Genomic DNA, 72,089 nt, shown 5'->3' with positions numbered 1-72,089 from the left:
GTGGTTGGCTCAGCTCCCTCGGGGATGTTACATTGTTGGCAATGAAAACATAAGCATACCCTGGAAATAAAAATGAACGTCACCCCTAGCTTTTGAGCAATATGGCAAGACTCTACCGTCTGGCTTGGGTTCAGCTCAAGCTCCTATAGGGACCCCGAACCCAAAGTGAGCTGATCCTTCATATGGCTCTGGTCTCAGGCACCAAGAATTACAAGACAAGTCGTTAACCTTTGATGGATAACAGAAGACAGGTACCCAACTAGTGACTGTATTGCACAGTGTAAAACCTCAAAACCTGAGCTCAATCCCAGCGTCCCCACTTGGTCAACCCGCCTGATCCCAAGCAAATGTTAGTTCACAGCGCCTTCTCTTTCTTCTAATTCACATATGACAGCAACTTCAAATGTGTGAGTTCAGGATGTGTGCTGTACAAAACGTCTTGTGTTTGAATTCCCATCCCCCGCCCTCTGTGCTCAGGAAAGATAATGCGCCCCCCTCTGTGTCCAGGACACACCCCTTCCTCATTAGACTCTCTGTTCCCCGTACTGGTCACTATCCTCTCCGCAAGCAAATTAAAACCCCACCGGAGATGTCAAAAGTGATCAGATACAACATTCATAAACCGTGCTCTGAGACCGCAGTTGTACTTCTCTGTGCGATCTGGGGCCATCACCTCCACGTCAGTAAAACTGGAAGCATTGACACTGAAGAAGCTTTTGGTGTTACTGGCCTAATTAAGAATTGTGTACTGAAAGTTATAATCCTGTGCAAAGTAAACCTGCACACTGAACATCCGTTCCCCTGTGCCACACCTACACCACATGGAGGGGCGCTGTGTGGAATGGAAAATTCATTGATTTCTTGCTCATGAAAAATGAATTATGTTACAAGTCAGATGATAGGCTAAGAGATCTTCCAAGAAGCTGAATATCTTCAGAACTACAGCCCCCTTCTTCGAGACCCAAAGATATCTGGGGCCCACTATATACCTTTTTAGGTCTCGGCTGTTGAAAGCAGCGCATGCGCTGCTCTCTGCATTCGAGAGCTTCTTGGAATCAATACAGATTCCGAAGCTCTCGGAGGTGGAGTTGAAACCCCGCCCATCTTTTTAATTGGACAGCGTCATCTTCAATGCAAAACGCTGGCTTGTGATTGTAAAGGAGGCTTCTTAGTCCCTCCTTGTTGCCACCTTGTCTCCTTTTGGCCACGCCCACCGGGATTTGATCTTTTACCGGCAGCGTGATACTCTCTCCCTCATTAAGTGGTACGCACTTTTATATTCACATTCGGCTTTGGCAAAACTCAGCCACGTGTTTATTTTCGCATCGCGCTTTCACTTAAAGTGAAAGAGCGATGCAAAAATAAACACGCGGCTGACTTTGCGGTACCGCGCTTGTAAAACTTGTGCAGACTGGGGCGCTTCAAGTAACGGCCGTATGTTGTTTGTTTGTGTTCTCCCCGTCTCCCGCAGCTGAGATCCAGGGATCCCGCCATCAGAGGAGACAGGTACATGCTGGTCACATTCGAGGAGCCACTGCTAGGGATTAAGGAAAACCCGCCACCGCCTGGCCCACTGGCTGTGTCAGTGGCCGCCCGTCGCTCCTCTGTCCCCTCCACCGGGGAAGCCAGGGATAGAGAGCAGCTAGTCCCGCACGCAAACAGGGTGAGAAGGCAAGAGCCGGGAATATAGCGCCTTGGTGAGACCTGCAGCAGCCCCAGCATGTGGCACACATGCTGGGGCTGCCTTTTTAAACCAAGCCCTGCTCCCTGTGAGTGGCCGACGGCGAACCCTGCGCACACCGCGTGCACTCCTGTAATCTACCGCATTATAGCCCTTAGCACGTCACACACAGGCCTGTAATAAACACCAACAGCTCAGCCTCGTACACAGACCTAGCTATGGCACACACACCCAGACGCCGAGAATAAAAGGCATGTCGGCAATCCATACGCGGTGGCACAACCTTCATTCACACACATGCCTGTATTTGTAATGCACAAATTACCCCATCTGTCAGGTCTGAAATACTCAACAAGAAAGAGGATGTGGCGTAACGTGCTGAGCTGCCGACCTTGGCGCTGGGAACCAGGTTCGAGTCTCGGCATCCACTCAACATCCTCTGATTCTGGGCAAATCCCTTAATTTCCCCGTGCCTAACAAAAATGGATGCGTCCTTGTGTCATGTACCTGGTGCTCACTAAAAGCGCTCCAATACCTTCGGGTCGAGTTTGCGCTATTTAAAACTGCAGAAAATAAATTATTTCTCAGCTGCACTTCCTCCACACAGAGGCGTCAACAAACGTTAGATAACATAACAGGTCTGCAATAGCTGGCAATAGTCTTCAAAACAGAGGTTGAAGTGAGCGGGGGCTACTGGGAGCGACGTTCACACTCTTTTAGTTTTACATTAACAGTTTAAGCAAGACCGTTCCAGAACTGATAATGCTGTTAATCCTCCAGCATTGCACCCGGAGCCCAGTCCCCCTTGGGTGCTTCGCTCGGCTCTACTTTGGCTTGCACGTCCTCTTGGGACAAGAGCCGAGCCAGAGCCAGACATTTGGCTCGAGTATGCGAGTCTTGCTTAGCCTGGCCACCTCTATTCCAGGGCCAGCGTAGGAGAGCGGATATTGAGGGGACAGAGAAGAGGAATATGGAGGCGGAGCACGGAAATGAGGAGGAAGAGACCGGAAATGCAGAGGAAGCGGAAACACCAGGAAAAGCAAACATGAGGCAGGAGGCAATGGATTAGAAATGCTTAAAGGTAGCAAGCAGAGAATACAACAAATGACGCATGAAAATTGAGCCAGATATCACACTGAAAATGATTTTGTACACAAATAGGGAAGGCTGTTCCTGTACAGAGAAATGATGCACCATCGCTTGCATCTGGATGGATAGTGCTGCGAGGTCTCAGCAGCGGCATCGGAACACTGTGCGGGCTGACCGACAAAGTCCCCACAGGGGACCCTCATAAGAGGGCAGCCCCTTTAGTGCCACAAGATGGCACACTGGGCAGCCTAGTGTCTTGTTCAGAGACCCCTTTTGAGGTCCCGCGCGTCACTTCCGGCTAGACTCAAGGACCAGTCAGATCCAACTAGATCTTTTGTGATCAGTGCGGCATTAAAAGGGTGGGCCAGGAGTGAACCTAAGGCACCGGACAACAGGTCCCCTATAGACTTTGAGACACTCCAGGGGATGCTAGATTAGATGCACAAGGCCACTCACTCTGAGTTTGAGGCAGCATTGTTTGCTGCCACGTTCAGCCTGGCTTTCTTTGGGGCACTTCGAATTAGTGAGTTGGTGGCCAGAGCGAAGAATGATAAGTCTGGGGTGGTTCTGAAATGGCAGGATGTGGTCCTCTCTGGGGATTCCCTCAAAGTAACACTACGAAGGTCTAAGACTGATCAGAGCGGTAAGGGAAGGGTGTTCTGGCTGCGCAGTCTGGGGGAGGGCAGGTATTGCCCAGTCAGGCTGTTCACCGCCTATCTGGCCCTGCGCCCGGCAGCAGACACTTACCTTTTCATATACACAGACAGCACGCCCCTTACTAAGTACCAGGTGGAACACATCATGCATGCGTGCCTGGCGCTATCTGGCAACAAGGACCCTAGCAAGCGTTTCTGCAGCCACTCTTTCTGCATAGGGGCAGCAACTACAGCATTTAAGGAAGGCTTGCCAGCAGAGGGTAGCAAACAGGTGAGGCGTTGGGAATCCCACTGTTTCAAAAGATACATACGTCCATGAACCAACAAACTTTATGGGCCTTTCTACAGCCAGGTCATGGCGAGTGACGGTGGCATGGTGTGGTGTTTAAGTTTCTGTGTGCAACTGTGTTTAGCCATGAGCCACGTTATTTGGTTTGCTCGCAGGAACCGGTTTTCCGGGTACTGGCGGCAGTATGGTGTCAGTGTAATTTTAATGTTTCATTATGGCGTGCTGTGTTGGTAATAAACGTTTTGCAACATCACATTTCTTTATTTACCAGGAACAAAGGTCTGGGTGATTGGCCATTCTGGCGTCAGCAGATTGGCACAGTGGGCTGCGAGCAGGAAGTGGAGGCATGGCTTTTCAAACACAGAGAGAACTTGGCTGGGGTACCCGGGCATGCGATGGAATGGGTTATTGGACAAACTTCAGCAGAGACTGGGGGGAGTGACCAGTTCCCCAAACGTGCTGTTTATTCACCTGGGGGGCAACGACTTGATGGCACTGGGCAAAAGGACATTGCTTCAAAACATGAAAGCCACTCTTTTCAAATTAAGCAATCAGTTAGGGACATGTGAACTGTGGTGGTCGGAGATCACCCCTCGGCTCCTGTGGCAGGGAGCCCGATCTGGGGAGGCAATGGAGGCTGCGCGCAGGAGAGTCAATTGCGCGATGCGTAAATTCACCGAACAAATGGGGTTTGGATTCATAAGACATGGTTTGCTTCATGCTAAATCCACAGGGTGTTTCGAGGACGATGGAATACACCTCTCCAGGATTGGCATGGACTTGTTCCTTCTGGACCTAGGGGAGGCCCTGGAAATAGCTGGATGTAAGTAGGAGCTCCGGCCTTGGTGGGGGGCCCTGGCTGCGACGGTCGCCAAACCCAGGGCTGTGGCGGAGTTACATGGCGATCCAGAGGCGGAAAGGTACTCAGGGGTACCCTCTTCAGGAGCACAAAGGGTGCTGAGGCCGAATATCCCCAGGAAGTCTGTGCAGTGGACCCTGGGGTGCGACGGCGCCCCATCTGTCCTACGGGCGGTTGGAAACCTGTACAAACGGGGGTCGCTTGAACGCTCTGCCCCTCGTAGGGGGGGGGCGTGAGTTATATGGTGGACCAATGTTTCACCGGAAGTGGGAGGGGCTACCCCCTCACCACAACCGCTAAGCACCGATTGGCTAAGACCACGATGCAAGTTGGCCCATCAGGTGGTAGGCCGCGAGGGGTGGCTTGCCTTTGGATCGCCTGTAAGATAACCCACCATGTTGGCATATTTGGTATTCTAATAAACCTGCAGCAATTTTCTCCAGCAAAAAGTTGTTTTGTCTGCTTATTTATGCTACCTGTATGTTGCTGCGGGAGGGCTGGTGAGTGTGGCCGATATTGGCACTATGCGGGCTGACCGACAAAGACCCCGCAGGGCACCCTCATAAGAGGGCGGCCCCTTTAGTGCCACAAGATGGCACACTGGGCAGCCTAGTGTCTTGTCCAGAGACCCCTTTTGGGGTCCCGCGCGTCACTTCCGGCCGGGGTGGGGTTCAGGGAGAGGTATATATTATATATTCCTCCCCCGCCCCCCTGGCGGCCTCTTTGTCCCCTCGCCTGACGCCGACTTCCTCCCTACCGCTTACCCGGCGTATCAGGGTGAGGGGAGGAAGGATGTTCTAATCTTTTTATTTGTGTTGCAGGCCGAGTTACATGGCGATCCAGAGGCGGAAAGGTACTCAGGGGTACCCTCTTCAGGAGCACAAAGGGTGCTGAGGCCGAATATCCCCAGGAAGTCTGTGCGGTGGACCCTGGGGTGCGACGGCGCCCCATCTGTCCTACGGGCGGTTGGAAACCTGTACAAACGGGGGTCGCTTGAACGCTCCGCCCCTCGTAGGGGGGGCGTGAGTTATATGGTGGACCAATGTTTCACCGGAAGTGGGAGGGGCTACCCCCTCACCACAACCGCTAAGCACCGATTGGCTAAGACCACGATGCAAGTTGGCCCATCAGGTGGTAGGCCGCGAGGGGCGGCTTGCCTTTGGATCGCCTGTAAGATAACCCACCATGTTGGCATATTTGGTATTCTAATAAACCTGCAGCAATTTTCTCCAGCAAAAAGTTGTTTTGTCTGCTTATTTATGCTACCTGTATGTTGCTGCGGGAGGGCTGGTGAGTGTGGCCGATATTGGCACTATGCGGGCTGACCGACAAAGACCCCGCAGGGGACCCTCATAAGAGGGCGGCCCCTTTAGTGCCACAAGATGGCACACTGGGCAGCCTAGTGTCTTGTCCAGAGACCCCTTTGGGGTCCCGCGCGTCCCTTCCGGCCGGGGTGGGGTTCAGGGAGAGGTATATATTATATATTCCTCCCCCGCCCCCCTGGCGGCCTCTTTGTCCCCTCGCCTGACGCCGACTTCCTCCCTACCGCTTACCCGGCGTATCAGGGTGAGGGGAGGAAGGATGTTCTAATCTTTTTATTTGTGTTGCAGGCGGAGTTACATGGCGATCCAGAGGCGGAAAGGTACTCAGGGGTACCCTCTTCAGGACAAAAAGGGTGCTGATGCCGAATATCCCCAGGAAGTCTGTGCGGTGGACCCTGGGGAGCGACGGCGCCCCATCTGTCTTACGGGCGGTTGGAAACCTGTACAACCGGGGGTCGCTTGAACGCTCCGTCCCTCGTAGAGGGGGGGCGTGAGTTATATGGTGGACCAATGTTTCACCGAAAGTGGGAGGGGCTACCCCCTCACCACAACCGCTAAGCACCGATTGGTTAAGACCACGATGCAAGTTGGCCCATCAGGTGGTAGGCCGCGAGGGGCGGCTTGCCTTTGGATCGCCTGTAAGATAACCCACCATGTTGGCAGATTTGGTATGCTAATAAACCTGCAGCAATTTTCTCCACCAAAAAGTTGTCTTGTCTGCTTATTTATGCTACCTGTATGTTGCTGCGGGAGGGCTGGTGAGTGTGGCCGATATTGGCCCTATGCAAGTGACACATTTTATGAAACCACTTGCTAGTACCCTCCCCTCCCCACTCTTACAGATGCATACAATCACCCATGCGCCCCCAAGACACACAAAACAACAGTTCTGTATGGTTCTTATGTGCTAATAACAACAATAATGACGTGTTTATTTGTCACACTTTGACATCTGGTCTGTTTTGCGCACTCTACCATCCCCCCTCCCGGGGCTTGAGTTCTAGAAGTGACACACTCACTCTACGAACACTTTAGACGGAGGGGCCACGTACAGATGTCCTGGGAGGGGCGTATGATCACACCTCACAGCTCAGGGAGGGAAAGGGCGGAAGGGGTGGGTCCTGTCAGGACCAATGAGGAGGCGGGGTCCTGGTGTAATTTAATGCCGCAGATTCTCTGGCTTTAGAGGCAGCTGCAGAAAGATGTGCCAGTATCCTGGGAACGACAAATGTTATGTGATGAAGAGAGGTCGGGGCGCCGCACTCTGACTCTTCTCAGAGACGTGTCTCTGTGTCCACTACCTTGGTCCTTAGACACAGAGCCCGCAGGGCGGCCCCTGAGTCAGAGGCTCTCACAGGCTGGTGTGCCTGTGCAGAGGTAGCCTTGGGATAGGTAGCGCCCTGGGCGATAAAAATATTGGTACTCCTCCCATCTGGTGTCAGTGTGTTGAAAAAATAAGAGAGGGGTGGGAGAGAAGGTGAGGGCTTAGAGAACTAGAGGGCCATGAGAAGAAAAACAGACCGTGTAGACACAGTGCCAGTTTTAAATAGCCTTTTCTCTGCAGCCAGGTCAGTGTGAGACTGCTGCAGGCAGCTCCTGCGCCCCTCTGAATGCCGGCGCCCTGGGCATGGCCCCAGCGAGCTCACGCTAAAGGCCTGTCCTGCGCGTGTGAATACTAGGTCATGTTCACAAGCACGGCCCCTGGTCGTGGTCTGTCTACCTGGATCACCACCCTTTACACTACATGCACACTGAACACAACTGCCTGGCACCGTGGGGGCGATTCACAAGCCCTTTTATGAGTACCTGAAGCCATACGCCTGTAATACCACCTCTCTTATGAAGGATTACCTATGCCTTTGTGAATTGCCCGAATATATCTAATAAAAATGTAATATTTAGGAAAAATTCATAAACAGGTAGTAGAAATGGAAAAGGACTGTGCCTTTTTATAATCCGGATATGATTTAGAAGTAGGTGAAGTAGTGCTCATGTAATAATATCCCACGTACTCCTGCGTGCCTGTGAATGGGTTCATTGTGCACGCGCGCAGAGTGACTATTCTTTGTACAGGCCTACATTAAGTACAGTCACTGGAATTGTCAGTTTTTTGGGGCTTTTCCTGCATAAGTATTAATTTGTCTAATAATCCATAATTTGTTGCATAATCTGAAGTTTTTCACACAAAAATGTGTCTACCTCAAAGGGACCAAAAGTTATTACAACTTGGCAACGTGCTGCCTCACAGTGGTTGGCCCTTCGCCAAACCTGACTGGTCCCTTTCTATTGCTTATTGCTGTATTTGGGTGGCATACAGGCACTAATGCCGCAAAACCTTTGCCCATGCAGTGTTTAATTGTGTAAAAATTATAAAATAATTTAGTAATACAATCACAGAATTTCGCGTTATGCCGCATAGTTTGCCTTCCTCATAATTTGCCCTTTTCTACGTGCATAATTTAGTTAGCCCTGCTTCATAATTTGTCCCTCCCCATCGCAGACTTCCAGTAGCCCCGATTAAGTGCCACATACACAGTAACTAAAGCTGTGGCTACTATAGAGATTAATTTAACTCACTGCTCACATGCCTGCGATTAACAATCACACGCCTTGAAGCCGTATCTGTACATGCAGGCGCTTGAAAGAACACATAATTTCACAACTATGCTGACACGTACACATATTACAAAACAATGTTTAGATCATGTTACGGTGTTGAGTGTCAGTTTCCCTGTTATCCTTTGCTTTTAGTTTGTGACAGTCATGTATTTCTAATGACTTTTTTTTGCTTTAGACAGAGCAAAGACTCCTGTTTCGACACTTTTGTATTTATTTTGCACAGTTCTCCACAAGTATCATCTTTGCAGATTATTATTTCCGTGGTATATTTCTTAGAAGCATTTTGTTTTGTCAGCCAACACGAATTTCACCTCATATGTGCCTTGTGAGGCTGGGGCTTTTTCAAGGCTCAACAAGCATTGAAAATGCAATAGGTCTCGCCTTTGATTAAGTTAAAGCCATTTGCTTTGCTAATGGTGTTGTATAGCAATGGCTTTAACTTAATAAAAGGCGAGACCTATTGCATTTTCAATGCTTGTTATTCCATGCTGCTGAAGACAACAATGTTGAACCATTGACCTCCCCTAGCCCAACCCATATATTAGAGTAAGCATTCAATGCCTGTGATATATATGCTGCCAGTAGATGGCGCGCTGACAGAGTGCAATACAATATGCAACCTAACCACTGTGATGGTCAAACCGTACCTTGCTATTAGGGCCTTTTGCACTCACTCTTACGGGCTTGGACTGCACTCACTGTATTTCCCTCTAACATTGTGAGATGCATTGATACGAACGCTGTATTGCAGATGCCTAGCTCGACTAGCGACAATGTACCCTGACGTGTAACTGTTAACCTTTTTTGTTTAGTCGATTTCTTTTCTGTCTGTACTCATTAAACTTGAAAATTAATGAAAACAAATTATGATACAAGTCAAAGGAGAATATTAAAAACTGAAAATATCATAATATACTTGACTATGCTCAAGTATGTAACAAAAACAACACCACAAATAATAACACTAGGTAACACTACCCAAATTAAGGCATGGCTTCTCCCTGTCTCCCACGCTGCAATCTAATAGTTCCTCATTATTGTAAAAAAACGTTAGGAATAGATGTCAGAATTGTGGTGAAATGTGCAGTGTGAAAAGCAAAAATCTGGGCTCAATCTCGGCTTGCCTGTTTCACCAAATGGTGTGATCCTAAGCAAATATTGGAGAGCGGATGTGGCGTAATGGCCAGAGCTGCAGAATCTGTGTTTGGGGAACTGGGTTCAAGTCTCCGTGTCGGCTCAACATGTTGTGATTCTGGACAAACCATGTAATCTCTCGTGCCTACCAAAAATTAATATATCCTTGCGTAATGTACCTGATGCTCATGTGAAGTGCTCCAACACCTTTGGGACCAGTTTGTGCTATATAAAACTGCAAAAAGATTATTTAATTTATGGTATTTCACCATGCTTTTTTTTTTAGATTGTAGGCGTCAGACTGAGCAGGATTCTGTTACATTTTTAGATCTTCCTCACTGCCCTGCAAAGCTCATCTTCAAAGTGCCAGCTGTGGGTAGGGCCAAGAATGGCCGCATGAAGACTGCAATCAGCAAACACTGCTTCCTCCTCCTCTCACCCTTTGCCCTCTCACATGCAGAATGTGAGCAGTTGTAAGCGGCACAAACAAAAGGCCAGAAGGCGTAGGTGGCCTCCTGACTCATAAGATTGGTCACAGATAACTGAAAGTAGGTCAGCAGTTCAAGTTCAGGGCCATGATAGGTAGTGCTTTTTCACACTAATGGCCCTGTGAGTCCTGGCAGGGAGAGGAAAAATGATTTTATCGCCTCGTCCCCCCCCCATTCCCCCATGCTCCCCATTCCAAATTGGGGTAGATACTTCTCCCACATCCTCCATAATCCCTACGCCCATGGCTGGACATCCAACACTGTTTTACGAGTTTTACTCCCACACTTAAGCTGTTTACAGTACACGTCCTATAGTCTATTTGTATAGAGAACTTTGTAGTCTGTGGCTGGGTGGATGTTGCGCAGGAATGGCGCGAACATGCAGTTGCCCATAAATTGCAGCTGTAAAATGCTTTGGAACCGCTGTGATTAATTTAATCAGACTTTTAAGTTAGGTCTTTGGTTCTGAACATTCGACAGTCTCCAGCTTCCGACGTATTTCCTAAAAAATGCCCCTGCTCATAATTGGGGGTCAAAGTGTATGCTATGTCATTTCCTGTGATGTCACTGGGTGGAAAGGCCATGCACTGTCACTTTACCAAATTTTTGGGTTTAGCAGAAGTGGCACTACTGGTTGGACCTATGTGGCCAACAGAGCTGTCTCTTTGCGCAGAACAGTCATGTGAAATCGCTCAGGCAAATTGAGCCCAATTTTGTTAACAGGTAAATATTTGGGGTAGGTGAAAGTACGAGTGCGGGTGTGTAAAAATAATACATGCATTTTGATTTCTCAAAAATCTGAACTTGGTGTGGATGTATTTCATAAAGTAAAAAATCCTTCTGACTAATTTGTAGGTCGTGCAGAATAATTGCTATTGGGCAAGGGAGTAGCCAGAAAAATAAAATACCCCCCACTTTGACCCATAAACATATATCTATAAAAAAAATGCGCAAGTAAAGTGAGCAATTCCAACCCTTCCTATGAATTGTCATGGGAAATGTACCTCTGGGAAAAATTTGCAGAAAATGATGCCTAAAAACGACATATTTACCTGTACTGGCCTATTTCATTCACCCTTTCCATCTTGTTTCTTTCCTTCTCTCCATCATCTTTTTTATGTGTATTTAATTCTTTCTTTAAATCTTTCTTTCATTCTCTCTTTTCTTCTCTCATTCCTTCAGTCCTTTACTCTAGCTTTCTATCCTTCTTTCTATCCGTTCATTCTTATGTTGCCCACGGCATTCTTTCACTTATTCTTTGCATCTTTTCTTTTGTGTACTCCTTCCATTCACTAATTCTTTCTTCCTCATCTTTCTTTTATTGCCAATCCTTTCATCTCACATCTCTTCATTTTATTTTTCTGTTTTTCTTCCATCTTTCCTTTCATTTGTCTTTTTTATTTCTTTGATCTTTCATTTTCTTCTTCCCACCCTTCATTCTTTCTTTCCTTCCTCCACTTTCAACTTTTACACCTTTTTTCCTTGTTTCCTGTTCATTTGTACCCTCGTACCATCATTCTTCCTTGTTCCTTCCTTCATTATTTGCATTTTACTTGCTTTCTTGTCTTACTCCATTGGCCTCTAACATTTTTTCTTTGTCATTGTAATAGTTTGTCTTTCTCTCTGTCACCGTTTTAGGCTGCTTGTAAAAAGGTTTTCATTCGGTGCCCATCCCACAGCTGTGTTTTTATAGCTTTTTTTGCAGAGTTTATTAGTTCTAACATGTGACGTGCATTGACTGGCAAGCCATAGATAAATGTTATGAAGTGCCATAAAACAATTTAATCTGCTTCTGGTAGCACCCCCTGCTTAAGCTAGTATAGACAGTGGTTCATCACACCCTGGCCACCCTTGCCAATGAACAATTAGACTATTCAGTGTTTCCAGTTCACTAACTGCAATTTTGCATTAAATCCAGACATATTTACTGAATTATAATGAATTGGGATTCACAAAGATTTTGTGTAGGGTTTGCGTCATGTTTTTTGACACAGACATGAAGCTAAATCAATCTTGATATATATATTTTTTTAAACCATCTTTATTAGCTTTTTACAAATTAATTTCCCTACACCCCCCTCCCCCCACCGACGATCCAAGCCATTATACCAAAACAAAACCACAGCAGTTGAGCCGTGCAGCAATTAAGCAAAACAGACTTATACAAAAAACAAACAAAATCAAGAAAGGGAAGGAAATAAGGAAGCCATAAGCCAGGTGTCTATTGGCCATCTCCATGGGATTCCAACCATTCCCTCAAAGGTGCCCAAATTTGCAACCCCTTTTTACGAACCCGAGAACCCTTCTGAGCATAAACAGCCCTTTCGATATGGTACACCGAGATTAAACGGCCCAGCCAATGATTAAAAGATGGAGGAACAGTGTCCAAACAAGTTGTCGTTAAGCACAATCTGAACACTGCTATCGTGAGGAACAAAAACATAGAGGGTTTCACCGGGGAGATTTCCTGTTCATGAACTCCTCAAATAATTAATTGCGATGTGGCCGAAACCTTCAATTTCATTTTGACCTTGAAAAAATCATTTAGCTACGGTCTTAGGGTCGCTAACCCGGGACAATGTGCCAACATATGAACCAAATCAACCCTAAACATTTGACAGTGGGGACAATTTGTACCACCAACACGCCCCCATTTGCTGATATTTGCCATAGTTATATATAGATTAAATCAGGTCTTATAATGTTGAACCTTTAGGTTAACAGATAGCAGCATCGATCGAGCAAGGTCCAAAAAGAGGAGACTGTCCCTCCCCGTAACCTGACTGCTTGCCTGCCAACGGGCCACATGTTTCCCAGTATCATACCCCAGCTGTCCCTAATTTGCAAAAATTTCAAAAATTCATTATTCCCTAAAGAACATTTTCTTTCCACATCCTCAAATGTGGCAAAACCCTCTTCATCGAAAAAGTCACCAAAACTACAAGAGCTATTATTCTCCCCCCACTGCTTGATGTATGAATCGTGAAAAATATCTGGTAGGAGGGGGTTGTCTTGGAGGGGAGTGTAAAAACAGAACCGCCCAATCCCGAGCTTCTTCCGAATACTGGTCCAAACCTGAGCTGCATATAATAGGGTCTTGAATCCTACTTTTTAAAAATAGCTAAATTCAAGCTGTCGGAACAGAGACCCACGGGCCGCCTCTCCGAGGGTTAGCTCAAAACGCGATGGTACAGTAGTGACCACCATCCCTCTTTGACCTGCATCAAACAGTAGGGGAGTAATTTGTTGAAGGGCAGAGGGCCCAATAATACAACCTGAAATTTGTTACAGCCCAGTCCCCCGGTCTCTTGACAAGGGAAGAAACTTCAATGCCCGCTGTAGTCCAGTATAGGCCCATAGGAACCTCCTCATCATGCTGTCCAACATCTTAAACCAAATATTATTTACCTCCAACGGGATGGCCATAAAAAATATAAGATCTTAGGGGGAAACACAATTTTTATAAGCTACTACCCATCAAAGTTAATCTAATTTTATTCCATCTGTGTAGATCAGTTGTAGTTCTATCTATTAGTGGTCCCAGGTTCCCCTCCACAGTTTTATCCGTGTCTGCCGATATCTAAACCCCCAGATAGACAGCATCTGACAAAACTTGTGTATACTCATAGCAAACATTATCATTAATGAGAATCTGGGTTTTGTCCCGGTTCAGTTTATAGCCTGTGATTCGGCCAAATCGACATGCCTCAGCTTCGATCTGCTCAACCGCCATAGTGAGGTCTGGAGTAACAATTGCAAAGTCATCGGCATATGCCAATATTTTCGTCTCCCAGCCCAGAGTGGAAATTGACCAGATTAGGGCATTGTCTTTAATTTGGCAAATCAGAGGATCTATACAAAGAGCAAAAAGCAGGGGAGAGTAGGGGCACCTCTCCACCCATTAACGCGATCTTAGCTGTAGGGTTAATGTATAACAATTTAATCCACCTGATAAACTCACGCCCTATTCCTTTCTTCTCCAAGATTGACCAACGATAGGCCCAAGAACCCCTATCAAAGGCTTTCTCGGCATCCAATAACAACAATGCCATGGGCTCCCCTCCGAAAATAAGGTAATCACCCGCCGGGTGTGATCTGTTGTTCCAAACCCCGGGATAAAAACATGTTGTACAAGTGACACAATTTTCCTTATTACCCCCGATAACCTTGAGGCCAAAAGTTTTGCAAAGATTTTTGTATCGCAGTTAATTAAAGTGATTGGGCGGTATGAGCCTAGGTCCTGTACTGGTTTGCCCTTTTTTGAGAAAACCTCAATACTTGCAGAGGCCCAAGATTCAGGGGGGGAGTACCTCTTTAAATATCTAAAAACACCTCAAGCATAAATTTGCTAAGAGTAGTAGCAAACACTTTATAAAACTCCCCAGGTATTAAATCTACCCCTGCGGCCTTACTAGATGAAAGCCCAGAGATTGTAAGTGCAATCTCTTCTACAGGCATTGGCTGATACAGAGTGCTCCTATCTTCCCCATCCAAACCTTCCATAGTAGAAGACTCTAAATACGACTCTATTTCCAGTAATTCAGAGGTCTTCTCATTATAAAGTTGTTGGTAATAACTCTGAAAAGCCAATCTTATCCCTCCTACATCAGAAATGAGACCGATCTCCAGATCATTGATCTGCTTGATCTCACCAAAAGCCACCTGTTGCCTGGTACGAAATGCTAAAGTGCACCCCACTTTATCATTAAGTTCATAAGTTTTGTTTTACTAAGCGGTATAATTATCGGGTGCCTTTTTGATACATATATCCCCTATTGCAGATTTAGCAAGAATAACCTGAAGCTGAGCCTCCTCGATATCTACCTTCCCCGAGACTGCAGCCACTAGCCCAGCCTCCGCTCGAGAGAGAGCCTGATAGAGCACCTGTAGTTTCTGCTTCTTCCTCTTCTGCCTGCCCCAGCTGAACCTTATCGTTTCCCCCCTATTCCTGCTTTCAGAGCGTCCCATACTATGCTCAAGGGAGCAGTCCCCCTGTCCTCGGCTATAAATAGCGGTATCCACTTCCTCATCTGGCAAAGATAGTTTCATGTAAGAGTAACGCTAGCTCAAACGACCTTGCCCTGTTAATCAGTGTAGTTGCTTGAATATCCACCTTCAATACTACCGGGTTATGGTTGGACATTACACAAGGGTATTTAAAAAAACGTGGAGCCACCCGCTAGGTATAAAAAAAAGTAATGAAGGCGGACATGAACTTTATGCGGAGCAGAATAGTATGTAAAGCCGGGTTCCGAGGGTTTTAGTGACCGGAACTCCTTAGGCTTGCGTTCATGATAGGCCGCAGTATCTAACCTTAGGTCTCCCTTAAGATTAATATTAAAGTTCCCACAGATAACTAAAGAGAACGACCACCCGGCTAGTTCAGTGCAGATCCCATGGAGTAGAATAACATCATCAATAACAGGACCATAAATAGATCAAATAGTAAAAGAGCCTTGTGTATACATAATTTCTGGAACCGCCCATCTCCTGTTATTGTCTGCCCTAGCTTTATTATAACAAATCTTGCCCTTACGAGCCAGAATTCTTACCTTCACCAGTGTGGGACCCTTGCAGAGTTCTAGATATGATTTGATAACCTGAAAATTCTAATAGCTGTTTCTGAAAGCCTTCCACATGAGTTTCCTGCAAGCAAAGGATGTCTGCATTCAAATACTGTAGATCTATATTGACCCTTTGTCTCTTTTGGAAGTTGTTTAGCCCACAGATGATGATTGAGGCTATTCTTAAATAAGTCATATTTTATTATGCTGCAAAACCTGCCAGAAAGTCTGCTGCCCACTCAGCCAACCGGCACCCCGTGACTTGAATCCCCCACCCCCCTTTCAGCCAGCCCTCCCCGCTCCCATCCCTTGCCAAGAGAACCCCCATCCTGAACAGAAGACACAAAGAAAATAGAAGGAAATCATCACCCAGAGAAGAGCAAAAAACCCTTATCCAAACATCCTATCCTTAAGGTAAAGATAAACCCAAAAAACAGCATCCCTTCTTAAAGGAGAGGGCCCAGTCTATGGAGCAACAGAACCAATCAAGCATGACAATCAGTCCATTCCAGTCTCATTAGAAATCTCCTTTAAATAGTCTTGTGCTTTGATCTCAGAGAGAAAGGTACACGTCTTGCCCTTGAATATAATCTTGAGGCGGGCTGGAATAGAGAAAAAAGCTGCCGGAGCTGTCACCTTTGTTCTACTGTTGCATGACAAAAATCCGGGTAAACATAGAAGGTATGGTCCTTGAATGACCTCTTTGCTTCAGGTCTTGCCTTGTCGATGATGGCTCGGCGCAGAAGAAAATTGTCAAAGTAAACCAGAACCGCTCGTGGTTTCTCTTCCTGCTAACAATTATTTTTTTGGGCATCAGAGCTTTTTTTTTTTTTATTCGATTTGTACATACAAATCATACAAGCAAAAAAATACATAGTTAAAAATGTTTAAAATCACCATATGACCACTTATAAAAAAACAATGAGAAGACGTTGTACAAAAGGCTAAAGTGCAACAATTAAGGAGTAATCTTGCCAGTTTGGGTCAACGTACTGTTATAAAAGCAAAACGTACATGAATGAACAAACAGGTGATCAGTAGGAATTACTCAATGGGCCTATCCTGGCAGCTGTACATCACAATTTATAAATAAACATAAAATACTGTGGACATCAACAAAGTAAAAATAATACCCTAATTACAAAGATGGTATAAAACTTGAGACATATATATACAAGCAAAAATGTAAACAGTAATAGCAGCATAATACAATACCTGGCAGCTATATAACATAGGTACAGACAGGTAAATATAAAAATCTTATAGTACAATACTTTCCCTGGCAGCTGTACATTTCAAAATAAAAGTAGCCAGGAAGAAACAAATCTCTTCGTTCTCTAATGAGGATAAAAGTATCAGTGCTGTTTCTGTAGTACGTATATTGTATTTGATAAAAATTGGCTTAAGGTATTTTAACCTAAAAGAATGATAACATTTACAAAGAAGTAAAAAGTGGCAACTCTTCTGTCGGGAAATACTATCGCACGGGCAGGGTATATCTGAACTGGTTCTTGTGTTTGGAAATGCAACCAGATGGTGAACAATACCCAATCTGACGCGTGTTAAAACATACTGATGGGAGGGACGGGTCACATACACAAGATAGGATTGGAACCCCGGGGTTAAATTTAAATCTTTATAAAATTTCACGGTAACAAGATTGCCAGAAATGTTATCTCGCTCTGCCTTTCGAAAGTTTAAAAACGTTGTCTTGATTTCTTTTTTTGAAATAGAAACAACCTCTTCTGGCTCGCGGAATACATCTATATTAAAAAGAAGGAGATACCAGCGGTGTATGTATCTCAACCACTGTATGCGTGAGGAGTGGTCCAGGCCTATACAATCAAGAATAATATCCTGAGTAAATCGAGTCTCTGGTTTAGCCCAAATAGAACGCCACAATAAAAGTGGCCGGACTGCTGCTAAATCAGAAATAAACTCGATCCCAACTTCTTCATGAATCAGCAGAATGGAGGCAGAAGGGGGAACACATAACAACCTCCTTAAGAACTTATTTTCCTCCTTCTGCAGGGATGTACCCACACTATGGCCCCAAACACCTGCCCCATACAGTGCAGAGGAGACACAACGAACATTGTATATGTTCATCATGTCTAAAATGCTTCGTGAGCCGAGTTTAGAGGCAAAACGAAAAATACTGCCAGTAGATCGCAGCATTTTTAGTCTTATAGAATCAAATTCCGAGGTCCAAGACCCACTATTATTAAATGTAATTCCTAGATAACAAAAGGACTTGACAGGAGTCAACTTTTCCTTATCCAGAAAAAAGGTATGCTTTACCTGCTTAGCTGCCCGACCGCATGACATAACATACGTCTTAGTTTTATTCACGCGTAGCCGCCTAACTTGAATAAAATGCATAAAATTATCGATTAGGCGCTGAAGGCCCAACTGTGTACGGGATATGAGAACAGCGTCGTCCGCGTAAAGTAACAGCGGAACAGGTTTACCACCAATCAAGGGGGCATCTGCTGGGATGTCAACCAAAAAACGGTCGACGTCATTAATAAAGAGGGAAAATAGCAATGGGGCCAAAACGCATCCCTGGCGTATGCCCCTAGACACTTTGAAAAACGGGGTACATTCGCCAAGGGTGCCATAGCGGACCTTACAAGAAAGTTTTTCGTAAAGTCTAGCTAAAAAATGGACTATTTCCCTCGGAGCCCCTGCATCTAGCAAAACCTCCCAAAGAATAGTGTGGTTAACCAAATCAAAAGCACTGCTCAAATCAGCAAAACATAAAAAAAGGTTGCCATTTTTAGCCACAGTATATTTATTAATTAAAAGGTCCAAATTTACACATTGGTCCAATGTGCCCAGGCCTTTCCGAAAGCCATATTGGACTCTAGTTAAAATGTTAAAATCAGCTGCCCAATCTTCCAGCCTCTTGAGCAAAATCCTACTCATCACCTTCACAGAGGCGTCCAATAATGAAATTGGACGATAGTTAGAGGCCTCTGATTTATCACCTTTCTTATGTAGAGGAATAATGACTGATTGACCCCAAGTGGACGGGGAATTAGTTTCTGCCGCACAATTAAATATCCTCGCCAGGATGGGAGCCCATAAATCTGGTTCATCTTTGTATAAATCCAGCGGGACCCCATCGGGGCCAGGGGCCTTACCTCCTTTGCTTAAAGAAATTGCTTCATGGCTTTCTTCTAATGTAATTCCCAACGGGAGGGGTAGCCATGAGATAGACTCAGGTAACATTGACTCAAGAGATAACCCTTCTGGATTAAAGATTTTGGAAAAGTGACTGACCCAAACGCTACATGCCACATAAGATGTTAATTCTGGAACATCTTCCTTATTGAGAAACGGGCTGTTAATGGTTTCCCAGTACAGTTTGCAGTTTTTGGTCTCGGCTGCTTCCTTCAACTTATCCCATGCCTCTGTCTGTAATACCCTTTTCCTGGTATTAATTGCTATTTTATATCTTGCCCTAAAAAATTGTATGTCCGTCTTAACGCGAGGATTAGTGCCTAAGGCATTCTTTAGATCACGGAGGGCGACTATACAGGTCTTATCGAACCACCCCTGCTTCGGACCGCTATTGGATAGCGAGGCCTTAGTAAAAATACCATCAATAATACTATTCATGGAGACAAAGTGAACTAATAGACAGCCTAAGTCACAATCATCCTCCAAACAGGAACTAATTTGGTTCTTACATCTGGTGAGAACCTCCTTCTGCTTAACCTTGGAATTTAGTCCAGTCCATTTGATCCTTAGACCCTTCGGTCTAATAGGTACTAAGTCAGTAGAACATTTCCCACCTGAAACCGTCGAGGTACCATGCCCCAAAAGGGTAACACGAAGGCTATTATGGTCACTGAGACTTTCTTCATTTACATGCAGATCGGTAAAACCTCCACTGCTAGACAACAGAATATGATCTATAAATGATCCTGCATCTCTGCCTGTAAATGTAGGGCATATTATTGCCTGGTTGTTTGTGTTACAATTTAACAGGGTCATGTCTAGTGTGACTAGCATATTATTTAATGTGGAGCCATAACTGCAATGTTGGAAGTGAGGAGAATCCTCCCTCACACCCAGACCCCCCCAGTGACTACTCATTGCTGCACCAAAACCACAGATGTTCCCGTTGGACAAATGGCAGGGTTGCAGGTTAAAATCCCCTGCCCAGACAACCTCGACCATTCTTTTCGAAATACCAAGGGCTTTAGTTATTTCCCTTTCTAGAGGCGGTAGAATATCCCCTCTAGTAGCATCAAAGAGATTGTTATAAAAATTTATCACAACTAAATCAATATTCTTCTTGCATTCCAACCTTATAACTTGGCTATGAGCCCCAACTGTCGTGCTGTATTTAACTGTACAATCGCACAGCTTGGTAGATATAAGCAGCAAAAGGCCCCCCTTAGCCCTACCCGAGCTAGATTTGGTGGCTCTGAGACAGTAGGATATGTACCCTTCGATGTTAATAGGATCCAGACACCAAGTTTCCTGTAACAAAATTAGGTCAAATCCCTCCCCCAAAAAACTGGTCCAGAAGGGTGTACCTAATTTACTGGCAAGGCCAGCTATGTTCCAGGAAACAAGGGAGAGTCCTGCTGGTTTGCCAGAATCACCAGCTACAGATGACTCTGGCTGAGTTGCACGTAATAGAGTAGGACCATCTTCCCGAGAGATGATATCTGGGCTTAATCTGGGGGTAACAGTAGCTGTACATGCATCAAAGCTATCCCTATTTTCTAAACACGAGAGGGGTATTACTGATGACACCATTGGGCATTCGGGGAGTGCGATTAAAGGTGTAGCAGGAGAAGCACTCGCCATATCTAAATAGGACAAAGAGATGTTTAAATCCAAAGCTTCAGTAGAGCTCAGTCAATCTACCTCATCCAACACAGCATATCTGTTAGGGTGAGCAAGTTGTGAGTACAAGGAGTCTTGGGAAGGGGGCAAGTCCTGCCATGTTTGTTGCCACTGGGGTTTAACTGGTTGTAGTGGCTGAAAGGGTTGCTGCCACTGATGGGCAGACTGAAATAAGGGTGGTGGAAAATGGGGGGGATGTGACCAATGAGGGTTAACATGGTGCTGGGGAAAAGATGGAGCATGTAGTGGCTGCTGGTGAAAATTAACATAATGTGGAAAAAAAGAAGAAGGGTATGGTGGTTGCTGCCATGGTTTAGTAGTATGTTGCGGGGAATACACAGATCCTCTGTTACTTTGAAAAGTGGAACAAGGAGGGTTTGGTCTTGAAGGCATCGGTAAAAAGTAAGACAAGGGGAGTGGGTTGATTTGAGTCGCAGGACCACTGTTGGGAACATTACATATATAACTAACTGTCCCTGTATCTCTAAAATTAACTGTAATTACATCCCCTACTATTGTTTTCTTGCTTCTGCCCACCCAATCTCCTCTACGTACAGTAAGAATTTCACCGTTCATACTGTTGGGTAGAGGTTTATGTAAGTGAAACCATTGAGCACATTTGTTTCTTAGCTCAACATGAGTTTCTTTTACTCCCTCCTTCAACGGGGGGACTGCTGTCAACACGACCACAAAAGGGGAAACCTCTGGTGGTAAATTGATTGACCTAAAACGTACCTGCTTTGGTTTAAGACCTTCAGGTATGTTCGTGGAAAGAGGAGGTGCTAAAGGGGTATTAGATTTCCCTACAACATCTTTTACTTGTGTAGTGGTGGTATTATTACCAACAACAAAGTGTTGAGGAGTCAAAATGGGACCCACCACCTTCGGAGTGGGTATAGATGTGGATTGAGCAGAATTACTCCCGGTTTGCAACAAATGAGGTATAACTGGGTTCCCGGGGGCTGCAGTTACTTGAACGTTATTTAATACGTCTTTAGGGGGCTGGATACATGGTGAACATTTAGGGGCTACTTCTGTAATCCCTTGTGGCTGATCAGGCCCTTGCCCATTCGTTTTTTGTGGCCATTTCGAATGTATTAAAGACGTAAGCCTATCCAGTTTGGAAATTAGAGGCTTGATTTGTGCTGCTATTGTAGCTTCAAGGTCCAGTTTTAAATCTGTTACCAAGTTTTGCACCCAACAAGGAATACCTGAAGTCATTTGTGGGGTAGGGGAAATCAAATTATGATTCCTAGCTGTAACTTTAGCTTTGTTTTTACTCTTAGATATAGCCTTTGGGAGACTGGTGGCCCTTCCCCGAGAAGCTATAGGTACAGGAGCTGTTACCACATCATTAGACCCACTCAGACATGGAGCCGCTGTGCCGGAAAATTGACAGGCCACTAGGTCTGGTGTAACCTCCAGGTCCACAAAAGACGGATCCGAGTCTGATAGGGCAACCGATAAATCAACAGTATTTGGTACAATCGGAGCACTATTGGTGGGTATGGTTAAGGGTAGGGAGCAGACATTCGAAGGCTGCAATGCGGGTGATTTGGCATTAGCAAGGGAACCCAAGGATGAGCGCTTAGCATTTGCAAGATCCATGGAGACTCTTTTTTCCAATACAACAATGCTTTGATCAATAGTCTCATTTACACGGGAAATGAAGAGGTCTATAGGTCCTGTCACCTGTGCTACCACCGTAGCTTTTTTCGCACAACTTCTAGTTCTATTGCGCATGGCCGACATCTGAACACAAAGTCAACAGAAAATGGTATAATAGGTGGTGGCCGTTGATGTTGTTATGTGAAGATACGGGACACAGTTCCGCCTACCTTAGACGTTAGGTAATGTATATGGGTGAAGAGGCAGGGGTTCAGGGCCAGGGCCGTCCTCAGCCGTCCTTGAACGGCCTTAAACGGCCCGCTCTTTGCCCGGTCTTCGCCCCGGGCTGCGTCCCGCGCGCGTCCCGCGTTACGCGGTCCAGAGCGCGCTCTTTAAAGGGAAGTAGATTGTGGGGGCGTAGCGCTGTGAGGGGGCGCGGCTCACGCGGGAAGAGGACCAGCTGGAGCTATGGAATGCTGGTCCTCGCAGTCCCGGGGCCTGCGCCTCACCCTCCTCAGCTACTGGGCAGTTGGTGCCGGCGTCCCAGCAGCTCCTCAGGTGCAAAGTGAAATCCTTATGCTACTCCAGTAGCGTGATGATGAGGACAGCAACGGCGGAGAAACAAATTGAAGCGAGTGGCGCCCGCGAAGCGGGTGCCGCGAGTAGTTGTAGGGCTTGACTTGGCTGGGGGCGTGGCGCTGTGAGGGGGCGCGGCTCACGCGGGAAGAGGACCAGCTGGAGCTATGGAATGCTGGTCCTCGCAGTCCCGGGGCCTGCGCCTCACCCTCCTCAGCTACTGGGCAGTTGGTGCCGGCGTCCCAGCAGCTCCTCAGGTGCAAAGTGAAATCCTTATGCTACTCCAGTAGCGTGATGATGAGGACAGCAACGGCGGAGAAACAAATTGAAGCGAGGGGCATCAGAGCAAATTGCTGAACTATTTGGACCTCAGATTCCCAGTCCCAATGGGCAAGATCAGGGAATGCTCCCTTAAATAGCTTCAACATAAAAGATCTGATGTCATTTCCCTCCGCCATCTCTGCAAGACCAATGAACCGAAGGTTATTTCTACGCTGGCGGTTCTCAAAGTCTTCCAGCTTCCACATCATATCTACGAGCTGCGTCTCCTGTAAATTTTGCTGTTGCTCGACCACCGCCGCCACTGTGGCAGCTGCCTCTACACGCTCCTCGACCATAGTAATCTGTTCTGCTATCTCTGAGCAAATTTTAGACACCTTACATACCGCACCTTTAATCTTTTTAGTGGCCAGGTGAGCTCTTTTCTGTTCCACTCTTGCCTCAGACTGCATCTGCTTCAGGATGGCATAGATTACCTCAATTGAAGGTGCGGGAGACAGATCTGATGTGGGAGTGCCCTGAGAGGTGCACAATCTTTCTCCCTCATTCTCGCTATATACCTGGTGAGTCGCTGAATAGTCCCACTTCACTTGCCGAGTAATGCCCAATTCAGATCCTGACTCTTGATCCTTCTTGCTCTCTCACGGTTTCTTTTAGGAAGGGAGAGTTGTTTCTGAGTTGAGGACTTCGCTTTCCATCCTTTGAACTATCCCCTGATGATCCTTGAGTGGAGTCATCATCAGTCAACACCTCTCTAAGGCTGGACAGGTCTGAATCATCTGTTAAGGAAAATAATTTCTCCGTAGGGGATCCCTCTCTCTGATTTATATCCATTTGCTCTTGACTTTTGATATCCCTGCAGGGGACCTGGTTCGTTACTAGAATTGTGCCCCGGCGGTCCTACCTCTTTAAAACCACTGTGGCTGCCTCCAACCCCTGCATCCCGGTCCCTCCAGCCCCTAGGATCTCGCCTGTTAAGAAAGATTGCTCCCCACATTCATTTTCAGGCCCTTTTTGTGCAGGGCATTTTAAGGAGCTAGGGCACCCCTTCTTACACCTTTCCACTGCTTTATCCCCTGTGACCACAGGTGTAATCAGCTTCTGTGCTGAGGCCAATGCTGCCAACTTACCCTGGTCACTCGGGGGTTGACCGCCCAGTCTGCCCGAAAATATCTCTGCAATAGAGGGCTGTCTGTCCTTGGGAATAACTGGGCATGCTGCAGCTATTTGCGCTCCCGGCTGCACTGGATTCAAGGCTTCAATCCCCATCTGGGACTTGCCATTCCCTGTTCCAGCCGTTTCCTCAGGTTTGCGTATTAGCTTCTTGACAGTTGGAGCAGGGTGTGCTGGTAGCGTCCCCGCCTGCTCCGCCCGCTCCTTCGCTTGTTTGTCTCTCTTCGGCGGCTTCCCAGGGCTTCGCGTCCCCAGATGTTTCACAGTCCAGCAAATGCCGCGGAGCCCGCCAGGCGCACCCGCTCTCCTCCCGATGACAGTCTGCAGCAGTCGAGAGAGAAAATAGAGCTGGCGCCGGAAAAGCAGACCAGTGCGACCAAGCAATGAGGTAGGCATGAACATCGGAGTAAACTCTCAGGGTCGGGACCAGGGAGCTGCTAACACGATGTCTAGGTAGTCATCTTGCTCCTCAATCCAATCTTGATATTTTCAAAGCAACAACAAATGTTGATTTGTGTTGCTTCATTAAAAAAAAAGGCAAACCAACATGCATTGGGCTGCCTTGCATTACTTTGCACCAGGTAGGTGTTCCATGGGTGGTGCATGGGCTTTGACATGCATCCATCCATGGATTTTGACGCAAACTCATATTTGCAAAGAGCTGTAGATATGGGTTGCCCCAAAATTGTCTGCCTGAGGTTCGTGTAGACCATGTCCTAGTGTCTCTTAGTTGGGAGGTGGACCCAGAAGGTAAGCTGTTTATACTGAAGGGGGTGGTTGTCACTGCCAGGAATTCAGAGTGATTAGGGTCCCTGTTACTGCCCTGCAGGATGCCTATGTCAGCCAGACTGTGATCGTAGACAGGCTGGTTTCCCCAGGACAGTAGGACAGATCTGTAGGGTAACCCAGGCCCATGGACAGGACTTCTTCCATCCTATAACCCTGATGGCCTTAGAATGGAAATGGCGTACAGACTCAGAGGAGAGTCTCTGTCTGCGCTCAGCTGCCCATTGACTGGATCATCGGCAATGCACTCAGACTGGCGAGAAAAGTGCTGGAGGAACAGTGGCTCATTAAGCCTCAGAAACAGATTTCAGGGGGTACTGCTCCCAAATGTAGAGTACGCAGGCACCGATGGAGAGCAAGGGTTAGAAGATGGAGGCCATACACAGTGGGGGTATCAGTGAGTAAGGGGTTTTACCTTTCCCTAGAGAAGGCTGACCCTGGTGAGGCCACTTGTGACCTGGATGTAGTGCTCCCTGTGCTGTCACAGAGAGAGATGAAAGGAGACCAGCACTAGGCAGAGTCATACTTGACACAGAAAGGGTATGTCTCCTTTGAGGGGGCAGTGGGTCCCTTCTGAAAGTCCTGGACTGCCAGGCACCTGTACAATTTGAGGGTACAGACTCTAAACTGAAAGGTCAGTCTCAGGTTATGGCCCCAGATGTCGCAGTAGAGAGAATGGAAAGAAAGAGTCTGTTACCTGAGAGTGCTGGTCATCCTCTGCTGAATTAAGAGACCAGATCGACCTCGGGAGCAAGAGGGGGCCTACTAACCAGCATCTCAGCTGAATGTGAGGCCTGCCCAATGTCCCAGACTGGAGCATCCACCTGGCAGTGGATGGCCAGTGGCCTGGCTTCTGACAGCTGTCAGTGACCTCTGTTGGTTGGCAGCTTAGTGGGAAGAGTTTGTCCTGGGTCAGGTAGCAAAGCCTGAACTTGGGAACAGAATGGACCACATAACCATTTGACCATAGTGGTACTGTCTGCCTACTGTGATGCATTTGTGATTAAGCTATGGTAGTTGCCTCACAGGCTGCGTCTGCAGGTTAGGTTAAGGATTCTCCATGGGGAGGCTTAGGAGAAAGAACGGAGGTTCAAAGAGGCATGCAGGTAGGTTCAGAGGTGATTAGAAGAGACAAGTGCCACTGTAGAAGTGACGAATTGTCCATGTTCTATTGCCTGAGCCTAGACGGCGATGGAGGGCTACTGGAATTATGCAGGAAATAAGCACTAAATTATGTGGTAGGGTTGACTAAATTATGCTACATGAAAAGGCAAATTATGCAGCCTAATACGGCACTTTTTTATAGTATTACTTCATTGATTTGTAATTTGTACACGTTAAAACTGTCAGTGCAAAAAGTTCACCCCATTAGTACCAGTTTAACAACCAAACACATAAATAAGCAACTGAATGATGATCAGTTGACCTTTGCAAAGGGTCTTCCAGTGTGCACAAACACATATTGCCACGTTTTCAGTAACTTTTGATCCATCTGAGATACAATTATTTTTTTGAGTTTAAAATCTGCTGATTATGCAGCAGATGAGAGATTATGTGGCAAATCCAGCAAATCCTTAATTATACAAAAAGCTGCAGCTGCAGAATCCAACTCCCAGCTGCACTTTTACATTCCAACCCTTTAGAACCATAACTCATGGAACATTGCATCACAAGATGACATATACAACATACCTCTCCTAGTAACAAGACACAACACATCTTCCCCTTTAACATTCACAGTAAAATGAATCAAAGCAAAAAAAGAAAACGTAATACATATCGTCTTACTGTTAGTTTGCTAAAATACTCTGTCAATTAATAATGCATAAGGATTTTTATTTTTTATTTTATGATGCTCACACTTGGCTTACAGAAAATAACCCCCCTTGCAAACAACAAGAATGTAAACATGTTGAAACAATACATCCCTTATGGTGGACATATCAGACCATATCACCCATATACAGAACGAATAATCTCTGAATCTTAGTTTAACAATCAAACATCAAATAGCCTTCATGCCACTTAGGCTTAACGTTTGACCTGTTTGTATTCGACGCCTCAGAACACTTTGAATCCACACTGTTATGATTTTTAGTCTGCACATCTTGAGAAGTGATCATTAACATGATCCAAACTTTTCCTGAGTCCGATATAGCAACATTTTTCATCAAAGCTTTAATTTTTTTTTTTTATGCAGATTTATATAGCGCGAACTCGACCCGAAGGTATTGGAGCGCATTAGATGAGCACAGGTTACGTTACACAAGGACACATTCAGGCACGGTGAGATTGAGTGATTTGCCCAGAATCACAGGATGTGGATGAGACCCCAAGGCTGGAACCTTGGTTTCTAGCACCAAAGTCAGCAATCTAGCCGTCAGACCACATCCTCTTTATCATTCTTGTTCTCTTTACCAATATTCTGTCACCCACTTTCCATCTGCATTCATGCACACAATTCTTCATCAATAAAGAAAAAGGTACCCCCTAATGTAGTTTGAGGTCCTAGAGGAGGGGGGAAAACAAAAAAATAAAATATGCAAAACCTCTATCTGACCTATATTTCTTTAATATCTCATACGAAATATGCTGGGCCCCTTCTACAAAACAAAATAGTTGTTCTGGAGAAATCTTAGATTGGATACAACCATTTATATAAAAAACATAATTTTTATTTTATAATTTTTTACTAATTTTCAAAATTCATTCTCGAAATACATAAGCTTATAAATGCTCATAATAAAGTTCAAAGAATCAATAAATCAACATGATGTGACTAGTAAACATATTAAAAATTATACATTATTATTATGAAAAAATCATACCCCTGCATACTCAACCATTAAAAACAAAACACTCACTCCAAAGCATACCAGTCATTCATCCTGTCACCCACAAGTGTAAAATTAAAATTGCAGCTTATATAGCACATGAAAGGGAACCGTACATGAAATGTATCAACAACCAATTTGTGTTGTAAACATATGTTAAAATGTTTTCAACTTTGTCAGAATCAGACAAACACTGTTTCTCTTCTTTGTTGTCTGATCTAGAGATTATAGTCTACTTTTTTTTCCCTCTATTGAGTTTTTTCAGTGGATCGGTTCCTTAAAGACAATGGTCGACGTACGTTTTGGTGGAAAGAAAAGCTTACACCACCTTCTTCACGACCAAAATTTATACAGTGCTAGAGTAGGACGGGGGAGTATCTGTGAACATAAGGGAAAATAAAGTTCATTGAATGACAAAAATTTGTCAAAGTTGTATTCTTCGCTTTAACAATTCTTCATCATCATAACGTGCCTTATATTTATTTTGATGTTCTAACCTTAGCAAAGCTAGGTCATTACTAGAGTGTTGTTCAACCACTTCACTGTTCAATTTTAACCTCTCCAGATTCAATTTACAGTGAGGCTTCCTACCTCTAAGTACTGCAAAGAGTGATATCAATGTTACCCCATTAGGTGTGACACAATGTGCCCACCAAGTTTCTCTCAACACATTTTTCAATGCTTTCTTATTAAGAAGTGCATTCTGTGCACAACTCTTCACTATTTTATTTATACTCTCAGCCATTCCATTAGCTTGAGGTGAATAAAGAGTTTTCTTAAAATGAACCACAGACAGTTTCTTCAAGAAACTTCCCATTTGATGGGACACAAACTGTACCCAATTATCAGTAACAAGACTCTTAGGAATTTCATCTCTCAAGAACTCATCTTTCAAGAACTCAAAGAGTGTTCTAGTGTTTACAGCAGACACACATTTATTGACTACCCACTTATATGTGTAATCCACCAGTATGACATATGTTTCAGGATGAGCCATTAAGTCCAGTGGAACCGTTATGTCAAAACCCAGTTTAGTCCATGGTTCTACCGGAATATCAACTGGAGATAATGGAATAACATGAGTTATCTTTGGCTTGTCATTATTTTCACAATGCCAGCACTTCTTCACCACTTATTCTACCCCATGATCCATACCTGACCACCAATACCATTCATGCAATCTAGCTTTTGTCTTATTCCTTCCCATATGTCCCTCATGGTCTAAACTGATCAACTTTCCTCTCATAACTCTGGGAGCCACCTCACATTCCCCCTGAATATCTTCCCTTCAACAATTCTCAACGTATTGTTTACACATAAAAAATCATTCCATCGGGGACGGTATTACTTTTCTTTCTGGCCAACCTTTCATGATAAACTTCTACACTATCACTAGAGCCAAATCACTCAAGTTGGCTTCCTCCCACTCTTCTTTCTTCAAAGCTGGTTCACATACCCAAGTCACCAAAGTACTTTCACACTTTTGCCCATCACCAATAATTGGCAACCAGGATAAACAATCTGTCATACTGTTTTTTGAACCAGGTAAATGCATGTTAGGTACACTCCAAGTCATAAAGGTTCTTCAAAAAAGAAGATTTATTGAGAGTGTTGTGTATTGTAACAATAAATGTTCTTTGACACACACTAATTCAATAACTGAAAAATGTACCCCTTTTCTCTTTCCGTGACCAGTCAACTTTTCAAGCCTTCTGCTACTGATCTTATCACTGGTTGATTTGGCTTTGCTGGCCTCCTCCAACATATTACACTCACCACCCAATGCCTTAATTTTCCATAAAGGATTCAATGTTGATCTCACCTTCCTACCTCTCATTAGTTCAAATGGCACAGACCCAGAAACCGAGTCTGGAGTGGTTCTGTATGCCCACACCACATCTCTAACAGCTGTTTCACAATCAACCTTAGATTTAACAGCACTTTGGATGCACTCAACCAGTACTCTGTTGAACCTCTCAACGTTCCCATTAGCTTGAGGATGGTAAAGTGGGCTACGTAAATGTTTCACTCCTGCTTTAGTTAAAAATTCTTGAATACTAGTTGAAGTAAATTATACGCTATTGTCAGACAGTAGTTCTTCAGGAATGCCCTCCCTACTGAAAAAGTCTTGTAGAAACCGGATAACTGACTTGGTGTTGGGCTCAGACACTCCTCGCACTTCTACCTATCTAGATAAGTGATCTAATAATACTATAAATTATTTCATGTTGTTGGGTAATACATGAAAGGGTCCCAAAAAATCCACAGTTACCCTTTGCCAAACCCTGTCCGGACATGGAACAGGTCCTGGTACAGGAGTGGAAATGGTAAGATGTTTGTTGTTGTATGAGCACTGTACATATTCCCCACTAATGATTCCACCTCACAATCCACACTGGGCCACCAGAAAGCATTGCCGACTTTGAGTTTGGTAGCAGTCGTTCCTAAATGACCCAGATGAGCAGTTTCAAGTATCAGCCACCTTACAATATGGTTATAAATCAACATCAATGGACCGTTCTTTGGGCCAACCAGTAACTACAAGATCCATAACTTCTACCTTCAGTGAACTCTGCCATTCACTCATGTTAGAACAAATGACAGTGTCCTCCACACTTGCAATAATGCATACTTTAACATCTTCTTGTTCCTTTGAACTCACATTATTGTCCTCTATAGGTAGTCTAGATAAAAAAAAACTGCTTTTATATCTTACCACCCACAATATGAAGTACTAAAAAATTGAATTCAAGTAATTTGGTAGATTGTTGTGCCAGTCTAGCTGTAGCTTTGTTAATCTTATTACCATACAAAATGTCCACCAATGGCTTATGATCTGTTCTCAGCCAGAACTTTCTTCCCCATACATAGGATTTGAACTTTTCAGTACCCCAAATACAGACAAGAATTTCTTTTTCAATGACATAATATCTTCGTTCTACCTCCTTAATTCTTCTTGATGCAAACCCTACTGTTACTTCTTTGTTTCCAACCATCTGAGACAACACCACACTTATGCCATAAGAACTGCCATTAACAGTGACGTAGGTATCTTGACCCTCCACGTACGCCTGAAGAACCGGAGCTGCTGAAATACTTTTCCTAATGAATTGAAAATGTTCTTGACAAGTAGATGTCCAAATAAAGTTTGCACCTTTCTTTAGTAAGCCTCTGAAACATTCTGTGAGATCAGCAAACATTTTTATGAATTTCGCATAGAATTCACTCAACCCCATAAAGGATCTTAATTGTTCCTTATTGGTGGGATGGAGAGCATTGACAATACCTTCTACAATGCTGGGTTTAGGCTTGACACCCTCATCCAACAGAATATGACCCAAGTATTCAATTTCGTTCACTGCAAAAATGCACTTGTCCTCTCTGATTGTTACACCAATCTTTTGTAAAGTAAGAAGTATCTGTTCCACAATCTCATTATTTTCCTCTTGGGTGTCAGTGTGCGCCAAAATATCATCCTGAAAAATAACCACATTGGATACATCTTTGAACATGTAGATCATTACCTTCTGAAACACAGAGGGCACAAGGCCAATCCAAATGGCATGCAGCAAAATTGAAAGGTAACATTAGGTGTAACGAAAGCTGTTAAATCACGAGAATGCTCATTCAATACCATCTGATGGTAAGCCGCTTGCAAATCAAATTTTGAACGCCATTTGGATTGACCAACAACAGTGACCAAATCGTCAATACGTGGCAATGGATAGCTTTCCACCTAAATGGGATTATTAAGGGATCTCAAATCTTCACAGATTTCTTTTACTAAAACGATGGGAGACAACCACAAAATGGCATCTACTTTTTCAATGATCCCTTCGTTTTGCATTTTTGTTAATTTCGCGGATCATTCACTCCTGATACTATGTGGTACATTACTAAGTTTGTGCTTCACAGGGAGTATACCTTCTTTAACTTTGATAAAATGAGAAAAAAATTTGATCTGTCCAATTCTTTCCTGAAAGACACAGTCAAATGTTTCCTTACAGTACACCTGGTCAAATACTGAGTTGACCAGAGACACAGGATTTTTCTGACATGGTTTGATGATCATTCCAAACTCTGCTTGATGCCACCATCCTAATACATTAATGCCTTTAAATGCTACATACACTTAACCATGAATGATTTTGTTCCCAAATTTGATATCTCCCCAGAAATACCCTCCCAATTCAATCCTGCTTCCATCAAATGCAGCGGTGATTACATCAGGAGGTAACAGCACTTTGTGAGACCAAGACTCCTTGTATTTGTCAATTGAAATAATAGTAATCATTGCTCCAGATTCAATGAGCCGCTGGATACCAGACCCTTCAATTTCTACATGTGCTAGAGGATCACCAACATTCTTGTCGGTCTGGACGTTATTGACTTCTACACACTCTACAGATAGAAGCAACTCATCAACTTTTTTCAACAATATCTTGCTCATAGCATGCTGCACAGTCTTGTACGCTCCTGGTAGGTATGCATTTGCCACCCCTGGACACTTTGCCCTAACTTCTTACCCATCCAGCATTCTTGTGATGCTGCTGGATAATTTTAAAACTGGAAACATGGGTGGGAGAACCACATCTGAAACATTGCAATTTAGAGAAGTTAGGTCTGGAATAAGCCTGGGCGTAGTTCGCGGAGTTCATGGTGAAGTGCAATCAAAACTCCACTGCGCTACGCAGAGCTCCGCGAGCAGCAGAGTGCATGAGCTAAATGCCCTTCACTGTGATTTTCAGTGCTTGTCCGCACTCTGCAATCATCGCGAACGGACCATGCACAGTGCAAGCACGTGCTCCTTCCTTTCTGCCACTCGAAAAGATTTGTACTCGAGCAGCAACTTTCTCAACACAAGTGGACGGTTTCTCAACGCGAGCGTCGCGAGCATACGCGACCATTCGCAATGAGAAATCTGACTACCCGCGTTGAGAAATCTCGCTGGGAGGTTGATTTACCACGCTTGCACTTGACAACTTGATGTTGACGATTGCGAAGGAGGAAAAATCTTGCCGGGAGGTGGATTTTCCTCGCTTGCCAACTTGACGTTAACGAGCACGAGCGAGGAATAAAACTCTGCTCGGCAACGTGAAGCGGAGTTTTTCAGAACCCCGCGAGCTCCGCATAACGCAGAGTGCGTAAAACTCTGCAAACTCCGTGGACGGAGCGGAGTTCACTGCCCAGAATTAGTCTGGAAGTGATGCCCTGGCCTCCTCTAGTAATAGTTTCTCCAGAACCCACACCTTTAGAGCTAGGGCCACTGGTGCCACACATGTGTGAGATTTTGGTGGCGGAATTGACACCAGCTACTCCTGCAATTGGCTTTGCAACTTCTAATTGCTTGGTATTGAGTTGTGAGCTTTCAATACTTTTTGCTATATCAATAGCTTCGTCCAAAGATGGATTTTTACATGACAACAATTTCTGTTGAATCTTTTTAGAATAGCATCTGCACACAATCTGGTCTCTAATTAGTGGAGATTTTAAATTTTCAAAATCACAATACCCAGCGGTAATATAGAAATCAGTTGATTCATTGGGACCTTGAACACACAAAGAACTTGTCTGTGTACTACTAAATTTACTTTTTCTTCAAAATATGTACTCAGCTGTTTCACAGCTATTTGAAATTCATCAAGGTCTTTGCTGTCGTGGCCTGTATATTCAGGTAGGTGATCAAATACATTCTGACCTTCTACACTTCGATAATAATACAAAAGGCTGCGTTTCCTGTCTGCTTTAAATTTAAGACCATCAATTGCTCCTAGATAAGCATTAAAAGATCTATACCAAAAGCTCAATTTTAAGGGTGGTTCGCCTTGTTTCCTGCAGAAAAGGACTAGGGGGTGTAACTGTTTGCATTGTGAAAGAAGGATGTTAAGTTTTTCCTTCGCAGGGAAACCTAGAAAGCAAAGAAGACGAGGAGAAAGAAATACAAATTTAAAAAATGACAGGAGCCTGTCAAGTGAACAGTGTTAGATCACAATATGAATAATAGAGCATTCTATAAAGCTTAAAATAATAAATGTTCTATGTGGTTGTAGTACTGCAGCCGTACACATGGGGCACAGAAGAGTACACGGAGAAAGCAAATGTATCCGGTGGGCACTTGTTGGTTGCTCTTTAAACTTGCCAAATCCAAGGGGAGAGGCACTTCATCAGAAGGCAGACGAGGAAGGAGTGCTGAAGAAACGAAGATTGAAGCAGTGATGGTAAGGTTCTTGAGCGTTTACGAAGAGTGGTAGTTTTAATAGCGTAGGCAGCAGCGAAGATGAAACAGGCCAGGGTTAATCCTTGCACTGGCACGAGTGAAGGTGAAGCTCACGTTGGAAGCAGACACGCTTTCCTTAAATGTGCAATGAAGATAATTTCAAAAACAAATCGGGCTCACGGCTGACACACTTGCCGCTAGCGTGCACTGCCAGAGATGAGAGCGCGAGGAGAAACTTGAAAGTAGTCTCGAGTCAGCCACGTGCTCGTCATGCACAGAGCCACAATAAAAATACGAGAAGAGGCTCGAGATAGAGTGAGCGTGACAGTGCATTAAGTACAGTTTAAGGCAAACACGGGCTCATAGGTTGTTAAACCAGGTAAAAGTGTCACATACGGGAAACCAAACTGACTGGGGAAAAGCAGCGTCCCAAACGTAGTAATCCCTGGGCCCTTGAAGTTAAGATGGACATTATCTGAATTTTGTAGCCCGGAGAAATCCTCTGACTGTGGTTTCTTATGGAAGTAGGAGTCCATCCCAAGCTTGTCACCAGATTGATAAGTAAACTCCGAGTCATAGAGGTTCTCCAAAGAAGATGATTTATTGAGAGCATTGTGTGCCAGTCCAGAGGGCCCAAGAGATCAGCACCAACAGCTCAGCAGTTCTAATATAATCATTCTAAACACTACATGACATAATATAAGCTCCCATCAGAGAATGGCAAGAAAGCATTCCAAACACTAACGTAATATAATCTTCAATGGGAAATTAACATAGACACCACAATACACCACTATGAAATTATAGCTGGTTAAACCCTCAGACCACCTTCTTACCCTTGGGGAAAAATACTTTAATTTTCTGCACATGAACGTCCTATTCAATTATCTATGGTCTGACCTTCCTGTGAAAGGTATTCCCCACGATAAAAAATTGAAATGGAGTATGGCCCAAAATACAGCTAACGCCTCTCTCTCAATTATGGAATACCGATCTTTACCCTTCAAAGAACATGAGGCAAAAGCCAGCACTCTTTACTCACCAATAACCATTTCAGCTAAAACCACACTCAAACCTTTTATAATGTGTCAGTAGACAGAATCATTGTTTTATTAGCGTCAATGTGTTCCAAAGTAGATAATTTTCCAATATTGACCTTAATGTTTGTTCACACTCTTCACTCCAACTAAACTGAGAACCCTTTTTCAACAATACCCTCAAAGGTTACGAAATGCTGGCAAAATTCTGAATACATTTTGAACAAAATTCAGCCAAACCCAAAAAAGAACATAACTGATCCTTGTTCACTGGTTTGGGAGCTTGAATTATACTATTTTCAGATCAATTTTAGGAGTAATGCCTTCACCTGAAATAGTGTGACCCAGTTGATACTCTAAATTTACACTTTTCTTTTTTTATGACCAATCCAGCATCTTGCAACCACTCCAATACCTTCCATAACACTTCATCATTTTCCAGTTGACTTTTACCATAAACCAGTATATCATCCTGAAAGATTAACACTTTATCAAGACCTTCCACGCATTCTTCATGACCCTCCGGAAACATGCCACAACTGAAGCAAGACCAAAAGGCATGCAAATAAAATGGAATGCTCCAAGAGGGGTCACAAACAATATCAAAGGTCTAGAATCAGAATGGAACTTACCTGGTGGTAAGCAGAGGACAAGTCCATCACACTGAATATCCTTGCATCCTGATCATTGCCAGTGTCTCTGAGGTATTCAGCAGAGGCTCTCTGTCCACCCAAATATGCTTGTTTATTCCTCTCAAGTCGGCACATATGTGAACCTTCTTACCACCATTGTTAGGTGCCAAGACTACAGGGGCCAACCACTCAGAGCACCTTAACTCTTCAATCACACCCCTTTCATTCAATTTTTTAATCTCTTGTTCCAATGGTCCCATCATCATATGAGGAACGTTCCTGGCTTTAGACACACATGGTACTGCACCGTTTTCAACACAATTTGTGTTAAAAGTGTTTAAGTGATCCCAAATCATTCCCAAATACTTTGGGGAATCTTGAACAAATATCATAAGGTATCACGTCATTCATCATCACCAACACTTTTTGTTTAGAATTAGGATTAAGGGTTATTCCCATATCCCTCTGATGCCTCCACTCCAAAAGATTATCTACTCTTCTGGCCACATACACCTTCCCTATAGTTTCTCAATCAGCAAATTGAAATATCATCACTGAATATTCCAACACATCAAATTTCACACCTCCACACCCCACTGGGTTTATATCCGGAGCTTGTATAGTAATACTTTGGTCACAAAATATCATCTACCAATTTGTATCACCATTCATAGTGTATAGTGATTCTGAGTCAGCTAGTAGGCTTTTCCCATCAACCACAGTTTCACATTCTGGTATATCAACTGGGAACATACGACGTTATCCCGCATACTCTCATCCCGCATACCATCACTCCACATTTTTCACAACGAAAATGCAATTGCTCCGCGATACCATTACCCCGCAAACTTTCACTCCTAATATGACTTTACCACGCATGCCTTTGCAACGCAAATGCATGCGTGGTGAAGCCATAAACTGTGTAAAAGTGCTATATATATATATTTCCTTAGAGTAAGGCACGGAGTTTCCAGCCGGGTATTTTGGAGATCAGCGCGATCAAGGGAAGGTGAATGACTTCTGTTATTCACGTATGGACTTCAGGACTGGCAGGTACCGCCATGAATTGTGAAAACAGCAACAGCCCAATAATATTGAGCATATCAAGTACACTTTGAACTGACTTTTTACTGCTTACTTGTCACTGTGAAAATATATGTTATTAAGACCAATAAGAAAAAGGAATACCAGTGACTTTGCATTAATATGAGACTCCTTTGTTCGAAGTGTATGTTGGGATTTGCAGTATATCATGACTACGGAACATTATGGTATTCAGACCTAGGAGTATAAAACGGGAAGTTACGCCGCAAATTCAAAAATTAACAGCTCACCTGTGAACAAGGCAACTTACATAGCCGAAACGCGTTAGGAATTTAAGAATGCTGTTGCTGTATTGGAATTAAAGTACAAGCAAATCCTGAAGTCGGTCCGGCGTGCCTTTGTTCTTTGAATTTGAGGTTTTGTTGGATAGATATATATATAACAAGAAGATACAATAAAAACTAGAAAAGCATTTAAATATGCACGAGACAAACAGGACTATGAGTCTGGGCGAATCTTCACTTTCGCAAAAAAATATGAAAGTTTAAAAATGAAAGCGCCTCTCCCAGGAATATCAAGTGGTATACAAAATGCTTCTCGTCAGGATCAAGTGAGTGAGTCCCCTTCGGAATCCAATTCCACTATAAGTGATATTGACTCGGATGGCAGTGACACCACTAGAATCCAAGGGAGAGAAGACATGGGAGCCCTCACTCCAGGAGAAGAACTGGATTTTGTACAGCGGGCGCAGCGTCAAACGCGAAGACCACGGAAGCCCGCTTCAAATCCACAACAAGAGCAAACAAGAGAAGGTTAGCTAGAAGGAAAGCCCGACTACGCAAAAAACATCAACAGCGCAAAAAGAAAAGGATCAACCGGAAATAAAGTCCAACCCCAACACGGTAGTAAACTTATCTTCTATCCAATTAAATCAGACAGAAACTCAATTATTGACATTGGGGCTCTCTTTTTGCCCTGAGAGCAATTTCAATTACGTCCAAACACGTGTTGACATATACAAATTTATCCGCAAAATGAAACTAAAAATATATTTTGAAATAAAAAACTCTAAAAAAAGCGTAGCACCCAGAACAACTAATGACGACGAGCCAGAATCTAATCTTACTACTTCAGACATCACTACTCTTCTAACTATGGGTAACCTAAATGACAATACTATTGGATCTACACAGGAGCAAGCAGCAGAATTGGGTATCAATGTTTGTGGCAGAGTTAAGTCTCCCTTCAAACCCAAATCCACCTTTGTCCCTATCATGCCACGTGACGCGATAGTTATCTATCAAGATATCATCATAGACGAAATCAAAAAACTACGTCTAACCACCAAAAAACGTAAAATCGGAACATACTTTAAATTCAAACAATATCAGAATTTAATAACTAAACTGCAAAACCACAATGAGATTATTATCAAACAATCCGACAAAGGTGGCAACATAGTGTTGTGGCCCAGGGAAGAATATTTGTTGGAAGCAGACAAACATTTAAATGACCCCACAACAGTTAACAGTGTTAAAAACAACAGTTTCAAAGCAACTTTTCAAATGGAAAAGAGACAATCTGATCACCAATGATGAATTCAATTATTTACGAACAGAGTTCCCAATAACCCCAGTGATGTATTTCATACCAAAAATACACAAAGAAATCTTGCCAGTGCCAGGAAGACCTATTATCAATGCGAGAGGAGGAATTCTAGAAAAGATCTCTGAATATGTTGATTTTCACCTACAAGAATTGGTAGTCACTCTACCTTCATATATCAAAAGACACCACTCATTTTTTGGAGAAACTCAAAGACATTGTTTGGTCATCGGAATATTTATTGGTGTCTCTTGATGTGTGTGCTTTATATACCAGCATCAATCATTCAGATGGTATTAATGTAGTTAATTCCTTTTTGGGGGACAGGCCAATTGAATATTATCAACATGGAAAGATGCTTGTTGAAATGATTAGGTTATGTCTTTATAACAAATATTTATATTCACAAAAGATATTTACCATCAGATCAGAGGAGTAGCGATGGGGGCCTGTTTTTCCCCCAGCTACACATGTTTACACGTGGGCCGGTGGGAGGAACAGGTCCTCAAAGTAGAACACAGGGAAATATGGGAAGAGCGCATCACAGGATGGATGCGCTTTATCGATGACATATTCTTTGTATGGAAAGGACCTGAAACACTGGTCAGAGAGTTTATCCATACACTTAACAATAACAAACTCAATCTCCAGTTCACGGCAGTGGTTAGCAATAGGTCCATTGATTTTTTAGATGTACAAGTATGTGTTGGTGAAGGTAGTATTGAAACTACTTTGCATAGAAAGAGCACCGCTGGAAACTCAACGCTTCATGCATCTAGTTTCCATCCCTCACATTTGATAAAAAGTATCCCTTATGGGGAATTTTTGAGACTTCGTAGAATCTGTAGCACTGACTACTACTTTGAAAAATGCATCAAAGAGAGCAAGACCAGATTCTTGGCAAGGGGATACAATAATCAAGTGATCAACACAGCTTTGGCTAAAGTTTGCATTCAATCTAGGAATGATCTACTGACTTGCACCACTGCCATTGAACATAGGAATAAGGGAAGTGTAACCTATGAAGACACTGACAACAATCCAATGAGATTTATACCAACATATAGTAGTCAGCACAGAAAATCAGGACTATCATTAATAAGCACTGGCCCATAATACAAACAGACATGATTCTTAGTCAGTTATTTCCCGCTCCGCCAACCCTGACATTCAGAAAATCCAAATCTATGCATGATGCCTTAGTCAAATCCAGTCCAGAGTTGACAGCCCCAACTAGCAAAACTAGTACCATGTGGCTTAAACCACAAAATGATTTTGTGAAATGCAGCACATGTAGGGCCTGCAGGTTTGGAATCAATACCTCCCAATACACTACTGTATTTGGTGCGTCCAATAACCTAACCAATTGCCGTACAGAGTTTGCAGTCTATGTATTAAGCTGAACTTGCAATCTGCAATACATAGGGAGCACTAAGCTCCAGGTGCATGTACGCATCTTACAACATCTTAGAGTGATAGTCAATTCTGACATGACATATCCTGTGGCCAGACATTTCAAGGCAGTGCACATGAACAAATTGGAGGACCTCAAGTATTTTGTTATCTCTGCTGTTCCACCCATAAGAAGGGGAGGCAACAGGGAAAAAGCTCTTAGACAATTAGAATCCAAGTTTATACTTGAATTGAACACCCGTACCCCGAATGGACTGAATGATGGGGAAGAGCTATACAATTTCTTAAGAGGCCATGCTTTTTGATGCTTATTTGATGTCATTTCACTTTATTTTAAAAGGAATTTTTTCATGTTATTATGGTAGGGGAACTTCTTTTAGATTGCATTTTATTGGGTTTTTGAAAAAAGTCTTTTAATATATTTATGCATTTTCTCATTTTAAGAATGTATTTTTATATATAGATCTTTTTAAAGGCTATTTATAATATTGTCAGAATAATTTAATCTATATATATATTTTTTGATAAAATCCACTAATTTCAGACAGATTGGAGGAATTTGACTGACATTGCAATTGGATCCCCTTTAACTTTATTATGATTTTCCTTGTTTTATAATAGCCATTGATTATGTAGTCCCTTCATATCAAATCATGCCCATATGACACCAACTTTTTAGGTGATTCATACATCGTGTCATTGAGGTTTTGGCTATCTTCTGACTCCCTGGCTCTTAAATCTTATTAGTAAAATTTGAAGAAACATAACTGTTGATTTAGATGTAGAATTCAGGGTGTATTGAGACATTTTTCTCTCAAAAAAATCTATAAATTGCTTGTAATCTGAGAATGTATTTATTTAATGGGTTAATGAATCTTGCAACTTCCTTGTCCAAATTCCCTTGTAATAATCAGGGTGATAAAGTTAACCCGAATTTTTTTTAATTTTTTTATTTAAAACAATTATGATTTCTAATCACAATAAAAATTATTGTGATTATTTTTATATTAATTTTCAGCACTTTAAAACACTTTTATAATTTTATACGTTCTTTTGGAAATCTTCCTGCAGGGGATTGACTCTCTATGACTCGTGGCTGTAGATTTAAAGACAATAGGTATACTCCTTCTTTCCAAATTTTATAAAATCTATGCCATTCAATGCCATGCATAAAAAATGATGTTCCTGGTACATTGAGGTATTTGCACCTATAAATGTCAGCCATTCAATGGCCATCGATTTGCACATTGCATTCTGCACTTTGTAATTTATGATTCAAATTATTTTAAATTATTTATATAATTTATATAATAATTGTGGCATTTATTTGATATCATACATACAGTCACTTGATTCAAAATAATTGTATTTGATCACAATGATTTTAGAAAAGTCACCCAGCAAAGAGTATTTCTTTTGTGTTCACTGCATCACATGACGCAATGAGTGGTATCTGTGAAAATGCTATATATAGTGAAGGGAAAGAGAATCTCATCATTTGATCAAGCCCACTTGTTGGGCGAAACGCGTCATGCCGCCATGCCGAAGCGTCTATCTGCTTGATTAAATAAAAGAAAACCACGCACCTACTTTGGAGTCCGTGTCCCAATTTTTGCTTTCCAATCTGCAGGAAATGACAGTGGGAACTCTCGTGCTTGTTCATATATATATATATATATATATTATCTACTGGCGGTCGCCAGTAGATAGTTATAGTTAGGACCGAGTTCCCATAGAAAATCTGAAAATTCTATTTTGAATAACTTTGGCGCCGGTTGACTTATCTTCGTGAAATTTTCAAAACTAATGGGGCGCTCCGCTCAGCTATTACCCTGAAAGTCTCGGGGTGATTCGTCAAGCGGGGGCTGAGAAAAAAGGGGGGTCCCAAAACGCGTTTTCCCCATGCATTTTCCCATAGGACCTTTAGTCGAAGGTACAGCCCGAACGGCTGAACAGAGTTACTTGAAATTTGGCAAAGAGGTAGTCCTCAAGTCAAGCATGTGCCTTTTGCTTAAATGGTGTAAATCCGTTCAGTAGTTCCTGAGAAAATCAAAAGTAAAATCACATATATATCTGGGCGGAGCCTAACCATACATCTCATCGTGAGATCTGATTGGCTGTCAGCATTTCATCCAAGAAGTGTTGGCATTCATCTTGGGACCAATATACATGATAGCACCTCATTAAAAAGCATTGCAGCTAATAGAAGGTTTTAAGACTTTGGTTACATTATAAATCATTTGTTGGTGGTACCATACTCATTTTAGGAATTGTGGTGTGTTCTAAGGTGATTTTACCATGTGAAAAAGCCTTGTGCTGTGATATCATGAATCATGTTTGAGAGAAAACTATTTTCTCATGCTTTTCCCACAGAGGTTTGGAAGGTGATCTATAAGCTAACTGAGAGCATATTTTCTGTAAATTCACATTATCTTTCTCAGTCATGTGAGAATGAAGTCTGACATTCTCAGTAAAACATGTACATCCAACAAGGGCAGAGACTGTCAGTTGATTCATTTGTGTTCTACTGCAGCTTCCCAGAGTGTTCTAAAGAACAACTAGAGCGCTAACAGTCCTACTTATGACAAACGTATGGCACACCTGAAGCCATCTTGGTTGGAATAAAGTGGTAATTCTTAAAACATTCAGGTGCCGATTACGATCCGTTAAAAACCGCGTACGAACCGTCGGTCGGAGCGAATTCCCCGTCCGACTCGTACCCGGTTGTAAAACTTTACAAACATGGAATTACGATTCGCACGGAAACACCATTTCCGTACGAATCGTAAAAAACACCGACCGACGAAAATATACATACGAATGTGATCCGGGAATGCTGCGACGTGACGTCGGGACGCTTTCAGGCAGCGTTTCACGAACCAGGAATTACGATTCGAACCGACAGCAGTCCGGACGGCAATATTTTCACGGCACCCAAAAAGTGCCGCAAAAGCGAAGTACGGCGCGAATCGACCAGAGTAGGTGGCCCGGTACGCGCCGACCCCCCCCAGCCCCCGTAGGTACGCGCCGACCCCCCCCAGCCCCTGTAGGTACGCGCTGACCCCCCCCCAGCCCCCGTAGGTACGCGCCGACCCCCCCCCAGCCCCCGTAGGTACGCGCCGACCCCCCCCCAGCCCCCGTAGGTACGCGCGGACCCCCCCCCAGCCCCCGTAGGTACGCACCGACCAGCCCTGTGTGTACACCCGTGTACGGTGCGTACCCCCCGTGTACGTTCGAGTCGAACCCCCCCGTGTACGCTCGAGTCGTACCCCCACCCGTGTATGTACGGTGCGTACCCCCCCGTGTACGCTCGAGTCGAACCCCCCCGTGTACGCTCGAGTCGGACCCCCCCGTGTACGTTCGAGTCGTACCCCCACCCGTGTATGTACGGTGCGTACCCCCAGCGCGTACATGAGCATTGGTTACATCACACAATGGGGAGATTAAGTGATTTGACCACAATCACAGAATGTTGAGCTGAAGCAGAAACTCCAACCTGGTTCCCCAGTTGCAAAGTCTGCAGCTCTGGAAGTAACACCACATCCTCTCGCCAAGGTGCAACATTTAATCAAGTGGTCAACTGGATAAAAAAACATAAAGATTACAAATAATTTAAAAGTTCTTTGTCGCTATTTGAAAACTCAGAAAATATGTCCTCATTTTAGTTTTTTAGAGCACTAACCATAATTTTGATGCAAATAAGACCCTCTCATATATGTAATTTCTAAAGGAAATACTCTAGGTATTACAGTTTTGATTACATCAAGATGATGTCAGGCGTTCCACACTTTTGTAATAAATATAGAATGTTAGCAATCTAGTTGTTCATTGGGATACTGTTGAGAGGCAGAGGCCAGGGGCACGGACTCTGAAAATTGAAGGCAGGTAGGAGAGTGCAGAGGCAACAATTTGACCACACTGGGCAGGCAGGAAGGGCAGTGGCAGCACAACAGACTATAGAGGGCAGTGGAAAGGGGGGCGGGGGCAACAAACCAACAATACAGGACTGGCAAGAGAGGCTGTGGCAATATAATAGACCATTGTGGGCAGAAGGAAGAGGCAGTGGTAGTATAACCATACATGCCAACAGACCCTTTTCAGCCAGGAAACGTCCAATGTTTTTAAGCTCAAATGGGCTTTATTTGATCTGTCTCCTGTCTACAATCTCCTCTTTTTCAATGTAACTCAAAGGGGAAAATCAATACCCCAGTTTTTTTTTTTTAAATCTCCCTCTTACCAAGTTCAAAATGTTCGCAAGTATGGTACATTGAATCATGGTAGGCAGGAGAAATTGGGGTAGGTACATGGACTCGGATAACAGAGGACAGGAGGAACATGGAGAGGTGCACCAAACTGACCCTACAGGGCAGGCATCAGGGTTTGCAGCAGCACAATACACCACACAGCGCATGCGGGACGGGAGTGCAGCACAACAATCCATAGAAAGCAATAGGGAGGGGACAGGACCATGCACATGGACAACAGAGAACAGATGGGAAAGAGGCAATGGTAGCTAGCTGACCATAATGGACAGACAGGAGAGAAAGCTGCAGCATAGCAGACCATAAAGGGCAGGAGGGACGGATCAGGGGCATTACAATGGAACAGACAAGCCAGGAGGGAGGGAATAGGGGGTCTGCACATGGAAACAGAGGGCTGGGGGCAAGGTGGCAGGGCAGGAGCAGCAAGATGACCATGGAGGTCAGGCAGGATGGGCACTAGAAACAAGACACACCATGGAGCGCAACAATGAGACTATGGTGGCATAATCAAAAAAGGAAAGGGGGAGCTACCCCAGTGTGCAACACACAGCGGGACGGGGATAAGTGGTAGAACGTTTACAGAGTGTCCCTCATTTAACTAATCAACATGCCCATGGGCAGAGACAAAGTATTAATGTCGTTAAAAAGACTGTTGGAATCTCCCAAGACACACTGTATATATCAAAGGCACTTTTAGGAAAGCTCTATAAGAGACATATTGTTAAAAACATCATTTATTACAAATCATAAAATAGCAAATAAACACATATATCTACAGCTCCCAATGTTGGGTTACAATCTACAATCTTTAAAAATTGAATTGATACAGTACATATTAAAACACAAAATGTATGGTGGCATATACACAGACCATGGAGGGAAGGTGGGAGGGGGTCAGGGGCAGCTAGCTGACCACACAGGGAAGGTGGGAGGGGCCATGGCAGCACAGAAGACCATGCATGGCAAGCGGGAGGGTTGGTGGCAGCACAATGGCTATGATGGGCAAGAAGGAGGGTGCAGGGGCATGCACAAAGGACCATGGAGGATAGAAGGGAGGGTCAGGACCTGGGCACAGGCAAGAGAGTTCAGGGGAAGGGGCCTCACAACAGACCGCGCGGGGCAGGCAGGAGGAGCAGTTGCAGCACAACAGATCAGGGAGGGCAGAAGGGTGTGGCAGTAAAATGGACCATGGAGGACAGGAGGAAGGGGATAGGGACAGGTTACAGTCATCTGACAATGCTAGGCAGGTGGCAGGGGAGTGGCAGCTCAACAGAACACTCAGAGTAGATAGGAGTGGCAGGTCCATGGAACATAGTGGGCAAAAAGGATGGAGCAGGGGCATGCACAAAGACATCAGAGGGCAGGGGGAAGAAGAATAGGGGCAGCAAGCTAAGCACAGAGGCTAAGCAGGAGGTCAATGATGGGCCATAGAATTGGGCAATGGAGGGCAGGAGGAGTGGACTGGTACATCATGCTAAATGGAGGGCAGTGGCAGCACATCAGACCATGCATGGCAGGAGGGAGGAGGCTAGTCCATGGATTCAGACAACAGAGGATAGGGAGGAGGTGGATGGGGCAGCAAGCTAACTGTTCAGAGAAGGTGGGTATTAGGAACTTTATTGTTTTTAAAATGTGTGTCTGTGCAAACTACTTAAAATATGAACAAGTATGCAGCATAATCTCACTTTTATTCAGGAAGAAGAGGACGTTTGTGACTGTGACTCTGGGCTCACTTGGCAGAAACACCCCCTGACACTCCACCCCCATCGCAAAATGTAATGCCCGTGAAAAGGGTAGGTGGACGCAGTGTTATATAGAACATAGTCCTGAGAGCACGATTAAAAATGAAAACTAGATGTAGTATATGGTATAAACTATGCACCAAAAAGTGTGATATAAGATGAACCGGGGCGTGAAATATAATATGCAATACATTGTGCGCAATGACAGATTCATTAGAGAGCGCGAGATAGCACAGGCACTAGCGCGTGCTATGCGATATGCGCCTTGGAGTGTAATATGCACAGGGCAGTGTTGTGTAACATAACTAGTCTCTAAAGTTGTAATATAAAATATGTACTGGGGAGTGTAACGTTGCATATGCACTGTGACAAAGATATGGATCCCAGAATGTAATATGTATGGCATAGCGCTGTGCGTTAAAACATACACATCGAGGAAGGCACGTTAGATGCGGCAATATAACCCGTGTGAAGGCAAGTGTGGCATGACATATTCACGGGGTGGTGTTACAGTGCACATGGGCTAGAGAGTGTCATAGCATACGCACTAGCTGGTGGAATACAACACAGAGGTGTGAGGCAATCGGCGGGCCCTGGCGGGTGTAACACAGCATTGGGCTCAGCCAGCAGCACGCTGTGATTCTCAAGTGAGGTTCGTCTCCTTTCCAGAGAGTAAAATAAAAAGTATTACACATCCGGCGGTGGATGTGTTTTTTATTAACTGTGAGGAGGGTTTCTTGCATAGTTTGGTAGAATTTTTGTCGAATCCCCTTTGAATGGCTTGGTGTGCGTGTATATTAAATGTGCCCGTCAATAGCTACCCATGTTTGTATAAATAAACGACAAGGGTGTCTACTTGGAGAGAACCCACCGGCGGGGGCACCGGGATTAGGCACGGTAGGGCATCAGACACGTCAGAGCTTCACTAGCAGTGTAAATACATTCCATGTGGATTCATTCTATGCATAGTCGACTTTTAATGAATATCACGCAAATCGTCATGGTGATAGGTACATACGGTTTGTCCAGCATGTCCTAGGTGTTTCTATAAATATATATATTTTTAAAATAATAAAAAACAAAGGCCGGCCCCGGGGGATGGGGTCCCCGGAGCCATAAGTGGCCTGAGGAGGGGGGCAACGCAGCCCCCTCCTAAAGAATTTAAATTAAAAAAAAGGCCATGACCCGACAAAAAAAATTAGGGTGCAGGCCCTGGGGGATGGGGTCCCCAGGGCCAGTAAATTAGAAAAAGAAGGGGGGCCACACAGCCCTCCTTCTTAAAAAAATAAAATAAATAAAAGACCGGCATCGCGCTGGAGGCCACGCCCCCTCCTTGCAGCACTCTGCAAACGCGCCCCCTGGCCAGTTGTAAGTTGCGGAATTAATTTCCCTTCATTACTGAGGGTCCCTGAGGGCCAACTAGCTCAACAGGTATCTCCAGTGTGCGCCGGGGAGCTGCGTGGCAGACAGGTGTTCTGAGGCCACGCCCCTTTTTACACCTCTATGCAACGCAGCTCTGTGGCGCCTACTGGAGGTACCTAGTGGGCTAGTTTGACCCTAGGGACCCTTAGGATTCAAGGGGACTTAATCTCTCAACTTAGAACGGCCACAGGGCGCGTTTACACAGTGGTGAAGGGAGGGGACAGGGCCTGAGGTGACGTGTGCAAACACGCCCTTTTAAGTTGGGGAAATAATTCCCTTTCAATCCTGAGGGACCCTGGGGGCCAACTAGCCCACCAGGTGCTTCCACTAAGTGCCACTGCTCAGCGTTGCAGAGAGGTGGTGCAGGCCGTGCCCCTTTTTACACCTCTCTGCAATGGCGCTTACTGGACGTACCTAGTGGGCTATTTTGCCCCTAGGGATCCTCAGGATTCAACGGGACTTAATCTCCCAACTTAAAAAACGGCCACATGGCATGTTTACACAGTGGGGAAGGAAGGGGACGGGGCCTGAGGTGACGTGTGCAAACACGCCCTATGGCGCGTTTTAAGTTGGGGAAATAATTCCCTTTCAATCCTGAGGGCCCCTGGGGGCTAACTAGCCCACCAGGTGCTTCCAGTAAGTGCCACTAAGCTGCGTTGCAGAGAGGTGGTCCAGGCCGTGCCACTTTTTACACCTCTCTGCAACGCAGCTCTGTGGCGCATACTGAAGGTACCTAGTGGGCTAGTTGGACCCTAGGGACCCTCAGGATTCAAATTAACTTAATCTCCCAACTAAAAATGGCCACAGGGCGTGTTTACACAGCGGTGAAGGGAGGGGACGGGCCTGAGTTAACGTGTGCAAACAAGCCCTGTGGCGCGTTTTAAGTTGGGGAAATAATTCCCCTTCAATCCTGAGGGCCCCTGGGGGCTAACTAGCCCACCAGGTGCTTCCAGTAAGCGCCACTGAGCTGCGTTGCAGAGGTGGTCCAGGCCATGCCACTTTTTACACCTCTCTGCAACGCAGCTCTGTGGCGCATTCTGGAGGTACCTAGTGGGCTAGTTGGACCCTAGGGACCCCAGGATTCAAATGAACTTAATCTCCCAACTAAAAACGGCCACAGTGCGTGTTTACACAGTGGTGAAGGGAGGGGACGGGACCTGAGTTATCGTGTGCAAACAAGCCCTGTGGCGCGTTTTAAGTTGGGGAAATAATTCCCCTTCAATCCTGAGGGACCCTGGGGGCCAACTAGCCCACCAGGTGCTTCCAGTAAGCACCACTGAGCTGCGTTGCAGAGGTGGTCCAGGCCATGCCACTTTTTACACCTCTCTGCAACGCAGCTCTGTGGCGCATTCTGGAGGTACCTAGTGGGCTAGTTGGACCCTAGGGACCCCAGGATTCAAATGAACTTAATCTCCCAACTAAAAACGTCCACAGTGCGTGTTTACACAGTGGTGAAGGGAGGGGACGGGGCCTGAGTTATCGTGTGCAAACAAGCCCTGTGGCGCGTTTTAAGTTGGGGAAATAATTCCCCTTCAATCCTGAGGGACCCTGGGGGCCAACTAGCCCACCAGGTGCTTCCAGTAAGCACCACTGAGCTGCGTTGCAGAGGTGGTCCAGGCCATGCCACTTTTTACACCTCTCTGCAACGCAGCTCTGTGGCGCATTCTGGAGGTACCTAGTGGGCTAGTTGGACCCTAGGGACCCCAGGATTCAAATGAACTTAATCTCCCAACTAAAAACGGCCACAGTGCGTGTTTACACAGTGGTGAAGGGAGGGGACGGGGCCTGAGTTAACGTGTGCAAACAAGCCCTGTGGCGCGTTTTAAGTTGGGGAAATAATTCCCCTTCAATCCTGAGGGACCCTGGGGGCCAACTAGCCCACCAGGTGCTTCCAGTAAGCACCACTTCGCTGCGTTGCAGAGAGGTGGTCTAGGCCGTGCCCCTTTTGACATCTCTCTGCAACGCAGCTCTGTGGCGCTTACTGGAGGTACCTAGTGGTCTAGTTGGACCCTAGGGACCCTCAGGATTCAAGGGGACTTAATCTCCCAACTTAAAACGGCCACAGGGCATGTTTACACAGTGGGGAAGTGAGGGGACGGGGCTTGAGGTGACGTGTGCAAACACGCCCTGTGGCGCGTTTTAAGAGGTAGTTTTAATCCCCTGCCCTATGATATACTAGGGGCTTACAGAGGAGGACATGCTGATCACAGGGGGACCCCAACGCATAGTGTTCCCTAGTGTATGTAGGTGTTTTCACTGTATTCTGAGTGTCTTTTAACATAGCACTGGCTCTAGGACTAGTTACCACCAGTATCCGTCTGAAAAAGTTGAGGGTACAGGATGATTTTGCAACAAGGCTTCTTTCTGCTCTTCTGCTTGTTCTTTCTGCACGTTATCCTTCATCCTGCACTTTTCTTCGTCTTTGAGGACTTCTGTTGCTTCTTTCTGCATTTCTTTTTTTTCTTTCTGTGCATTTTTTCTTCTTTCTTCACATGTCCTATCTCTGTAGGCATAGTTAGAAATTAGCATTTAAAAAACCTTTGAAATTCACTGAAAAAAAAAAGGTTTCAGGCACGTTATAGTTAGGAATTAGCATTTAAAAAACCTTAGAAATTCACTGAAAAAACCATAGGTTTCAGGGGCGTTATAGTTAGCTGGACTTTTCACTCGTACAAAACCATTGAAATTCCCCCGTTATAGTTAGTTCAGCTAACTATAACTCGCGCGCCCGCAATGCACTGCTGATGACGTCACATATTACATCACTCATGACATGGTCAGTGACATCACTCATGACATCACTGATGACATCTCAAATGACATCACTAATGACATCACTGATGACATCATCCTTGTGAGAGAGTGGCAGACCTCCTCTTCCCCTAATATAACCTTTGATACACACATTCAAAAATAGAAACTACAATGTTCAAAACAATGGACATACCAATACCAGTTACGACAATCTATTCAGTAATTCTAAGATCCACATACACATCCACTCATTCACCAACAGTCCTATATAGTCACTCATACATGTACTCACTCATCATATGTACTCACACACCTATACATCCTGTTACACAACGCCACTCATCCATAGAGTTACTCACACACATAGTCACTCATGCTAATAAAGAATCAAACATCCATTTACTTGCATATACAGTTATACACACACCACCACACTTACTTCTACAGAAACATACACATACTTAGTCTTTTAAACAATCATTATAGAAACACATACTTATTCATACAGGAACTCTTTCAATCTCTCACTCTCACATATACTCACTTATATACACCAATAGTCACATAAACTAGTTTAAAACATATGTAGTTACTCATAAAGACACTATTGAGACAGTCTATCACTCACTAACACACCCATGCACACACTCATCCACCCATACAGTCCTGCACACATGCTGTCTTCAACACATACAAACAGTGAGTCACTCATTCATGCACCTATGCACTACGTAATACCCCCCACCGAACCATACAGACACTCAGACACTCATACTGATACTCAAAAAAACAACTAATAACCTATATAGACACTCATGTAGCTACTCACCAACCCATGCAGCCACTTATACACAAAGTGAGAGACTGATACAGATATTTACACATTTAAACATTACTCACTAAGCCATGTATTCACTAAGATACACTTAATCAGTCAGTTATACAATCAATTTTTCAAAAACAAATCATCCATTTAGACACTTATATACCCATTTATTCTTCCTTTTTTTTTTTGTAATCCAGCCCCCAGGAATGACGAACTAATATTAACAGGCGAATGAGGATATATGTATTTTTATTTTTTTATTTTAACCCACTGCTCCCCACCCCGTGCCCGCCCCCACTTTCCTACCACCCACCCAGTGAACCCCTCACCCCATGGGAAACCCTCCCTACTAATAGGCTAGCCTATTTGGCCTTAGCCCGCTCAGGCATTTAAAAAGACAACAAAAAAAAAAAACGAGAAACAAAATGAGTAAAGCTTACTTAGAGACAGGACTACCCTTTTGCATTTTCAGAGCATTTAATTGCTTTGTGTCTTTCTGTGTGTCTTTCTGTGTGATTACCGGCGCGTCAGGCGGCTTATTCGAACCAGGTGGCACCTGAACTTCTTCACACAAACTACTGGTGTCCCCCAAAGAGGTGTCCAGGGTGCCCGGTTGGGACCCTCTTTTTTTGGGGTTTCGAGTGGTCGAGGAAGACATCACCTTGTCGAATGTTTTCAACGAAGGAGTAATCTTTACCTTAGAGGTAAGTACCCTTCTACCCCTACCCCTACCCCCTCCTCTACCTCCTTCTATGGCTGCACTAACATCTACGCTCACCCCTTTATAATCATGAGGTCTAACTGAAGTTCTAACCTCTGAGATCGGGGGAGAGATTCTAGGGGGGAGGATAGATTGGGTAATATCAGTGTTAGACAAGGAGTGGGCGGCTCTTGCCCGCAGAGTGTATCTATTAACAGCAGGGGAGACTATAGGGCATATGGGGGCCCAATGGCTATGGCTGCAATCTGTAACGCACTTATCTCCATACACGAGAAATAAGTCGAACTTGTTTGTCCCTTATTTTGCTTAAACATGCGAGGAACATCAAGCACATAGACATGGACGCTAACACATTTTTTGGGAGTGCCAGCCTCACCCGACTCACCCTTTCCTCTTCTCCAAGTGACTACTGCCACCCTGCTAAACCAATTGACGTTTGTATCGCCTACCTGGTTGGTAGTCTCTTCATTTACTTTAGACTTACTACCTCCAGCCCAGGCACTTGAATAGACTCCAGCGCTGGTTGTGCTGACTCTGCCACCTGCGACCTGGATCCGTTTACAGACAGCACCGCCTCGCCTCCACTCGCGGAATGCCTCCTCCCACCGCAAGGATCCACTCGGCGTTGCCGGCGTGTCTCTGAGGTCCGGGGCCATACAGATCCCCCCGCGCCGCTAAGAACTCCTAACGCGGGTAAGAGGAGACGGTGGGGGTGAAAGGAGGTAGAGGGAGAGGGGGGGCCGGACTTCAATGGGGGTGCTTCCCGAGACCCATATCAGCGCATATCTGTAACACTCATTGACGGCCTGAGCAGAGCTGCAGCTGCGGCCGTTTAGCTTGCGGCCGCCATGTTCCCCCCTGGATCTCCATTTATTCTTCCATCGACCTTGAGATATACATATATAAACCATATGTAATTTTCAGAAAAACACACATTTACTGGATGATGTCATCAGTGATGTCATTTGAGATGTCATCAGTGATGTCATTTGAGATGTCATCAGTGATGTCATGAGTGATGTCACTGACCATGTCATGAGTGATGTAATATGTGATGTCATCAGCAGTGCATTGCGGGCGCGCGAGTTATAGTTAGCTGAACTAACTATAACGGGGGAATTTCAATGGTTTTGTACGAGTGAAAAGTCCAGCTAACTATAACGCCCCTGAAACCTATGGTTTTTTCAGTGAATATATATATATATATATATATATATATATATATATATATATATATATATCTTTTTTTTTTGTGTGTTTATTCAGCCCAAAAACAAAACCCACCCTGATCCCTAAAATTACCCCTTCACCCCAAAACCTAAATGCAACCAGAACCCTATAATTTCCCCTTACACCCCAAAACCCTAACCCACCCTGACCCTTTAAATTACCCCAGCACCCCAAAACCTAAACGCACCCTGAACCCCAAAAATACCCTAGCACCCTAAAACCTTAAATGCACCCAGAACCCTAAAAATACCCCCTACACCCCAAAACCCTTACCCACCCCTACCCCTAAAGATACCCCAGTACCCCAAAACCTAAACACACCCTGAATCCTAAAAATACCCCTACACCCCAAAACCCTAACCCACCCTGACCCCTAAATATACCCCAGCACCCCAAAACCTAAACGCACCCTGAACCTCAAAAATACCCCTGCACCCCAAAACCTTAAATGCACCCTTAACCCTAAAAAATCACCCTACACCCCAAAACCCTAACCCACCTTGACCCCTAAAATTACCCCTGCACCCCAAAACCTAAACGCACCCTGAACCCCAAAAATACCCTTGCACTTCAAAACCTTAAACGCACCCTTAACGCCATAAATACCCCTGCACCCCAAAACCTAAACCCACCCTAACCCCCAAATTACCCCAGCACCCCTAAACCTAAACGCACCCTAAACCCTAAAATTACCCCCTACACCCCAAAACCCTAACCCACCCTGACCCCTAAAATAACCCCAGCACCCCAAAACCTAAACACACCCTGAACCCCAAAAATACCCCAGCACCCCAAAACCATAAACGCACCCTGAACCCTAAAAATACCCCCTACACCCCAAAACCCCAACCCACCCTTACCCCTAAAAATACCCCAGTACCCCAAAACCTAAATGCACCATGAACCCTAAAATTACCCCTACACCCCTACACCCTAACCCACCCTGACCCCTAAAATTACCCCAAAACCTAAACCTACCCTAAACTCTAAAAATACCCCAGCACCCCAAAACCCAAACATACAGATAACCCTAAAATTACCCCTGAACCCCCATAACATATACCCCTACACCCCAACCCCAAACCCTTTACTTACCTTATACTTACATTTAAAAAACATATGCTTTTACCATTCATGCATTTTGTAAAAGCATGCGTGGTAAAAGCATATAAAATGTAATGCCATGCGTTGTAATGGCATTGCGGAGTAATGGAATTTGCGTTGTCATGGTATGCAGGGTGTTGGTATGCGGGATAAAAGATTTGTGGTAATGGTTGTTTACCATCAACTGGATCAGCATCTACATGCCCATCATTCCTTACACTCAACATGTACTTTTCTTCCTCTTCAAGTTCACACCCGGTTGTTTAGCCCTCTACACACACAAGCATAATGTCCTTTCTTGTCTCGTTTTTTTGCAAAAGAGCAAACCGTGCAAAGCATCCACAAATGTTGGAGAGATGTCCTTAACTTCCACATCTAATTCACTTAATTCATCTATCTTTTTAATCATTTTGAACATTTTTTTTCTCAAATCTCTTATCACCTTCCTTGTTTTTAGTACAAAAACCTGTGTCCCCTTCCTTTTCTACATGTTTACATAAACATGTTACCTCATTAATTGTGCTATCTGAACCCAAATTACTGCCCTTTACTTTTTAGGTCTCGCTGAGCCCAGCGCATGCGCTGGCTCTGAGAGACATTTTGTATGTGGGCTTTTCAAAGTGCTGCTGGCTGGCCTAACGCTTGCGTTCACGCAATCGTGCACGCGCGCAGCCGGCCGCCAGCAGCACTTTGAAAACTCATGCGTCATCGCGATCGCTTTCACTTTCAGAGCGATCGCGAACACGATGACGCATGCGCACACACAACTCCCGCTTCTCCCCCTCCCCCACCACATATTGCGTCTCCGGCCGCTCGCGCGTGGCCAACGCTTGTTTGTTGAGGGTGCATAGAAACCGGCCCTAGACACGTGTTGCACAACTTCCCCATCTGCCGCGGCCTGCCTTTCAACTCTTACAGCCCGCTCCCCTCCGAAGGCTGCCAGTGGTACTTCCCTCCCCACCCCACGCCCTCCCCTGCCTGCAGCGGCTCGCGCCCGGCGATGACAGTAGGTGCCCTGTTTGAGTGAGTGCAGTCAGTGTGTGCGTGTGTGTGCGGGAAGAATGATCTCCATTCACAGCCTCCTCCCTCTTGCAGGCTGGCCGACAACGAGAAGCAGCAAGGGGTCCAGACGCTCTCCATCTCAGGGAAGCGCCCGCTTCACCTCCCGTCTGGTGACTTCCGAACAATGCTGATTGCTATCCTATATTATTAACTTATAGTTGGCGCAGTTATTCCCACCACCCAAGAATCTGATTTGCTTGATGGTATATTGATTTCATGCATGTTGAGTCGGTGCAGCAGCCGCTTCTTTTCATTTGCCTGGCTGAGTGAAGTGTACATTTTTTAGGTCTCGCCTAGCTATTGCGTTTACGCAATCGCTATGCGAGACTCTAGTAAGAGGGGCATTTCAAAGAGCTTCCAAAAGTGGATTGCATGACGAGCATGCGCACAATCACGTGCATCGTGCCGCCATGCAATCCGTTTTGGGAAGCGCTTCAGCCCACTGGCGCCCTCGGCATCATACTTCAAAGGGTCCGCTCCCCAGCCTGGAATGCGCTCCCCCGCCCTGCCAAGCGCACGCGCTTGCTTTCACTTTCGCGCGGCGGGCGCTCGCTCGTGTCCGGACCAATTTGTCTTGTTTGGTGTAGATGGTGAGTGCTGAACGGAGGAAAGCCTTGCTCCGCGACAGTGGGATGTGAATAAAATGTTTCAAGAATTGTAGGGTACAACACTGCTGGGTATACGCCTCCAGCCCAAATAAAACTGCGGCTCATGGCTAGGACTAGTCGAACCATGTTTGTGGAAGGTATAATTTTGTAATGCATATAGATATCTAGTCAAAATCATAATTTTATATAAGGCTTTCCTGTCTATTGTGTCAAACACTGAACTCTACAATCAAAAACAAATGATCGATTTCTTAACAACGACAATAAAAGGCGTTAATGTAACCCTTGTCATCCATGCAGTTCCTGTTCACATTTCTTGTTTTGTTCCATCGTGCATTCCCTAAGAGTATATTCAAGCAATATTTTACCCTTGTATAGTGAGCACTGGGTCACCTCAAGATGTCTAGGTGAGTTCATTTAGTGGGTGGGTGTTTAGGACAGGGCATGACTGTTTGCGCTTCTGCCATTTTTGATTGGGGAGAAGTGACATGTTAGGGAGAACTGCAGTGTCTGAAATCAAAAATGAAAACATTACAAAGCATCACAACTTCATTATACAAAATGCCAGAGCAACTTTATAGGACAGTCATGCCGTTATTTTTATTCTCTTGTCCCTACTTCTCTACACTTTAACACTGCTCTATAAACCCAGCATCTTTTCCCTAATTTCTCTCTGCACATCCACTGTATCTCTCCACTGATGCATCTCTCTACTGTCTCAACTTTTCACTGCCCCATCTCTTCACGGCCCCTATATGTCTTAATTGTCACATCTTGTAACATCCTCTGCACCTCTTCACTGCCCCATGCCTTCACAGTCCCTGCATCCCTTGACTGCCCTGTCCCTCTGCAGCCCTAGCATCACTTCAAACACCCCTCATTTCTCCACTGCTCCTGCATCTTATCACTGCCACATCTCTTGATAGCCTCTATATCTCTTCACTCGGCCCATCCCTCCACATTTCCAGCATGTATTCGCTGTCTCGTCTATCCAGTCTTGGCATCTCTTCTCTGTTCAACCTTTCTACAGACCCTGCATCACTTCTTTGTCACATGTGTTTACAGCTTCCATTTTGTCAGATTAGTGGACCGAGGCACAGGGAGAGTATGAATCAGTGCCACCCCATTTGTAGTCTAGTGGATGAGTTGACAACTATGGAATCTTCCAACTTAGTTTTTAATCCCAGCATCCAAATGCTGGACAATTTGTGTCCCACAGTGCCTCTGTGCAGGAAGCAGGACAGGAGCCACGACTATGGAGACGAACCTCTAAAATGGCTGGCACCATAGTAGCACTATGAAGTTAGGGGAAGACATACAGGAGGGCGCATGGAGATTGCACGGGGGCACCGGGTCCCTGATCCTTCGTATACACATCACTAGGTTTGTGTGTCATAAAAGATAGTACTTGTAAGTAACAAGAATATCTTAGGCGATTCATGAAAACAAAAACCCAAGGCCAGTAATGGGAGTCATTTTGCTTCTCTCACAAAACGTTTCCTGTGGCTGTTGTCAAAGTTTTCCAACGAGTATTCTTTCTTGGCTGCATTTGATGGTGTTGAAAATGGAGAGAGGGTTGCAATACTGAATAGGTCACATCTTTGTCACCAGAACACAAAGGCTTTTCTTGGCTGAAGGTTTCTGGACTGGACGTAGGCCTGGCATTGTCAGCGCAGGATGAATTACTGATACAGTCTGGAGAGCTATCACTGACATTTGTTCCCCCGGCTTCATCAATATACCCTTTCTCTTGCTCTGAGGTTAAACACTCTTCCACATCTTCTTGTTCAATTGCTGATCTTTCAGAGGCCATCTGAAGATGTTTTGTGACTTCTGGAATATCTCATTGTGTCTTCAAAGTGTGTGATAAGCTTAAAATGTAAGGCCTGAGGAAGGCTTAATTCACCGTATGGTTTTAGGGTTTGGGTGGCATACACTGAACAAGGTTGAACAAAGAAAGAGTTGAAGGGGAAGAGAGATTCCACTGCTGAAAACCCAGAGCATGACACCAGACCTCTATCTAGTTAGTCCATCAACCCACAAGCTCTTTAGCTCTGAGAGCTCATTACGCATGAGGTGCCGTCTGACCTCCCTTCCTTTCTGTGTTTTATGGTCTTAGAAAATCTAACCTAGCAATCCAAAGGGCATGATGGATACATAAAATAATAAGCCACATCTTCAACTGGGAAATTTGTACCTCAGCATGAATGTTGGAGGAGGAGCATAACTTGAGTGAGAGGCATCTGAGGGAGGCAGTGATGGGAAAACTGTCAGTGGGTGCGACCATTTAACGACCATCCTGCCGTAAACACCATTTAACTACCATCCTTTTAGTTAAAATAAAAGAATTGCCTCTAAGGGTTTAAGGAACCATAGAAATACAAGGCAAGGCAGCAACAGAACGCTCTGAGCCCCACCAGTGTTTGCCACACACACACATGCCTCTCGCCTATCTCTCCCCCGCCCTCCCCCCTCCGTGTTTTCTTGCAACTTTGCCCAGATCTGAGTCTCAAACAACCAAAATAATAAGTTTGCCCTGCACGCTTTCTGCGCTTACAAAGTTAACATATGCCGCGCTCATTCCCTTTTCATCCTTCTAAGGTTGATAACATTAGCTCCATTAATTCTGCATCTGAGGATTTAAATAACCATATGTTTTCTTGCAACTTTAGGCACTTCACACACACAGCCCCACTGCTCACACACACAGGCACTGATGACACGCACCCCTGCATCTCAAACAACCCACATAAATAAAAAATTGGTCAATTTACAATACAAAAAGCTAAAACGTTCCTAATGCGAGACCTATTGCATTGCAAATGCTTGTTTTGTGTGAGGGAGCGGCAAAATAGCTGACCGGCTGTTTCCGCGCTGCTCAGTAAAAATGCCTTTTTGAAACAGCCAGCTCGTCGCTACATGCTCCAAACAGCCCTAGAGTGTATGTCTTTCCTATGAACACTTGAACTTGCTTTAGCATTACATTTTGCGTTATTTTACTGAATAGTTAGTATACTTCAATAAATCCGAGCTCATTTCAGTTTCACCCTTTTCTGCACTAAATGCTGAGTTCAAAAGCTACATTCACTGGAGCCCTTGTTGGGTGGGAGGTGTGCTTTAAGATAAACGAGTAGCAGCCAGCCCTGTGCGTAACCTGTTGGTCACAGGTTTCCTTCCTGGCAGACTAGACTCCGCCTTTCATCCTTCTGAGGTTGATAAAACGAATACCATTGTGATCTTGTAACAGGATTGCATATTATTCACGCGCCACAAAGCAATGCAGTTTCTGATGTTATATTTGAACAATAGTCTGTTTTTATTTTTCTCTACTCAAGAAAGTTATTTTCAAGATGGATTACGTCGGTATTTTGCATGCCTGTTACATATAGTGCGCAGTATACTCACAGTCACTAATACACAAGGGTACCTTCCAGTTCGAATTTTTTTTTTGTTTGTTACAGCGCTAAATAAAACAGCAACTATACAAACACATTCTCTAAAAGGGAGTACAGAGTACACATCTTGTTTATTTCAGGAATCCTCTAAGCAGCGAAGTGCCACCTTCGGATATTTATCCATAGGTCTTATGTTCAGTACCAGGTTAAAGTTATAATTTCGCAAATGCCAGCAAAATTAACGACCTTTCGCTTACTTCCAGGCCTAATTCAATCGGCCTACCATTCTCACAAGGCAATTCAATATTTGTCCAGTTAGAAGAAGTTTTTTACCTTTCCCTTTGTTTGTATTTTATCCTTCCACTTGCTTCCTACTTTCGCAATACATACTGGAGGTTTTTCCATAGCTTTTACGCCTCTTATGTGAGAAGAAGCAAAACTGGTTCCACAAACAAGAAAGAAACGCCAATTATATTTCCAGTGCAGCAAAAAATAATAACCTTCAGACAAGATTCTTGGATTGGATAACAATCCCAGGATGGGGGCCAAGGAGCAGGGCTAACCAGAATCAACACACTGCAGGCTCTGGTCTCGCGAGAGGAACATTTACGTATGCTCCATTCTTGCGCGATTATAGTCACTCATGAATGGATAAAACAATCAAAAGCATCCACTTGTGTTTAAATTTAACACATTTCTACTAGGAACTGACTAAGCGGAAAGAATACATATAGCCTCATGGGAATTCATGTTACCATCTCCACCAAGGGCACTTTGCACTGGACAAGTCCATGCACACCATCAATGTGTGTCCTCATGTAACCTAACTAAAGCACGGACTTTTATATAGCGCGAACTGATGCAATTTACAGCACATTTGGGTAAAGTTCGCGCTATATAAAAACTCTGCCAAATAAAATGTCTGCAGGGTAGTGATTTTCATATAGCGCGAACTTGACCCGAATCCAATCAGGTATCAGAGCGCTTTACACAGCTCCAGTTACGTTACATGAGGACACACATTCATCTATTGTTCGGCACGGGGAGATATATGATGTGCCCAGAAGCACAGGATGTTCAGCGTCTTTACCGAGACTCGAACCCACTTCCCCAGGTCCGAGGTCGAGCGCCCTAGCCGTTTGGCCAACTCCTCTCCCGACTTAGATTGTACACACACTTAAAAGTCTATAATTTGCTGCTGAAACCTGCCGACTTCTGCATACTCTGCATCTGAAAGTCCCTTCTGCTCCAAGCTGCAGCCCTATCGGTATTAAAATAAATAATTACGGTACTGCTTTGTGTTTATCCACAAAAGAAGCAATGCTTGTTCAGTTGAAGATCTCGCACTGCCTTATGGAGGTGCCACAGTCCACTGAGATCATGCAGATGTGATCCCTGCGACTGTAAATGACAACTTTGACAGTGTGTTTCAGGTCAGCCAGGAGCTCACACACAGCATCCATTTTAGTTTGATTCAAAAACTGCATAACTAGTAAACAAGCACAATGAAAGCAGCACCTACAGGGAAAGCCCGGTCAACCAAAAAAAAAAAAAGACGCCGTCCCAGACAATATCACAAAGATCTTCTTGAATGAAACTCCCTTTGCCTGGTAACTCACACCAAGTATTTAAAATCTTACTGCTGTGTAATTTATTTCCAACTATGCACAGTCGCACACAGCCAGAGCAGGGACACCATCAAGAGATAATTCTTCCAGTCCAGCTGAAGGTCTTCCTAGAGTCGCACGACATGGCGCCCAGATAGAGAACGCTCTTAGAAGCCTTCACAATAGTGGGTGGCGCTACACCAACATGGATAGCATAGCACGTCAATTAACTTCAGGCACCCAAAACTCATGTGCCCCACTGATCACATCATATTACTGCATTAACAGATGAAATTAAAGAAAATTACAATATTAAGCACTAAAACGGAATTAGGGGCATATTATCAAGCCAGGCGATAAAATTATCGCCGCTTTAGCGGCAAAAAGCTGCCGCTAAAACGGCGATAATGGGCTTGATAATATGCTCTATGGAATTCCAATTGAAGCTCAGGTTAGATGTCCTTCACATCTAACATGGGCGTCAATTGGAATTCTATAGAGCATGTTATCAAGCCCATTATCGCCGTTTTAGTGGCAGTTTTTTTGCCGCTAAAGCGGCGATAATTTTATTGCCTGGCTTGATAATATGCCCCTTGGTTCTTACACTTGCACATACTGGATTGATGGAAGCTCTCCTCTCCCACAGACGAATCTTCAGCTGCAACAAGCTACATCGTATTAAAAGACCATGCAAACAACATATGCAGCACTTTTCAAAAGCAGTAACATCACAAAACAAGCATTAGCAAAGACAATAGGCCTCACCTGTGAAACCGGATGGCTTTGCCAACACTTATTTTCCCACCTTGATGGCTGGAATGTATGTGTACACAGGTGTAGTAGCCATTTCTGAATTAATGTTTTGCATGAAGAAAATCAATTCAAATATGTGAACCATGCATACATGGAACGTTCATCTTTAAATGGTTTCTTCAGCGAAGAAAAAAATGAATTCCAAGATGGTTGCTGTGAGTTCATGTACACACAGATGCACTCATAGCCATTTAGTAGGTTTTTGTTTTAACTTTAATTTAGCATTCCAAGACAGCCAAAGCCTTTTTGGAACAGCAAAAAAAAAGAATCAGCGACTGAAGCGCAAAAAAAAGAAACATTGGCATAGCCAATAGGTCTCCACTTTGGGACCTTATAAGTGCTTAGCCATGCAACAGTTGATGTTGTTGCACCAAGGATATTGTGCTGCATAACTAAATACTTATAAGGTCCCAAAAGCGACACCTATTGGCTATGCCAATGCTTGTTCATTCTACATTTCATGTACCCACAAGCTTGTGTTCTTTTCTTGTACCCTGATGTCATTTGTACATCTCACAATTCGATCTGTCACCAAAGAATCAACTAACTGTTCAAACTCACATGTGCAGGCCAAGGTCTTCAACGCCACAACATAACATCTCCCAATTTGTATCACCATTCATAGTGTATAGTGATTATTTAAAGAGTTTATTTATTTAAAGAGTTTTATATAGCACTGGCTAGACCCGGAGGTATCAGAGCGCTTTACATAAGGTCAACAATGTTACAACAATGATGATAATTACGCGTTACATCAAATATATGCGACACCTTAAAGGGAGAGAAGGAGAGACAGACAAGTAGAGAGGAAAGGAGGAGAGGGGGAGTGAGAGGGGAGAGGAAGAGGGGTAAGAAGGAATGAGAGACAAAGGGAAAGTCAGCCCAAAGACCGAATAGGTAGGTGACGGCCGAGGAGGTAATCCACAGCCAATCTCCCCTATAGCTCTCAAGGTAGCTCCAACGGGCATCGGTCAGAAAGATAGATAGAAAGGAGATAAGGAAAAAGCTGAATAGCAGAAATACGAAGGGGGGGGGGTGGGGGAGACGGGGAGAAACTGTGCCCAAGGTCCGGCTGGGTAGGTGACGGTCAGGGGATGAACCAAGTCCAATCTCCTCAATAGCTGAACAGAGCAGCACCACTGGGTGTCGGACATAATGTTCGGACTCCGCTGTCAGGATAGAGATCATGTGAACTCAGGTATTGTCAGATTAGTGCGGGGGTGTGGGGGAGCCATGGTCCCAAAGAAATCCAGACGTTTATCTTGAGGTCAGGGTGGGCGAGACAGGGAGATGGGGAGAAACTGTGCCCAAGGTCCGGCTGGGCTGATGACGGTCAGGGGATGAACCAAGGCCAATCTCCTCAATAGCTGAACAGAGCAGCTCCACCGGGCGTCGGACATAATGCTCAGACTCCGCTGTTGGGATAGAGATCATGTGAACTCAGGGATTGTCAGATTAGTGCGGGGGGGGCCATGGGCCAAAAGAAATCCAGACGTCATCTTGAGGTCAGGCACATTCCTGGTAAGGGGTTAAGCAAGGAAAAAGTTCAGCAAGGGGAAAAAAAGAAAGTCACCACTCGCGCCATGTTGGGGTCAGGCATCCTGGGACACTTTTCCACATCGTGAGAGTGCGACAGAACTTTACAGGGAAGGAAGTGCCAGTCTCCCTTAGTTCTTAAAAAAGGATACAAGATCTCCCAGGCATCCCCAGGCGCTCGGGAGTAGCGCAGTCCCTGTAAGCGCACTAGGACACATCTCCCAATACGGTAAGCTGCGCGGTAGGAGCCGCCATATAACCTCGCACTGGGGATGGGAATGCCGTTAACCTCAATCTTCAGCAACAAGTGCCTCTGGGTTCCAGGAAAACTTTCCGGCATGTCCGCTGCGGCCGTAGGATGCTTTCCACATGCCGCGGTCGGGCCACACAAGCGGATGGAGGCTCACCATATGCCAGGATCGAATTAGGTGTAGGTCCGATGTTCAGGACTGTGCCTGCGGTGAACTGAACAATTTCCGTTGCGGGCGTCCACAAGGCAAGCGGGTAGGGGAGCCCCCGAGTACGTCGCTAAACATGAGTAGGTTCCCAGGATTCAGCTCCCGATGTCGCAGCCCCCACTCCATCCCAGGCGCCATCTTGAGGCGATATCGCCTGGCAAGGCTTTAACCGATATCCCGACGATGCAGCGTCCAGTTGACGCTCCCAAACGTCTGATGTCAGGAGAAGGCTCTATCAGCTGGTTTGGTGGAGTATAAGCACCGCGCTAGGTTGAAGAGCTCGGGGGTTCTATGGAGCAAAAGCTCCGAACAGCCATGATGGATTTGGCTCCTCCTCCTTCGAGTTTGAGTCAGCTAGTACACTTTTCCCATCAACCACAGTTTCACATTCTGGCATGTCAATTGGATCAGCATCTACATGCCCATCATTCCTTACACTCAACATGTACTTTTCTTCCTCTTCCACACTGTTCACACCCGGTTGTTTAGTCCTATACACACACAAGCATAATATTCTTTCTTGTCTCGTTTTTTTTAAAAAGAGCAAACCGTGCAAAGCATCCACAACTGTTGGAGAGATGTCCTTCACTTCCACATCTAATTCACTTAATTCCTCTATTTTTAGAATCATTTTGAACATTTTTTTTCTCAAATCTCTTATCACCTGCCTTGTTTTTAGTACGAAAACCTGTGTCCCCTTCCTTGTCTACGTGTTTACATAAAATTTTTACCTCATTAAGGGCCTCATGTAGGTAAATAAATTTTACCGGTTCATAAATACCGAGCTGTACCGAATCGGTAAATTAGAACCGGTAAGTTATATGTAGGTAAAAATTCGGTAACAGTTACCGATTCGGTAACAGTCGGTAAATACGAATCGGAATTCACCGAATCGGTAAATACCGAGGTGGTATCCACCGAATCGGTAAATACCGAGGTGGTATCCACCGAATCGGTAAATACCGAGGTGGTATCCACCGAATCGGTAAATACCGAGGTGGTATTTAGCGAATCGGAAAATACCGAGGATACTACCACCTTCCCTTAACTGAGTAGCCAATATCACAATCATGTCATTACAGAAGGTCTCTCAGGCGTGAATAGGGGACCCCATACCACAAAGATCAGCTTAGTGAAATCACATCACAGGAGCATCAGGAGTCTCCTCGCAGGAAGGCTCGTCTTCGGTCTGAATAATAAACATGATGTCTGAGCTATGAAAAGCACCAACTGTCAGGTATGTGCAGCTGCGCGTGTGCCATGGCTAAATCGTGGGTCGAACAACCTAGAGTGGAAAACATGCATCGTGTAACATTCCAGACTGTGTGTCACAGCATGTACAGACCAAGGTCGCTGCGCAGAGCTTGGGATGGGAACAACAGAATGCACTCGTCTGAAGGAAGTCTCGAGTCAGCAGTTTATTCAAGAAAGAACATGTAAACGCAGTGTCGTGTGCAAAGACACAAATATGGCTACATAACATTCAACGTGGTTATGCCAACTGAACAATGCATGTACGTATTCAGGGAGAACTCACTACACGCCCCCTTGAGCGAAGCAATATGTAATAGGCAAGAAAAGAGAGAACGCAGAGTTCAGTTTCGTCAGAGCAGAACAGGGCGTAACCAATGCAGCGCCAAAGTCCTACAGTCCAATTAATTGCAGCATACAATTCCATAAAACACAATGCAAGTATAGTAAAAAACTCAAGCAGACCATTAGGAAGAGAAACACGAGAAATAAAAGATATAAATGTTGCGCCAGGGTGCTGTCCAGTAGCACAGGCGCAATGGACGACAATCCAGTTAATCCATGAATGTATAGGCAGCATATGTGGCCACGGCTTCCAACAAGCAATCGTTTCCAGGGCCACTAAAAGTCTCAGCCATCCAATTGAGTAAAGAAAAGGAACATACGTGTTCTCCAACCAACGGAGCCTCCAGCACAATCAGAGGGCACCCGGAATGTTCCTCCAAATAGCTCATGGACAAGAAGTCGTAGGCTGCCGCTGAGATGTCCCAATTACCCAGGATACCATGCGCCGCTCCACACGCCATGATCCGGACACCAGAACAGGACAACTCGTGAGACACTAAGGGCCGCATCAGTCGATCGAAATCCGGCACCGGAGACACCATGTTGGTCAAGCACAAATCCAGAGGCCATTCAAAGGGACAATCCAGGCAGTGTAATACAGGTTGTACGCAGGTGAAGTAGGAATACCTGAAGGATAATCCATAAGCCAGGCTCAAAGTCGCCAATGGCAAAGTACCATAGAAGTCAAGCATCCTATCACGAAGAAGATGCAGACGGGACAGGTGCTCGTGTGGCACAGAAGGAGCAGCCATTCCGGAGTATGAAGAGTGAAAGCAGCACACCTGCCACCAGCGCCAGAAGCAGCGGAACACCTCCAAAGATGCTCGAGAACAGTGAATGAACAAATGCCGGAATTACACCAAAAATAGTTTGGAAAGAGGTCACGAGACCCGAGCCCCACATGTTAAAAAAAATTGAGCCAGGCCGGTCGTGGACGAGGCATTGATAATACTTTGGATCAAAGAGCCGAAATGCAGGGGGAGGTCAGTATTCAGAGGCGCCTGTTCCTCAGTGCGCGTAGTAGCAACGTGAAGGACAAATATTTCACGAGAGGAAGTCAAAGGCACCTCTTTGTGGGACAATGGCGCTCTATTCTGCTCAACTTGTTGGACTCTGCTTTCAAGGTTGGAATCGAAGGCCAGATGGAAACATCCCGCCGCCCATGCGGGGGTGGAAAAAGAACAGTATAGCAGCAGACAACTTCATGCGAGACAGTTATGTACGGGATTACCACTCACATCCCGCAGCAAACTTCATTATTCATAATTAAATGAATACCGTTTGCAAGCACAGTGAAAGAAGGTGTAATCACAGGCACTGGGATACCTCGTAGGACGCACGCCAAAATCGGGGCTTGTACATTGCATGCGCCGTGTACTTGCATGTGCCTATTGTCTCATGTATGAATCCTAGAAGTGAGAGTGCTAGAGCCAATATCTATAACGGCTTAGGCCTTCTCCATGTTTGCTTGGTCAATAGCTCTCAGTCTGGAAGCCGCCTCACTGTGCGACAACTTGCAGACCTCGTTGTAAATAGCATACGCGCACCTTTTGGTTCTGCCACCCACGGGACCATTCACAACATCATTCCATTCGGTATGCACATTGATGGAGTGGGTGGACTTCCTGATCCTGTAGATGTGCTCTGTGTCAGCTGGTGGACAGAGTGGGATGTGTGTCCCATCAATGCAGCCAATATAATGGTGGTAGAAATTCCTGAAGGAACGGGACAGGCAACTCTGGGATACACCACCCACCGCAGCTGTCACCACCTGAGAAATGCCGGATGCCAGCAGATGTGGGCTGCAGAGCACCTGCACATGTGGGGGTATGGCGTGCGCCCTTCTTATTGGCTGGTCCAGGAGTGGGTGCGGGTCCCTGATTGAGTCCATGATGGTTTGGGGGTGTAGCCTGTGCCTCTCATGTATCTCTGCATCAGTCAGCTGGAATAGTGTGATGCGCTGTCTGTGGATGCGTTCCTTCCGTCGCCAAACCCTCAGTCCTGCTGCCTGTAGACGTAGGCGCCTTGCAATGACGTACATAGCTGCCAGGGTGTCCACGCTGTTGCATTTTGGGATTGCTTAGCTGCACTGTTGTTGGTTACCACCTGCTTTCAATCCGTGTTAATTACCGACTCTTATTTACCGATTTTCTTGGATTTCTTAATTACCGAGTGCTCCTACATGTCATTTTGATTTTTACCACTTCATATTTACCACTTCATATTTACCGATTCGTTAATTATGTATTCGGTAACTATGAATCGGTATTTACCGCCTCATATTTACCGAACAGTGGTTTTTGGACTCCTACATCTCACTTGTCTGACTACCGGTCGGTAACGGCATATTTACCGAATTTCGGCCGTTACCGACCGGTATTTGGCTACCTACATGAGGCCCTAAGGGCCTTATGTAGGTAAATTACATTTACCGATTCTTAAATACCGAATTTTACCGATTCGGTATTTATGAATCGGTAAATGTAATGTAGGTAAAAAAATACCGATTCGGTAAGTGTCGGTATTTCAGAATCTGTATTTACCGATTCGGTAATGGTAACCTGTATCTCATTGATTCCTATGGGCCAGGAGGCCCATAGGAATCAATGGGAAGCCAGTTGCCATTACCGAATCGGTAAATACCGAATCGGTAATGGGGGGAGCTCAATCAAGGGTGGCAGGGTGTCACATTGACACCCTGTTGCACCCCTGATTCCTGCATGTGTGCACATGTGGCACACATACATGCCCTGAGGGCATGTGTGTCTGCCACATTGCACACATCTAAGGGCCAAATCATGCATTCACAGAGACATTCGTCATTTACCACCAACTTTCAGTTGGTGGTAAATAACGAATCCCCACACCCACCACACACTCCCCCTACATCTCATTTCTGTATTCGGTATTTACCGAATCGGTAAAATTACCGATTCGGTAATTTTACCGATTCGGTCAATTACCGAATGCAGAATTCATCTCAAAAGCCTAAATACCGGTCGGTAACGGTATATTTACCGAAAATCGGCCGTTACCGACCGGTATTGGGCTACCTACATATGGCCCTAATTGTGCTATCTGAACCCAAATTACTGCCCTTTCCTTTTCCATTCTACATTTCATGTACCCACATGCTTGTGTTCTTTTCTTGTACCCTGATGTCATTTGTACATCTCACAATTTGATCTGTCACCAATGAATCACCTAACTGTTCAAACTCACATGTGCAGGCCAATGTCTTCAATGCCACAACATAACTACCTGTCTTCTCTTGTTAACCTTGCAACCTTGTAAAAAATGTGTGTCTCTCTAAGATCACATTAATATGTGATCCAAAATGTTTCTCCAGTATTATCACTGACATGTCGAACACATCTACTCAGAAGTCCCTGTCATATCTAGCAGTGGAGAATCTCCTGTCAATGACAAGGCACCACCACTCAGAGCTATCCCTGAGCAACAGGAAACGAAGAGAATTACAATTAGCTACTTGAACACCCGTTCAGTGGTAAAACTTCAGCTTGAAATTTTCCAGCTTCTTGACTCGGATAAACCGGATATCCTACTCCTCTCTGAAACGTGGCTTACTACCGAGTCTGTCCCCGATATCCTGGCAGCAGCACCTGATAACTATTATATTCTTCAGGCCAATATGCTCCCGGGTAAAGCCGGGGGAGGGGTCGCAGTCATTATTCACCACAAACTCCAGTTCACTTCATTGGGGATCACAGCCATTCCCTCAGTTGATAGCCTAGTATTGAAATTTGAATCTTCACTGTTTTCTTTTATTTGTGCTTTATTTTATAGACCCCCTCATCACATGCCCACATTCCCTCAACTGCTAGGCAAAATGATTTCTCATCTAGCTATGAATCATGCCAGAATTTTAATAATCGGAGATTTTAACTACTGGCCTAACGATGTACAGGAAAGTGTTTACTTAACAGAATTTACTGATCTCCTTACTGGAATGAATTGTACCCAGCATGTGAAGACAGCCACTCATATAAAGGGGCATATTCTAGACCAAGTATGGATATCCAACCTGGATATCTCGAAGTTCGCAATCTGCCCATGTACTTGGTCTGATCACCATCTTATAACATTTGTGATATCCAGTATCTCCCCTACTAAAAATTCACGGATAAAAAACAACCTGGCCAGAAACTGGAACCACGCAAATACTGGCGATTTTTTCTCATTACTAACTGCCACAGCCCCTGCTGCACAAGAATCCCTCCAAATCCAGGTAAAAGGTATCAAAGCTTGGCTTGAATCTGCTAGTGATCGGATTGCCCCCTTTAAGAAAATCAAGACTATGCGACCACACGACGCCCAACGTTGGTTCTCCAACGACTTAAAATTAAAGAAACTAGCACTAAGGCAAGCTGAACGTAGGTGGAGACACGACTATTCCTTGGACAAAAAAGCATCCTATATAACACTGCTCAAAGAATATGAAAATGCTATTCTCCAGACTAAAGCAGAATGTTTTTCTTCAAAAATCATAAATTCGGATAATAAATCCAAGATATCTTTTCCATAGTTGACAAAATCACTAATCCAGACAGGGTCATGGCGAAACCTGTCCCCTCGCAATCCTTATGCGACTCGCTCAGTTCCTATTTCATTGAGAAAATTGCTACGATCAAGGCTAGTATTCCTCCTCCCAGCTACAATGTGGTCTCCGCAGCCCCCTGTAAAAACTCACTTGTATTTAATCAAATCCCCCTAATCTCAAAGGAAAACTTTTTTGTTTTACTTAAAAAAGCTAGTTCTGGTTCCCCACTGATTGCTGCCCGCCTCACATTTTAGGTGAAGCTTTCCTCACTTGGCCGGACCCTCCCCTTTCATTCCTTAATAATTCCCTTAAACTTGGTATTGTCCCTAGCACCTTCAAAAGTGCTGAAATTATCCCGATTTTGAAGAAACCCAGGGCCATATTATCAAGGAATGGCGATAAGATTATCGCCACTTTAGCGGCAGGAAACTGCTGCCAAAGCGGCGATAATGGGCGTGAAAATATGCCCTTGTGAATTCCCATAGAAGCCCAGGTTCACACCAGAACCTGGGCTTCTATGGGAAGGATTCTAATGATTTAGGGACTGATGAGTAATCCTTCTTCAACTCGTAGACAATGTTAAGTTCAACAATCAAGTAGCCTTCATTTGATTCAATAATGTTGATTTATTTCAAAGTGTAGTACAGATCACCAGGCCTACTAGACCACTCCCAACTGCCTTTGTCCGTTCCTACCCTCTAGAACCATAACTCCTGGATCCTTGCAGAACAAGATGACTAATAGTTACAAGACATAGCAGTCCTTCTTGACCCTTGCAACAAAATGGTATTATGTAGGTCCTTGAACCCAAGGAGGGCACATTTACAAGAAAGTGACACATCTGGAGAGATACGTCACTTTCCCTGCGCCACCCTGAGAAACCCTTGCGCCAGCATGGATGCACCGTATTTACAATACAGTGCACCATGGCTCAAGGATTGACAGATGCGTCAGAAATTCTGTCGCATCTGTCGGCGCAAAAGACACTCATTGTTTGAGTCGTGTCTCAAGCACGGTGCAACTCCAGCAATGCGTGGGGAGGCCTATCCTTATTGTGCTGCGTCACTCCTTACGCCTGCTCCAAGCAGGCGTAAGGTTTTGACGCAGTGGCATCCTACAAGTGGCGCAGTGAAATCTTGTAGATTTCACTGTGTCACTTCTACAAGGCTTTTTGTGCGTGGGAATGCGCACCCTGCATACATTATACCTGACCCAAGTATAATGTGACAGAGGGCTTTATAACGTAAAGCATCTCCCTAGATGCGTCACGTTGTAAATGGGTTGCATTTTTACGAAGCCACTGCATCACAAAAAGTGACGCAACAGCAGCGCAAAAATGACACAGGGGGCTTGGAAATCTGCCCCAACATTTGTATTGTAAAGTTAAGTTGCCATGACCACTGCCCCAGCCTATTTGTGAGCAAGAAGCCACTTCACATCTTTTTTAAATAGGTTGTTGCATGAATCTGAGTTGTGTAATGTTTGGTTTGAACCACTTCCAATGAGTTTCCTGTAAGAAAGCTCTTTCTATTTTAGACTCCTCCAATTTGATTATATTCTTTACCTTTTTGTTGGCAAATGTCCTTCTTAACTTGAAATGAAAGGACCTTTAATGCCAGGAGACTGGTGAGCTCTGCCTGTTCCAGTCCTTTTACCTATTTCAAAATTGTCCCTATAAAACCCTCCTTCCCTTTCCCCCAATCCACTCTAGTCCTCTCACCTAATAGCAAACCATGACAATCTTTAACAGTAAGCAAAAAAGGCTAAATTATATCTAACCAAAACAGCCTCATTCCTGATCCTTGCAGTCCCGATACTGTGTCTGTTGCATTGGCATTCTCAGAACGCCACCAGGCAGCCCCTTGGAACCTCCATTCCCCTTCCAAGGTATTGCCTAGTGTACTCTTCTGTTTTCCTTTTTGACAGATGTATGTCAAAATATCAAGAACAAACATATTGTGGTCCCGGAATATCATGTACAAAATATCAGGACTAAAATACCAAGGGGCAGATTTATAAGCGCCTTGCGCCACTTTTATGCCGCCGTTGCGTCACTTTTGTGACGCAGCGGCAGCGCAAAACCAGCGCCAGGCTGAGGGGTATTTACAACGTGACGCATCTGGGAGATGCGTCACGTTGTAAAGCCCTGAGCCAGAAGTAGGCGTTCCAGCACAGGGGGGGGCGTTCCGTCGCAGGAACGCCTCCTAAAAGTGGCTGAGTGAAATCTACAAGATTTCACTCAGTCACTTTTGAGCCCATGCTGCGTCAAAACCTTGCGCCTGCTTGAAGCAGGCGTAAGGATTGACGCAGCATTGTGGAGATAGGGCACCCCAGAGCCTTGCTGGAGCTGCGTCGCGCTTGCGACGCAACTCCAGCAATGCGCCGCCTTTACCGCACAGATGCGTCACGCATCTTCCCATTTTTGCCCCATGGTGTGCCACATTGTATATGCGGCGCATCCATGGTGGCGGAGCCGTGACGCAAAATAACTGGCGCATCCCTGCTGATATGCAGGGATGCGCCAGTTATTGTAAATCTGCCCCAATGAAGGCAAGTGCACAGAAGTAAAAATATATTTACTATTCGTTACTGCACTTCCATGTACTTTAAAGATATATATC

Source organism: Triturus cristatus, chromosome 12 (genome assembly GCF_964204655.1).
Source record: "Triturus cristatus chromosome 12, aTriCri1.1, whole genome shotgun sequence".
Taxonomy (NCBI): Eukaryota; Metazoa; Chordata; class Amphibia; order Caudata; family Salamandridae; genus Triturus; species Triturus cristatus.
This window is presented reverse-complemented; position numbering follows the sequence as displayed.